The following is a 72,089-nucleotide window of genomic DNA, read 5'->3' on the forward strand; positions in this document are numbered from 1 at the left end:
CTTTACTAGTCCAGCGTCATCCCTAACCGCACTCTGTTAGTCCTTATGTCTACAGATAAGCATAGTTTTCACCCAGGATCAAGAAAATGTCTCTTTCCAACAGATAGAGACCACTACAGAAAACCACAACCAATTGACATGTGGAGTTGTGGAGCTGAGTCTCAATAGATAGATCTACAAATCAACTTGCATGCCTAAGGCTCAGGGAACACTGAGAGATAGGGGGTAGAAAGACTGTAAGAGCCAGAGGATCAGGAAGTGTGCTGTGAGACTGCCTTCCTGTGGTGTGAGAAGCCACACCTATACATAGTCTTATCAACATGACTGCCCAAACACAGACTGAATCAGAATGACACTAATGGCCATGATAACACAGACTGGGGGAAGGTCATAATGCCTTACCCCTAAACAAAGAATTGCAGGCAACCAAGAAATGCTGAAACAGGAGAAAACAAGTCTTTCCCAGGGAAGGGCATACCAAATGGTTATCCAATACCAAATGGTCAGCTCTGAAAACACACATACAAGTAACATTGCTGTTGGAGCCCATCTAGGTTTCCTAGTGGCTGTACCCAGCAGGACTGCATAGAGGTTGATTGGACCATGGGCCTGAGTACCGGGTGTTTGCAAGGGTCTGCACTTGCCTGTATCTAACAAGGGGGAGGTCCTTTGCCCCTCCCCTTGGTATTGTTATAAAAAGTCCTTTGGAATAAAGTTCTGGGCTGGTAGATAAGGACCCAGGCCCTCCCAAGGCTATCCTGTGTTTCTATCTATTTCTCTCCCCTCTTTATTTCTACCTAAGTCTCTTATCCCTCATTCTTTAAGTGTCCTTGGGGTAAATAAATGTGGGAGCTGGTCCCCCACACATTACACAGACTGAGCAGGTTCTTTTATGTAGGAACACACACACACACAAGCAATAAGTAGTTAAAGAAAACATGGCCATGTATCTGAAAGAGCAATGGTGGGGGTACATGAGAGGTTTTGGAGGGAGAAATCATATAACTATATTATAATTTCAAGAAATTAAATTTTTTAAAAAAATGAAGTGAAACAGCACAAGTATAAAGACAATATATATTTTAGTACTACTTTGAGAAAAAGAAATTCTCTAAATAGTGAGAAAGTTAAGAACGCATTTATTTTCTCTCTCTCCTGTCTCCCCCCCACCTCCCTTTCTCTGTGTGTGTGTCATGTGTCCACATGGGAATGTGCATACCATGGTATTCCTGTAGAGGTCAGAGGTCATCTCTGTGGAGCCAGTTCTCTCTACCTTTGCATGGCTTCTGGGGATTAGATTTAGGTTGCCTTGAGGCAAGTGTGCAAGCTGAGACATCTCATTTACCAAAGAAGCATAACTTTTAAATGGTGTGTATGTTGGGCATACTTACATGGGAGAGACATCACCTCATAGATTTCCCTCATACTTGATCTGGTGATCAAAATCCCGGTAATATCTACAACAGTGCACTATATTGAATAATACACACTTTAACTCAAATTTTTTTCTTCATGTATGAAATCAAATGTGTAATTGACATTAAAAATATTGACATTAAATAATATTAGAACACTGACAAGGGCAGACTTAAAGAATCCATAAAAGTAAGCTAATCATAATGTATTCTCTAGTGAATTACAATTTGAATAAATATTGGAAGCATTTTAAAAACATTGGAAGGCCCTTTTAGCCAATAATGTAAACATTTATTTTAATTCTAAAGAAACTAAAAGCTTAGATATTATAAAATTAAAAAATACAAGAAAAATAAAGCAACTTCCTGCTGTGAGATGTTCTGTATGACAAATGTGTTGCTGATTGGTCAATAAATAAAACACTGATTGGCCATTGGCTAGGCAGGAAGTATAGGTGGGACAAGGAAGAGAATAAAGCTGGGAAATGGAAGACTGAAATAGAGAGACACTGCCAGCCGCCATGATGAGAAACAACATGTAAAGATGCCGGTAAGCCACGAGCCATGTGGCAAGGTATAGATTAATGGAAATGGATTAATTTAAACTGTAAGAACAGTTAACAAAAAGCCTGCCACGGCCATACAGTTTGTAAACAATATAAGTCTCTGTGTTTACTTGGTCGGGTCTGAGTAACTGTGGGACTGACAGATGAGAGAGATTTGTCCTGACTGTGGGCCAGGCAGGAAAACTCTAGCTACAACTTCCTTTATAGATTATTTTATATTACTTTAAAAAAGAGGAAATAAGTATCCCCTTCATACTATAATATAGAAATACAAAAACAATTGAGATGTTTTAGGATTCTTTGACATGTAGGTTATATAAAATGAATATAAAATATATATGCATACAAATAAATGAACATAAGCATCTTAGTTGTAAGTTTTATAATTTGGACCAAAATTGTTACAGTTTTGGAAGTAGGATTTACATGGATAGAAAAACTAATTGTAACATCACTTGAACTAAATTCCTTTTGACAGTGTTTCTCACAGAGCTAGCAAAGCTAGAAGATTCCATTTCCTTTACAGTTTTAATGTCTCTTTAAAAGCTCAAAATGTGAACAGCTCTCACTTCAGCATCACAATTACACAACTGCAGATCGTCTTCTGGCAGCTTTGCCTCCATCGCAGACGTGACAGAAACACAGTCCTAATGCAGAACTCAACAGCGAGCTCACCACCGCTCTGCACAGAAGTTCAGGATGCGCTGACCCACGACATGAATCAGACAATTCACATCTATGTCAAGCACTGACCCGATCATGAGGAGGCTCGGACAGACATAAAATACACGCCCATTGCATTGCTTTTCCTCCCTCCAGTAACTAGTAGTTAAGACATAAATGATCAATGGTTTACTGAGGTGCTGACTATGTTTATTCATGAAACACAAAAGTCTATTAAAGATTCCTACCATTTTTCTCTGCCAGATTATCAACATCTTCAAAAGACTTGATGCTGGTCTGCTGCTGATCAGCATCCCATATCCCATGTTGAAGCATGATTTTATCAAAATTCCATTCATTAGTCTAGGAGTAACATAGCCTGTTCTAGCCTCTAATGCTATCTACAAAGCACAGGTCCCAGGAAAATACACTATCCACCTGAATTAAAAGAGACGCAGTGATGGCTGAACTTTTTGTGATGAAACAAACCATCTAAAAATTCGCCTTAATTTTTAAAATATATTTAGTAGTTTTGTATGTATCTGTGTTGTATACATGCAAGTGTGAATATGAGTGTGCTCATCTGTACCGGTACATATGGAAGCCAGAGATTGACACAGGGATGTTGTCACAATCCCTTACTCATCTTAGTGTTTGAGACAGGTGTTCTCACTGCCTGGTGCCTGCAGTTTTGGTTAGGACAGCTGGCCAGTCAGTCTTCAGTATTTGCCTATCTGTGCTCCATAGAGCTGGGAGAGCCACAGAAAACAGAGAACAAAGCCAGAACAACCCCATATAGACTTGTGCTGCCATGTCCGGCTTTTTCCCTGGACACTAAAGATCCACACTCACGTCCTCACGCAGCAAGCACTGCCTAGACTGACCCATTTCTTCGGACCCTTCGTTTTTAAATTACAGTGATGCAGGAGAGTATTTTTAACTCTTGAACTCCTTTCATGAAATACTGAATTTGAAAGCAAGTAAAATCCTTAAACCAACTTAGAATGACTATCTAAGACTGCAAAAACCTCTATAAACTGCACTTGTATTTTGTAAACGAGCAAGTTATTCAATATTTTCATGTTTGAAACATGTATAAGTCTTTATTATATGTGCATATTAGGTTTGCCATCAACTCAAAGTGAAGTAACTATATGATTATGATTGTGTTACATAAAAATATGGGCAATATTTTCTGGAAGAAAAACAAACGTAGGGAAGTCAGATATGCCTTAAGTCTCCATTTTTTCACTATTCTAAAATGACATTAAGAGCTTCACCCTTTCACTGCCTCTCACTTTCACAACGGCTCCCAATCTCATCATTAGATGTTCAGAACAAAGTTCCCCCCTTTTTTTTTAATTGGCCCTAGTTCTGAGGACTGTACAGAAAGTCTCATGGCCATGCTCATGGGAGTAATGCCGGAGTGACAGGTATCTGATTGGGTAGCAATCTCATTAACATGAAATGAACAACTAAAAAAAAAAAAAAAACCAGAAAAACAAAACAAAAACAGAACAGTGGACAAGAAGAAGTTTCTGCCATGATTTTCAGAGAAGATGGTGGTCATTACACGAGCCCCTTTCTCTAACACTTGGTGATTGTTTGTGTGGTGATGGCTTCTAAATGCCCTCCCTCTCGACCCTCCTAACTTAAGGAAGTTCATGTATACCTTCTATCTAAATGATGAAATGTAGGGATGTAACTATGAGAACACAGCATCTGAAAACAGAGGTTTGGACAACGGGTCCAATTCTTAACACACTGCTTAGTTGTGGTCACCTCGACAGAATTAGTCATCTGGGAAGAGGTTTCTTCAGTTGAGGAATTGTCTCCATCAAACATCTGTGGCCATGGCTGCAGCATATTTACTAATTGATTGAGGGTGGCCCAGCCTTGCTGAGATGACAGTTTTATCCCTACCCTAGTGGGCCTGGGCTGCATAAGGAGAATAGCTGAGGGAGCCAATGGGGGCAGCCAGTGAGCATCATTCCTTCACCCTCTCTGTTTCAGTTTCTGCCTCCAGGTCCCTCCTTGAATTTCTACATTGGCTCCCTTTGTTGATGGACTTGCAACCTGTAAGCCACACAGACCCTTTCTTTTTCCAAGTTGATTATGATGAGTATTTTATCACAGCAACAGACACCAAACTAGGCCAGAGAACCTACCATAATGCAGCTGGTGGTCCTCAGTCGGAGGCTTGCAATAGCTCCATGCTTGAAAATCAATTTTAGTTCATGTACTACTACAAAGACTCAGGGAATACTGAAACCATGGGCAGCATGGGAAATCAAGTGCAAAAGGCCGATTCCAGGCTGAATTCTAAAAACATGTTTTGCCAGGAGCACATGACTAGTTAGACATTCTTGGAAGTATTCCACAAAAGTTTTTAAAGCTCATTTGTAGGAAAATAGAAAGCATATTACTGTGTGTGTGTGTGTGTGTGTGTGTGTGTGTGTGTGTGTGTGTGTGTGTGTGTTACTGTGGTCTACACTGACTGCCTGCCCCTTCCCTACTTTGTCAAGTCCTAGCTGGTCAGATTGACGATAGTCTCACTCTCATGGAGGACTTACAGTTTCCAAGCCAGAAGAGCCCTGCACTATCATTCTCTCTTTCATTTTTCTACTCTTGCAAACTGGATATTCCATGAAATTGTACCATTGCCAATAAAGTTTGAGCTAAAGCAAAATCAGAGATGAAAAATGGAGCCAAAAGGGCGGTGGTGGAGGTGGGGAAGAAAAGGAAAGAAAATGGCAAAACTTGAAAGGATGCGACCCATGGAATCTCTTCCTATTCTCATCTTCAGCCCTTCCCATCCCAGCCTCATCCCTTCCCATCCTCAGCCTCACCCCTTCCCATCTCAGCCTCATCCCTTCCCATCCTCTACCTCATTATTCCTATCCTTGAGCTGAAAATTGGCTTAAAATTTGTGCCCTTTTTTTTTGATCCATTTATTTACTCTCTGACTTAAAAGGGAAAGTTATGATTTATAAAGCAAAGAATGAGCTATTGTAAGTTGGGAAAGAGTGGAAGGGATAATAAGATGGGCCTGTCAAATACGACCACCTCTATAGCTTTCTGAAACTGACTTTTTCTGCCAGGTTAAGAACACCGCTACTTTAGTTACCTGAGAAACAGTGAGATCTGCATATTTAAATTCATATTTCAGTTAATAATAGTGATGGAAAACGTGCAGCAAACGGATTTTAATGCCACTGGATTTCAACAGAAAATTCTAGCAATGAGCTAATTCAGAGACAGGCAAGCCACCACCTCCTAAAGCCAGCATGGACTAAAAGTATATTATATCAGGTTTCATATAAACAGGGGCACATAGGCTCGATATAAACAGAGGCACGTGTCTGTTCCCTGGTCTACACTCAACCAGAGAGCCACTGAGTTAAGGAAAACTCATAAAGTTATCTGAACTCCCAGATCGGGAGGTGGGAGCAGACAGTGGAGCAGGCAAGGATCAAAGTGAGAGAAAACAAGAAAAGTAACTTCAGTTTCTGTGGGTTCAAGACAGGATAAAATTCACATCTGGAACGTTGTTTTTATTTGCATTCCTGAATTTCAAGGGAAGAATTTCATTCTCAAAGACCCCTGTTGTTCAAAGGAGCAATCACAAAGGGAGACGTTCGTAGGTAAAGTTGGCTCTTTGAGTGATGGGGTGATAATATTTAGAGTGTAAAACAGAAGGAAATAAAATTAAATTTATGAAACACGAACAACAAAACAGGGGCTGGGGGGGGGGGGCAAAATCCAGAGGAGGAAACAGTTTCCCATCTGACCCACACGCTTCCATGCTAGTCTAGTCAAAATCCATTTTTGACAAACTGCGTGAATTGCCAAATATTTTCTCCAGATGCAGTGAAAGCCCTAAGTATGCACCTGCCATTCAGCTCATAGAGAACATCACGGCCCTCAGGAACCCCTTGATCACAATTTGCATTTTCTAGTGACAGTGTATTAAGGCCTTTTAAAAATAGCTCTCTCAGCAGGAACATCAATTTCTATTCAGCAGTATGCATGAGCAGAAAAAATAGCTACTGCTTGGCATCATGGTCAAATCATTTATTCAAAATCATTGTAGGATCAAGTATATAAAATGCAATCCATGTCCCCAAATACCTTTCACCATTATGAAATCCAGTCCATAGAGGAAGGACCTTTTGAAATCGGAATGCCCCTACAATGGAAACGGCTTAGTCAGAGTCATTTCAATTGTATCATTGAGCTCTTTTCTCTCCCACAGAAGCCTCGGAAATACTATCACTGTGTTGTATTACATCGGACATTTTTGTACATCCCATCTATTTATATCATGGAGGGAAAAAGAAAAACAAAGTTAGAAAGCATGAGGATGACTGGTTGATTCATTTCTTGCTCTTTGGTGTTAGAATATTTGAAATTTTGATAGGCATTTTTATAAAATGCTCCCCATTATTGCTGTCCTCCTGGAAGATCAAAAGACTGTGTCTACTGCCTTGGATTCTTACAGAGGTAGGCTGAACAAGAAATCCCATGTCAAAAAATAGATGAAGAAGGGCAGAATAACTTGGCTTTCTGTCCCTCTGTTGCTTTCTTTCTGAAAATTTTCATTCCATTTGTCTTTTTAAAATAAATTGGTATGTGAGCCATTCTAGCTTTGAAACATCTATGCTTACAGAATCTCTAAAAACTGCTAGTCAACATGTTGAGTCCTTTCTTACTCCCATTAAAACCACATTTATTAAGCTTTAGTCTTCTGACCATCTATGGGAGAACACACTGCCTTTGACTTAAAACTTACTGTCCTAGCGGACATTTTAGGGAATGGAAGGAATGGTTTGCCGCAGGAGCTCTGCAGTCATCACCAACTCCCAGCATTCCCTTGGCTGCCTCCTTTGAGGCACTAGGTACACTGGTCGCTCCACAGTGCAATGCCTGCTGTTCTCTACTTACTTTTCTACACAAGTTGAAGTTTTCAGTGCCCACAAAGGATCTGGCAGAGCCGACTGGCACAATCCCCACTTTAAGAAGGCCTCATTCTCAACTGGGAAATGAAGGTGCTTCAAAATGCGAACATAATTGCCCAATCCAAATCTTTCCAATGATTAATGCACATGAAAAGTAAGTGGATGTTGACCTCTTTTGTGGGAATCCACGATTCTGGATAATTTCCTGGGCTAGTATTTGCCAAATGTATCTTTGGGTAGTTTTTTTTTTTTCCTTCTTTTTGTTTCAGAATGGGTATTTGAGGAAAGCTATTTAAATAAGAGACATTCATATAGAGTGGGGATTTATGAGACTGGAAACTGGTGCAGTAAGAGCAATTGTGGATAGAAGAAAGGGCCTCTACCATTTTCATTGACATCTTCTAATAACTCCTCTAATAAAGCAATAAACAAAGAACACTAAGCTGCAGACCGTGCCATATTCATCTGCCAACCAAAGCCGAGTTTGGCTCATGCTGAAGGATCTGGGCAGCGCTGTGAGGAACTTAAATTCAGTGTTTGCTGTTCACACTTAAGTACATCCATAAATACAGTTATTGTATTTGCACGGCCCCAGACACCATTTAGAATGGGCTGGTGCGAGGGTTTTGCAAGGTCTGCCTCTGTTCCTGGTGTACTTTATGGAAGTCAGTTCACTCCATCCGCTAACCAGTTCCAATTATTAGGTCCTTATTTGTGGTGCATTATTTGAAGAGTAGGGTGAAGTCAGGAGGGTTAAGGTCAGTACGTTTAACTGAGGTGCCAATTAAACATTCTAAGCACCCTAAAGGTTGACTTTTATCATTGCGAACACACACACACACACACACACACACACACACACACACACGCACGCACGCACGCACGCGCACACACACACACACACACACACACACACACACACACACACACACACACACACAGAGCCAGTATGGTAATGAAGATCACCACTATAGTGAAGAATCATTGCATTACCAACTTGTCCAATGTTTTCCTGCAGTGGAAAACTGGCTGTGTAGACATTTTTTTTTCAGGGCAATAAATGCCCTTGCAACTAAAATATAATTTGTTTCATTGCCTAGATAAAGAAAACAAAAGGAAAATAAGACTTTTGAAAAAGAAAATGGAACATCCACAAAAGCAACTTTAAATACCTTAATATTTTGTATGGGTGAGTTACAATAGAGTCCTAACATCCAGAACACATCTTGTGATTTCACACTTGAAAATGAAATCAAAAGTTTTGATGAGGCTGGATAATAGTTAGTTTTCTCAGAAACAGACAGAGCTTTTATTTGCTTCATAACCCTAGACATATTAAATTTACTATATGCACTTTTTTGTGTATGAGATTAAAGCCGTGGCCTCATGTATGTTTAGTCTGGGCTCTAATGCCTGAGCTTGCATTTATCACCAGGCCTTCCTTCAGTGAGTTTAATGTGGAAGGCAGTGGATGTGGGTGCTGATTAGCACATGAACAGAAACAAGTCAAGAGATTCATTTCTGTTTTCTGTAGAGTGCCTCCTGAAGAACCTTGTGCTAAGGTTCTATTCCAAGGCTGGGGTGTGGTGTGTGGTGTGTGTGTGTGTGTGTGTGTGTGTGTGTGTGTGTGTGTGTGTGTGTGTGTGTAAAGGTGAGAGGAATACTTGTAGGAGTGATTTCTGTTTTTCTACTTTTGAGGAGCTGACTGAACTCAGGATTTCAGTGTCGGTGGCAAGTACGTTTTTCTGCTGGCCCATCTCACCAGTCCCCCAGTGGAGGATTTCTACCTCCCTGGTGCTTGATTTTAAAGGGAATTGTGGAACTCTCTCTGTCCCTGGTTCCTGCCTGATGATATTAACTGTGGGATCCTATGCATGCTCTGTTCCCTGTCTTTTCCATTTGGTGCTCTCACCGAAGGTCCAAAGTCATGCTGCTGCACAGTCTCAGACTGGAGTCCTCAAGCAGCAGCTAAGTAAGCCTTCTGAAAATTTTTGTTTGCAGAGGAAGCAGAATGAGTTATTAGAAGTTTGCACTAAAATTCTTAGGCCTCAGGACAGATGGTGTAAGTTAAATCTTTTATTTCCAGAGCTCTGTTTCATCCAGCCATATTTCTTCTCTTGGTAGATTTCTTCGGATATCTACCATTTGCCCTAACACTTCCAAGATCTTTGCTTACTGGCTTCACTGCGTTCACTGCCAAAGGAAACTTTTACTTTACTAATAGAAGGAAGAAGGACAGGACACGAGTTTGGGAACTTTGTGAAAATGTACACTGTTCAAGTCTACAATGATTTTTAAATTTTATGTATATAGATGTTTTGGGGTGTGTGTGTGTAGATGTGTGTGTGTGTGGTTGTATCACTTGAATGTGTAGTGCTGCCACTGGGGGTCATAAGAGGGTGTCAGGTGACTGTGAGACACTATGTGACTGCTGGGAACTGAACCTGGGTCCTTTGGAAAAGCAGTCAGTGCTTTTAGCTGCTGAGCCTTCTCTCCAACCCCTAAATAATTCTTTTTAGAAATTAATTATGTCATATATTTTATTCTCAAAATGTGAAACTGACTGGTAAGTTCACACAACTCATTAAATAAGCTTGGTTAAATTTATCACCAAATACACTTGAATATTTTCCCCCATTGGGTTTTGATAGGAATTTTACACTCCTTTGTTGTACATATACATTTCTCTTTCTGTTTGTGTTTTTTGTTTGTTTGTTTGTTTTTGTTTTTTTGAGACAGGGTTTCTCTGTGTAGCTTTGCACCTTTCCTGGCTGGCCTGGAACTCACAGAGATCCGCCTGCCTCTGCCTCCCGAGTGCTGGGATTAAAGGCATGCGCCACCACTGCTCTTTTTAAAAGTAAGGGGTAAAAGCTAGAGTGCCCACTAAGCAGGGAAGGGTGCTTGAGCTCTTCTGGAGGATGTGACTCATTCCCAGCACTCACAGGAGGTCTGCCAGTGCCTGACGGTCCTGAGGCATCCAACTCCTTCATTGGGCGTCCCTAGGGACCACACTTACATTTGCATTCACTCATACAAATGAATAAAAATAAATCTTTAAAAATTGAAGTAAGACATTCTACACAAAAATATTCATTCCTTTTAGCTTCAAGATTAAAACACAAAAGCCATTTCACATTTACAGTATTATTAGAAGACTGCTTTCTTCAAAGAGATTTTTTTTCCAAGACCACCCAGAAATTTAACTAATGGTGGGGGGAAGCAATCTTCAGTTGACTTAAATGGGAAAGGTCAATGGGACACGTTCCTGGGTTCAGGACACTTTCATACCACTTTGTGTTGTATGTAAGTGAAGATACTTTTAAATTCTCAAAGCATTCTGGTCTTTCCTTTCTGTCCATATGATACCCTAAGAGAAAAAAAAAAGTCTACAATCTCTGATACTTTTTCCAGAAATTTTGTTTCATGATCAAAGCTTTGAAAACTCCAAAGGAGAAAAAAATGAGCCACCCAAGGAGATCACAGATGCGGAATTTACAGGTGGAGAAGCAGGATTTTTATAGTTTGATGATGCATTCCTAGGTTAGGGAAAGTAGACACTATTCAAAGTGGAATATCTAAGCAGTGGAATTCTCATCAGCTCACGGAAGAAACATCTGTCAATATCAACTGAAAGTCCATATTAAAAATGATTGAGAAACATATTGGACTATAGAGTTATTAGAAAACCATCTAATTTACATTTAGAGCTATTTAACTCTATGCTCATATGTTTCACTGTAATATTTTATGATTTATTAGTACAAGTTTTTATATTTAAAAAAATCATATTATACTTTTCAAAAAAAGTCTTTCCTTTTTTACCACCTGACTTATGATATTGTGTATCCCCAATCACCTATTCTTCAGAGAAAAAATATGGGTGTTGCTGATGAAATTGGAAACTCTTTATGTAAGGATTTATGAGATATGCAGATATATTAACATGATTAATTGTTGAACAAGGTCCTCAGATACTATCAAGATGGTACTATTAAAATGTAACATATCTTAATGATTTAATTATCAAGATTGTACTATTAAAATGTAATGTGTCTTAATTATTACAACTGTGTTATATACAAGTGAAATTCATTCCAGAAAGTATAAAAATGAACAGTAGCACTATGAAAATAAAATCATGCAGACTTTGCTTCTGACCAAGATTGGTAAGCAGCGATCCTGCTACTCAAAGCACTCCAGTTTCTAAGAAACTAGAGAAAAGTTTTTTAAAACCCAGTGGCTCTTAAGGTATTGACTACTAAGCAAAGGAAAGCTACATTCTAACTGACATGTAACCAGTGAGGTGAAGCCTGTGTGGCTGCCCAAAGAGGGCTGCCATGCAGATAAGGAAGAGAAACCAGCCGGGAGTTGGTTGATAATTAGTTGGGTGGATGAGCAGGAGTCTGGAAATCTAAGGCTGCTACTGACTGTGGCAGAGGAGTAGAGGTTAGAGGAGTAGGACAGTGGTACCCAGAAAGAACAGAGATGTTTACAGATGTCCTGCTGGGATGCTCTGATGGGAACTGGACAGGGCTGTAGATGAGCCCTTTACCCCATGTCTTGGAAATGAAACATCCTGCAAGATTTTGCTTCACAGCACCCCAACAGCACCTGCTTCCAACAGGCACAAAACAAGTGTTGTAACTCTAAGCACTGGTGTAGTGCTGTAAATAGCCCTACTTGGGAACAGGGCAGCAGTAATACTAAAGTTAAATGCAGCTCTGGTGCCGTCTACCATAAACTAAAACAAACAAACAAAAACCCACAAAATCCAACGTTTTTGTGACTTAACCACATCTTTGCATATTATCAGTAATATTTGTAGAAATAAAGATCCAGTACCAAACAATTTACAATTTGTATCTATGGATTGAAGGCTCCTAGGTGAATAATTAGGAAACTGGCAAAAATTAAGGGAAATTAATCAATGGACTGTTTCAGAAATGACACAGAAATAGTAGGTAAGATCATTAAAATCATATTATGTCTATATTACAAATGTAGAGAGTAGAGAAATTACTGAAGATATTAAAAAGAAGCACATACTAGACATTTACAAAGGACCTAGATAAAATATTTAAATATAAGAATTACATTTTCTGAGATGAAAATTTTTACTGAGATTAATCACAGGTTAAGCAACTCAGAATAAATCATTAATGAAGTGGAAAATTGCACCTGAAATTATCTAAAATTGAAACAGTAAATGAACTGAATAGAAAGAAAAGAGGCCAACTCAGCTTTGAGTCACCATAAGTGGACAAATAAATACGTAACTGTTATCTCAGAAGAAACGAGCAAGGAGGGGGAAAAAGATTTTTTGAAGAATTAATGAGTAAAACAATCAACACTGAAGAAAAATATAAACATATATATTCAAGGAACTTAGGAAATCACAAATACTGAACATAAGAAAGTTTAACTGAAGGACATAATAATTGAATCTGTCCAAAAAAAAAAAAAATCTCTGAAGAAAAAGTAGTAAAACGTAATATTTATAAAGGATGAAGGCATACTTCTTGCCTGAAACAAAACAATGAAGATGAAAGTGGAGAGTGATTTTTAAACCAGTGACAGAAAAGAAGTGTCAACCTAGAATTCGTGAGCGGGAACAAATAACCCATCCAAGGCAAAGACCATGGGAACATGCTGTCAGGGATACAAAAGGACTCTTCAATGGCTGACACTTCCAGAGATATTTTGAAATGGTCTTTGTATAAGAAAAATAGTGTTAGTGGTAACGTGGACCAGTAGAAGGAATGAGAATATAGTTACTGGATATAGTAACTGCATAGGTGAAGTCTTATCTCCTCATGCAAATCTTTAAAAAGGTCATTAATACATTCATACCAATTGTAGTAAGCGGGGATGTTCTCTAGGGTGTCAATATGAACTCCTCTAACTATTCTGCTCTACCGTTGAGCAGTTAATGAATAAAGACCAGACTAAATTTAGTTTCTGGTTTTGCAGTGACCATCAGCTTCATGATGCAGAACCTGAGTGACAATAAAATGCTCTTCCCACTCTTCTCTCTGATGATTGATTTTAAAAGTAACAATATTCAAAGAAGTAAGTAATAGAGAAGGAGTGCAGGGCCCCGTGCTTTCAAAGCGAAGACTTCCCAGCCTGTATTGACATCTATTTCCCCTTTCCATTCATTTATTGAAAGGAGACCTTTGCAGTAACAAGGATATAATCTTATTAATTTATATCCTTTGTTAGCCAAAAATTTTGCTCTCAGATAATGCTAAAATATAAATAGGAGTTGTTCTTTAGGTTTTAAAGTATCTAAGCTCAAATTCTGTTCCAGAGCATTCAAACCAATACTAAGAGTACCTGTTCAATGCCTTAGAAGCCAGATGAAACAAAGTAATCTGCAGTGTTTGGAACAATGTTCCCCCAATAACAAGTTAGAAAAGAAAACCGCTATGTTTTGCATTCATAAATATATTGTTAAACTGTGGGGCAGATACAATGTATCTTCACATTGTGCATGCAGCTTCCCCAGGCTTCCCCAGAACAAATGAATGGAAGCTGGGATGGCTAATCTTGCACATCCTGAGGAAGAACCACGTCATCTAAAAGTGAAATGCATGGCCTCAAGAAACTGCAGGTGCTGATGCGAGTCAGTCTGCATGCTCTCAGCACATCTGACACTGACATGGGACATTTCTACAGTGAGTGGGATGTTGGAACTGATACACTCCTTTGCTTTCTGTAATTCAAACCTCATCCTTCCTTCTGTTTAGAACTCCCAACGAACATAGGACAATAAACAACCTCATAATAAGAATTTCATAAATCACGGAAGGAGGGTATTTCCATAGGGGACTGCAGCACAAGATGAATAAAACAGCTTGAAATAAATAGTATAGTGAACAGAAAATATCAAGAAAGCCCTGAGGAGGGTGGGACTCATTCCAGCTGGATATCAGCTCCAGGGCCTGGAGGAAGAGCTCTCACTCATCCCAGCAGGAGCCCAGTGTCCTGGGGATGATGGAATGGGATGGATTCCTGCTGGGGAGCAGTGGGTAAATGCAGACTCAGAGGACAAGACAAGTATTCTGAGAGTTGAATTCTTGAAACCTTCATGATGAGTTCCCAATGCTTATCTGTCAGTGACTCAAATAGGACATTGTGAGAGATCCTACACACAAATAAACCCCGGCCAAGGGGCTGGCTCAGCAGGCAGAGACTAGCAGGGCAAGCCTGGGCACTTGAATGATAGTGTGGAACCCATGAAAAAGTGGAAAGAGCAGCAACTCCACAAAGATGTTGTCTGACCTCCCCACGCACAACATGGTACCTGCACCCCCCCCCCCACATCCCATAGACGTTCATGTGCATACAAATAGCACTAATAAATAAAGACTTAAAAAGAATAAACTTCTCAATGATTGTCTTCTATTTTTAACTTAAAATAACCTTAGATTGTACTTTTTAAATGGATATGAGAATCTGAAGATGCCTCTAGAATTTTTCCTGGATGTCATTAGGACCACTGAGCAGCTAGAAGCAGACAGCGGGAAGATGGCCACCACCAATACATATCCCCATCCAGGACCTTCCCAGAGCAAGACTCCCTGATACCCTTCATCCTCAAAGACTCTGCTTTGAGAGAAAGCAGGTTGGACAGGCAAGTTTTACCTGGGATCAGGTCACATCAACATGTTGATTTTTGTCCTTTATTAAGGTGGAAACAAAAGCAATTTTTTTAAGTAAAAATTTTTTGCTACTCATTTTGTTTGGAGTCTTTCACTATCGGGAGAATTTAATGGCATCTCTATTGTAACAGCAGTTGTTCCCTTCCATGCCTGAGTGTTGACTTCTCAATGTTTGGTGACTATCTTATTTGGATTTTGGAGTTCTTCAGTCTCTGATATTGGAAAATCATAACATATTATTTCTTAAAAATTGTTTCTGTCCTGCCTACAGAATGGGAAAGGATCTTCACCAACTCTGTATCTGACAGAGGGCTGATCTCCAAAATATATAAGAAACTATGCATCAAAAAACCAAATAATCCAATTTAAAAATGGGGTAGAGATCTAAACAGAATCTCAACAGAAGAATCTCAAATGGCCAAAATACACTTAAAGAACTATTCAACATCCTTAGCCATCAGGGGAATGCAAATCAAAACAACTCTGAGATTCCATCTTACACCGGTCAGTATGGGTAAGTTCAAAAACACAAGTGATTGCTCATGCTGGAGAGGATATGGAGCAAGGGAAACACTCTTCCACTGCTGGTGGGAGTGCAAACTTCTACAACCACTTTGGAAATCAATATGGCAGTTTCTCAGAAAATTGGGAATTGATCTACCATAAGATCTGGCTACACCACTCTTGGGCATATATTCAAGGAATGCTCAATCATACCACAAAGACACTTGCTCAACTATGTTCATAGCAGTATTATTTGTAAATAACCAGAACCTGGAAACAACCTAGATGCCCTCAACTGAAGAATGGATAAAGAAAATGTGATACATTTACACAATGGAGTATTACTCAGTTGTTAAAAACAATGACATCACAAAATTTGAAGGCAAATGGATGGAACTAGATAAAAATCATCCTGAGTGAGGTAACCCAGACCCAGAAAGACAAACACGGTATGTACTTGCTCATAAGTAGATATAAGCTGTAAAACAGAGGATAACCATGCTAGACCCACAGCCCCAAAGAGGCTAGGTAACAAGAGGGCCCAAAGGGAGATGCATGGATTTCCCTGGGAAGGGGTAGACTCAAGGCAGATGGGGATGGGAACATGAAAGATCAGGTTGGGGGAGAGCACTGAAAGAGGTGACTAGAAAGGAGGGGCATTTCAGGATCAGCTAGAAAGCTGGTGTAAGGGAAACTCCCAGGAATCTACAAGGATGACCCCAGCTAAGACTCCCAGCAACAGTGGAAAGGTATCCTGAACTAGCCACCTCTTTTAATCAGATTAGTGACTATGCTAATTATCATCAGAGAGCCTTCATCCATTAACTGGTGGAAACAGATGCAGAGATCCACAGTCAAGCACTGGACCCAGCTCCAGGAATCCCATTAAAGATGGGGAGGAAGGATTGTAAGAACCAGAAGTGTTAAGGTTACTACAAGGGAGCCCACAGAAACAACTAACTTGGGCCCACAGGCACTCATAGACTCTGAATTGGCAGCTAGGGAGCCTGCATGAGATCGACCTAGGCCCTCTACATATGTGTGACAGTCATGTAGCTTGGTCTACTTGTGAGACTCATAACAGAGGAAGCAGGGGCTGTCCCTAACACTTTGGTTGGTTTTTGAGAACCTACTCCTCATACTGGGTTGTCTTGCCCAGCCTTAAGACAAGGGGAGGAGCTTAGTCCTACCTCAACTAGATATGCCATGCTTTGTTGAAACCCACAGGAGGCCTGCCCTGAACAGAAACAGAGGAGGAGTGAATTGTGGGGGGATGGGAGGAGAGGAGGGAGGGGAAACTGCTCAGGATGTAAAATAAATGAATACATTTAATTAAAAAGAAGTGTTTCTGCCCACTTGCCATTTTTTCCTTTTTTTGCCAATGTCTAAATGTCCTCTCTCATTTAATTCTAGCTATATTTTTTTCAGGCTTGTTTTTCCAGTTTACCAATCATTCATTGCTTTAATATGTCTAAAATTATGTGCTGAATTTGTACTTCAGTTGTTATATTTTTTCAGCTCTGGCATTTTCAATAGTCATTTTATTTATGTTTCTTTAATCTTGTATTTTCATATCTAACTTATTAACCATGTCATCACATAAAGCCTTCATCTAATAATTGTAATATTTAGATCTTTTAGGTGTCTATTTCTATATTCTGCTTTGTTCGCTTGACTTTTGATAATTTGATCATGTCTACTGGGAGGATGGGTGATTTTAGATGGATGTTTTATGTGATTTTAGATGGAAAAGAAACCTACAGCTAGGTCATGGAGAACTTTCAAACTGTAGTAAATAATTTTTCCAATTTTCATTACAGTAGAAAGACACTGAAGAGGTTTAAGTGGCTAACTCTCTTCATATTTGCCTTTTATAAAGATTGTTCTCACTTTCACAGGAGTGAATGGATTGGAATCAAGAATGGAGACACTGAACAATGGATAAGGCTTGCAGGAATTCAGCCAGAGGGGTGTGAGATGCAGAGTGGAATTCAGGCTGATGGAGACAGAAAAGAAGAGGTGCTTAAGAGATAGATCCAGTAGGGTGACCCTCAAGCTTTTGTCCTTAGGGACTCAATGGGGAGAAAATGGTGCCATTTCCTAATGGAGGTAGATTGGGGATTTCAAATTCAGGAGAAATGAGAGTTCACTTGGACTTGAGGAGTCTGAGATGTTTGTGAGTTTTCCTAGTGAATGTGGTTAGAATCTCCAACAGAAAAGTCTGGATGCATTTCTAACCCCTGGGAGTTGTCAACCTGTGGGTGAAAGGAGTGTAATTTATAGGAATTAATGAAAACACATGGGAAAAGGTGAAGGGCAAGGGCAAAGTGCTTGGGTAGAGGCCATTAGAAAACAGATAGTCCATAAATAATTAAGTCCTCGGATAGCACACTTTGGAGAGAATAACACTGGTCTTGTGAAAATCGTTCTTTTTGAGACTCAGTTTGTTGCTAAAACAGCAAGCTTTGCTGCTGACTCCCTCTCTGGCTTCTTGATGCCCCACCACATTGTCTCTTTTCCATACTCCCATGGCTCTGTCATCCCATTTACCAGGAGCTCCTCGACAGATCCAGACAGAAATTAGTGCTGCACTCTTGGATCCTGAGAACTGTGAGTTAATCATTTCTTTTCAAGGTTTCCAGCCTCTGACATTTGTTACAGTAACAGAAAATGACCAAAAATAGTTGGCTCTGAAGGAAAAGAATTTCATTAAGAGATAGACTGTAAAGCCGGGCGGTGGTGGCGGCGCACGCCTTTAATCCCAGCATTCGGGAAGCAGAGGCAGGTGGATGTCTGTGAGTTCAAGGCCAGCCTGGTCTCTAGGGAGAGAGTTCCAGGGCATCCAGGGGTACACAGAGAAACCCTATCTCAAAGAACAAGAGAGCACGAGAGAGCGAGAGCAAGAGAGCGAGAGAGCAGGACTGTAGATAAGACAGGGAGCTCTAGCTCTAGCAGCATTACCAAAATTTCAAGTTTCCAGTTGCTTTTCTGCCAATAGGAGAATGACCAGGTGGGAGGAAGAAAGATTTTTTTTTTCTGGTTTTTCTCAGACAGGGTTTCTCTGTGTAGTTTTGGTGCCTGTCCTGGATCTCTCTCTGTAGCCCAGGCTGACCTCGAACTCACAGGGATCCATCTGGCTCTACCTCCCGAGTGCTGGGATGAAAGGTGTGCACTGCCTGCTTTTTGTTTGTTTTTTGTTTTTTGTATTTTCAAACAAAAATTAAAACATGATTAAATTCTAATAGGAAGGAATAAGCAAAGTCAGAGACATTGAAGATGCAAGAGAAAGAAGTGGAATTAACAGAAAGTTCTCCGAGAAGACAAGAAGAAATGGATTACAGATCCCTTAGCAGACAATAGGCCAAGGAGGGAAAGGATGTTAGTGAGCAAGGTGAACAAGAAGGTGAGAGAGATGGGCTGAGGGTCTGTGAAGTCTGAATACCGGCTTTGGTTGCTCTGTGAACAGCAGGGGAGAACTCCAAATTTCCTCTCCTAAGTGATTGAGATGATGATCGTACTTTTAACTTATGTATCAGTAAACTGCCTTCTGGGTGAGTTTTTGTCTATTTTTCCTTTTGTTTCAAAGGTGCTGTAATCTTGGTTTAGAAAATGGATCAGGGATGGCTAACGGAAACTAAAATAAGAAGCCAAGTTTGAAATTATTGAATTCGCAAAACTTATGCTAAAATCCAGGTTGGAAATTCAAATATCCTGAAAATTCATGCAGTACAAGTAAATTCACCCATTGCACATAAATTCGTACAGTACTGAATAACTTTTAACCCACTGATTATCTTAAATATGATAAAACTATTTGCAGATAAACTCAGATAATAGTTGAGCTACGGACTTAGTGCTCTCTTGATACTGTAGTTTATGGCATTTGGGAGGAGAGTAAAACTTACTAGTTACAGGTGAGGCAGTTTTAACCTGTCAAGATATTAACCGTTTATTACACAGGCCAATCCCTACTATTACCACCAGGTGGCAGCAAAACAGCAAAATAATTATTAAGGGAGACATGCTTGTCCAGATACTGTGCAGTTAGAATATTTGAGTTTATACCTCTAGTCTCTTATATATTTTTATGAACGTATGATCTTCTATTTGAAATGATTATTCTGTCCCATAGTTATGTCTGACTTGAAAAAAAAATCAGGAAATGTGGGTGCTAATACACATTCAAGGCCATAGTTAAACTTAGTCTACAAATTTACGTCTTAATATGTCTCAGTTTGATAATATTATTTGTATTATCTATTTGTTTGTTTGAGAAGGAGTGTTGTAATATAGTCCAGGATGACACTGAACTGATGACTTCCTGCTTCATCATTCCAAATGCAGGGATAATAAGCATAGATTCCCATGCCTGGTCATTTGTTTTTTAATATAATAATCTCATTGGTAAAAGTAAATTTAGTCTGTGGGGCTGATGATGTAAGCACCAGCTTAGCATGTATGATCCTTTTATCCACAGAAATACACACACACACACACACACACACACACACACACACACACACACACACAATGTACAAGCACATGAAGACATTCACACACACATGAAACATAAATTCATTCAATAGCACCATTTATCGTCCGTCCATTGGAAGGAAAGTGTTCAGAAACATCATGCAAGAATTCTTGTGTGGTGAGTTCCAGTTCCAGTAACTCCCATTGGAGGTTGGGATGCTAGCTTTTAAAAGAAAAAAAAAATAACACCCAGTTAAATTTGAAGCTCAGATGTACAAGACATTTTTTGTGTAGTATAAGAGGTATGTTCTATACAATTTGGGGACATGTTTATGTTAAAACTGTTCAATTATTCATTTTAGCTTATCTGGCAATTTTGTTGGGATATAAGAACCAGGAAAAAAGCACCAGTTGTTGAGAAGACAAGAGAAACAGCATTGTGGAGTCTAAATTCGACTTAGAATTTCAAAGTCTTGAGAATCCCGGAACTAGTGAATGGATTGCTGAGTGTTCTTGACCTCTGCTCCATCCTGTGGGCAATTCATTCATATGTCAAGGTAAACACTGTGGGCATGGTTAATCAAGTACTCTGCTGAATTACCATCTGTGCCACACATGGACTGCTGATTTTTAAACAAGAGCGTGCAAGAACATATATTTAAAGTTAACTAGGAATTGGATGAAATTGAATAAATAGCTACAATTCAGGCATTTGGGGGTCTTATTCGGGGTTACCATTATGAAAAATCTATCATTAGAGCATCAAGGCTTGGAAATGCCATTTTAATTTCATTTAATTCAGCAAACATGTGTGGCATCTTCTCTTTGCAGAGGGTTGATGGGGACTGTGGCATGTGGGGGTTGATGGAACGCTGCTATTGCCCAACTCAGTGAACATTTACAGTGGATAAGACAGAGGCTAAAATGATACATCCAGCTGAGGATGTGGATGAGCGGTTGTATGCTTGCTTAGTATGCACGAGGTCATGGGCTCAAACTCAATGCTGTGGGATGGTCTGTATGTCAAGTGTGTTGCTGATTGGTCAATGAATAAATCACTGATTGGCCAGTGGCCAGGCAGGAAGTATAGGCGGGACAAGGAGGAGAATAAAGCTGGGAAGTGGAAGGCTGAGTCAGAGAGACACTGCCAGCTGCCACGATTGCAAACAGCATGTGAAGATGCCGGTAAGCCACGAGCCACGTGGCAAGGTATAGATTAATGGAAATGGATTAATTTAAGCTGTAAGAACAGTTAGCAAGAAGTCTGCCACGGCCATACAGTTTGTAAGCAATATAAGTCTCTGTGTTTACTTGGTCAGGTCTGAGCAACTGTGGGACTGGCGGGTGACAGAGATTTGTCCTGACTGTGGGCCAGGCAGGAAAACTCTAGCTACAACTCAACATCCAAACAAACACAAAGCAGTCTTCATGGCAAAACTCACTGTTAGCAGTTTCCCCCGGGTTTGAAAGAATTTTAAAGTTATTTATTTAAATTTCAAATTTACTGCTATGATAATTATTTGAACCTGAGGAGAATTTATGAATTTGAGAGTGATGGATAGGAAGAAGACAGATGACAAATAAACCGAGCCAGGGATTGTCTCAGGACTAAGAGAGATTAGCTCCTAAGGCACAGGGGATGGAAAAATCTCAAACCCCATGTTGAGTACTCCACTGGGTACTATTAAACGTGAGGTGCCAAATGGCCCAGCTAGGTGGATGATCTCGCCCTGCTTGGATTACAGGAAGAGAAGATGCCACCTCTCCAAATCAGTACCATTAGCCTTAGCAAGTTGATGGTGAGATCCCCTTAGTGCTCTGGCTCAGAATCGCAGCTCACAGGAGCACCAAACAACAGTGATATAGTCTAACAAGTCTTTAAGAGAGAGAGAGAGAAAAAAAAATCTGTAACTCCAGGTGCAGGGGAGCTGATGCCCTCTTCCGGCTTCTGCAGGCACTGCACCAACATGTAGACCTTATGGATGCACGCAGAATTCAAACACATACACTTTAAATTTTTATGCAAATTAACTTGAGACACATAATAAAATATAAGTGACATTATGTCTTATGTTAACCCCAAACCAGAAGAAATGTAAAGAAATGACTTCTGTTGGTGTTAGTTTTGTAAAGCCCAGGCAGATTTTTTCCTATTATTTTTCTTCTTTTTTGCAAAGTTTGTTTCATACATGAAAAGACTACACTCAGTGTCAATGTCAAACATTTTCCAAATCTGTTGTACCCAAGCATATAAACATTCAAGTCTGAACAATGTCAGCTTTGACCCCAATTATCAACACGGTGGCCGCTTCTCCTGTGTGCACCCTTCCGTGTCTTCCTCCTGCTCCGTGACTCTGTGTCTGTGGACTTTATGTTCTAAACCTTCTCCCTAGAGGTGGACCTGTGGGTTGGCATTAGAGACCCGAACAGTGGCACACCAAGATCTCTGAGTGCTCTGTCTGACCCTGGGCCACACAGAAGCTCTGCCATGAAGGGCAGAGGCCATGAGGGGTAATGACAAAGCGGGAGGGGTACTCCACAGGAATCTCTTTGGCTGCCCTGGGGGTAGACGTGGAGATATGTTCTGCTCAAATTACTGGGTGATGTAGAAAGGCAAGTTGATCAGGCTCAGCTCAAAGGACCCAGTGGTCAGCAGGAGCCATGGTCCTTTGAGGCCTTGCAAACAGGCCTTGAGGGAACTCTCCTAAGGAGCTGTGACAACAAAGAGATTGAAGACTCTAAAATTACCCCCTTTGGGGGCAAGCATGAGATGCCTCCAGATGTTTTAAATTCTTTCACTTCAAACAAAACATTTACTTTAAGAGATAAGGGGCTTGAAATGTAAATGCGTGAGTTGAACTCATTCACACTTAGGTGTAGTTAAGAAACCAAGGAACAGAAAAGCTGCAGCTCCCTGGGAGTAGCAGGGTGAGGAGCCTTCCTCCCAGTCCCAGTTAAAGGTATACAAAGGGCCTGGCCCTTTGGATACTCGCAAAGGAAGGACACACAGGGATGGGGGAAGGTAAATTTCGCCTCCTTGGCAAATTGGACTTGTGATTCATGCTGTGTATTTCCCTGTCTTCTGCACTAACTTGAAGATGCCTGGCACTAATTACTATGTAGCACCTAGCACGAGGCTTGCCTGGAACAAATAGTAAGCAATAAACCTTCCTTGCTCAGTCCGAATTTTAGTTATAACTGGGGGCCAGCAAGGGTACACAAATGCAAGTTGGCTTTTCTTGTTCATCTGAACAACATATTGTCAGAACCCTAGGCCTGGTGAGGTTCTGCGGCATCACAGCTGTCTTCTTAGGCCTAACTGTGCCCATACAACCAAGAAACACAGCCCTTATCATCTTAGCTAGTTGAAATGGAAATGACTTATGAAGACACATCTTCAAAATTGTCACCATACCGCAAGAAAGATGCTGGAACTTCTGGGCCCCTTCATCACTCAAAGTATACTGCAGGATTCTGTAATGCTTTAGGCCCAGTATTATCAATTTTGACATTCTGATTATTTTATAATGGACTGTCCTAATCTAAAATATAAGACAGGGTTACGGAACATAACGCTGCTCCAGTGCCTGGTGAACAGCTAGTGCTCGGTAATAATTTGCTGACTGAATGGAGGAATGTTTAAGAGAGGAGATTCTCAAAGCTTGAAGTAAAAGTCAGGACAAGAAAGAACCACATAGTATAAAGACTGAGATCCAAGATCATTCATTAGGCTGTAGAAATAATTTTCATTTAATTGGAGTTTTTAGAAATCTAAATTCAGCAACTAACCAAGTAAAGTTGAATTTGCTTTGCAATTTTAGAACTGACAGACCGCAGAGAAATTTCTGTTACCCCAAAGGAACAGAGCCAAACCTGTTCTAAGTTATGGAATCATGGGCATTTGATTTTTTTTTATAAAGTATCTCCTAGTCGTCTAGCAATGCGCCTTCTGAGCACGTGCAAGGCCCTGGGTTTGATTCCCAGTATCATAGACAGACAAAAACAAACAGATCTTAAAAGAGGTGAGGTGACATTTGACATTCTAATAATAATAATAATAATAATGATAATAATAATAATGCTTGGCTTTCTTTGAGAAACAAAGCTAAGAAATTTAATTCCCCAAATCACCCTTGGGATCTTCCTGAGTGGGTAAAGATGTCACACAGAATTTTGACCACACAGCCATACTCTAGCCACACCACACCATTTCAGAGAGTTGCCCAGCATCTCCTAGGACTGAGTCTGTCTAGCATCCCGAAGCCACCGGAAGACTTTAGACCTCTGTGATGGTTTTGCCACCCACGACTGAACTTGTACTTTCAGGGCAACTGAGTTTCATCCCTCCTCTCCCCCGCCAGGACTCAACACTGAATAAATAGAGGATTGCTTCTCTATCACATGGATGGCCAGACAAATTATTGACATTATTTTTTTATGATGGGTAATGACCCATTGCTGACAAAAATAAAGATAACATGTTTCATTTTATGTGAGTGGTGGCACTGACCACCTCTGTTCAACTGAGGCTCCCGTTTGGTGGTAGTTGATGAAAGAGGACTTGGTGAGTGGCTATCTTTTCGTCACTGTGTGGGTACCAGTGCCATAAAAGGACAAACAAACCAAAAGCCAGAACTCCTAAAGAGGAGGGTTCTTACTCCACAGCAACAGGCTTGATTTAGAAGCTCAGCGTGTAAAAAATTCATCAGATTTTTCCCACTGAGCTGTTGTCCTTCCCAATTGGAATTTCATGTCTCCTCTCGATTAATACTATTCAACGCTGCTGCCATTAAGTCATATATATTGCAGGAAACCCATAGGAGTAATAATTCATATGTCTCTTAGAGAAAAAGTGTTTTGAAACAGCACTACACAGAAGAATTAACCCCCAACAATACCTACTGGCCCTGTCACATAGTGGTTCTGCATGTAAGCATGCTTGTCTAGGAAGACATCTCTGTCACATGAACTTCATGGAAACAAAGTCTACGTTTTAAAATTCCATGTGGGCAATAGGGATAGATAAAGTTGTCCTCTATACTAATTATTAGCGTTTAAGAGCGTTTTATAAAATAGACCTTATACCCAAAAGCAATTTTGGATATCTTTGCCCATCTATTTAAAAATATAAAGAATATGCAGGGAAATGCAGTGGTGTCTGTCTGTTAGCCCATTAAGCTAGCAGGTCCTTATCCAGACAAATTCAGTAACAAACTATCCAGAAATGTGCTTCTATTTGAGAAACTAATTAAGGATAGTGCTCTCTCTATCTTTCTTTGAACTGTATAATAATATCTCTTTACATTAGAAGTGAGTTGTATAATTAAACTATTTCCCCCAAAAGGCAGAAAGTTGACAGCAAATTAACCCATGAAGAGAAAAGTGATTTTAAATGTGACCACTGGGAATTCAATAAACTCTTCCGTGAGATCTTGATTTTTAATTTACATAACAATTACATTGCTTCAATTTCTGTTCTTAGCACCCACTCCACACTCTGTCTGTCATTTAGTTAAGTGTAAAATGTATCAACAGAACAAACTGGCCAATTTTATGTAATTGAGCCCCAAACCAGTAAATTTTGAGAGGCTGGTAAGGAAACCTCTATACGCATCCACTAGGTGGCGATCAGGGACCGTGCATCACCCTAAACTACAGACCCTCCTATTCAGAGTAAATGAAGAGCTGCGTTATTAATTTATATCATCTTGCCCCCTCTACACTAATATTTGTTTAATCAGCTGTTTCCTCTAATCCTTGTCAAACACTATTGATTAAAATATCTAGTATAGTCATACTTCTGTTTTTCCTTACTTCCCCTAACATTTTGTTACCCTTTGAGTGAAGGGTAAGTCAATTTAAATGACATAGACTAAGTGATGTGTGGAGTAATAATGACTACAGGTAGTGGAGAAATTAATTGGAGGCAACAGAAGACTATGCTGTAAAAAATCATTTCCTAAGTTGCCCTTGGCTGCTACTGGAATTTTAATTGGTGGGATACTATTAATCTTCAAACTGTAATCTGGAAAAGTAAAATATGTCTAGCGTAAAAGGAGATGAAAACTGGTATTTTCTGAAGGGAGTCGTTTCCTGAATATGACCCGTGTTCATCTTGACAGAGATGAAGTGCGAAGACAGTCCAAAAGTCGTCTTCAGGAGCCAGGAAATAGCACTACTCCACACCCAGAACACTGAAAGCGGGAACTGTTCAGCCCATCCACCATAGGCATTTTTCTGTATACCCTGAACGTATTTATACTGGATGTGTTACTCACTCCCAGAGGAAGGAAAACGAACTGAAACCGCTAGGGACATAATGAATCGATTCTTCTCAGTGAAGGTTTCCTCAGTACTTCTAAATTAGTGTCACTCATTCCTCTCAGAGACAGTGCCTTGGTGGAAATAAATGGCTCTCTTCATGAGAACACGGTGTTCCCCTCTCACAGAAAGCCCAGACCCACTGGGTACTCCTGTTTGGAATACTGGCCTCTGGGAGCATTCCTCCCATGGACCAGTGGTCTCTTAAGGTTGTTGGCTTTCTTCTAATCTGTCAATCAGCTCTCAGAAAATGTACCTCTTATTTATTTATTTATTTATTTATTTATTTATTTATTTATTTATTTATGTTTTAAGCTATTTACAGTTTACTAAAGACATCACTACAAAGAAAGAAGTAAAGTAATTTCAACACTTTGCTAAAACTATTCATATTTATATCTGTATACATATAAAAGTAAAGACTAAAACTTAATAGGAGTCCTTTGACAACATTCTGTTTTATTAAATAAAATGGAAAATACTCGCATTCAGATAAATAAATGAATCCATGTTGATATATTTTTATTAGATAATAGTTCTACTTTATATCATTAAAATGTAAATGCCACTGAAATGTGTATAAAGTTACTGAAAACTTTGGATACTGAAATAATTAAATAGAAATGGTTACCAGAAACTACATTTGGAATGAATAAATATTACATTTATTAGGAAATTAATTCACAGACTTTATTTCTTAATAACCATCAGGTTCTAAACAGCCAGCCAGTATGTTTTATTTTATGACATCACACTGGACCACTTACAGGAACATTTTTCCACCCTGAACTCCCCAAATGTACTGGCTACTTTGTGTACTTTTCCAGTGATAAATGAAAATAAAACAACGTATTTTCAAATGAATAGGCTGTATCATTTGAGGACAACAAGCATATTCAATGGAAGAGAACAACTTAATCTAACACCCCACCACCACCACCCCTGAGTTTAGGCTGGCTTTTATCAGTGAGTAGCTTCAATGTGCAAATAACTCTTTTAAGTAACTTTGTAGAAAGTGCTCTCAACAGCTACCACTTGAAATGTTTTTTGTCCGTTGACATCATTCTCTGTGTGAAATGAATTGTAATTATCCATTCTTAATTTTACAATTACCCAGAGAGACCTAGGCTCAACACGATAATGCTTCGAAGGCTGTTAATCTCACAGATGGTCCCTATGACTGAAGTAACTTTCTTTTTCACATAAACCTATCTATTCCCCAAGACAGCAGTCATAAATCTGGGGTGGACATCCCCACTCCACAGCTCTTCGTCTAGTCTGTACTACCCTTTTCTCATCTCAGTTGCTATAAAACTGCTTGTTGAAATACAGATGGAAAAGCCACCATTTGGAACCACATGCCTCTCAGATTAATAGCAGCAGTAGCAAAAGCTAGAAAAACCTGAGTTAATTCTTCCTCCACGTCTAGACTGAACCTGTTTATTGCAATGATATTTTATCTGACAATAAACTTTAAAAAGTGGAGGTGCTGTGTTAAGTAAAAACTGAAGAAAATAATAAAATTTGTTTACTATGTACATACATTATATGCACAATGCTCTGAAATATTTAAGGCACCAAGATATGTATGAAAGAGGGGAAAAAAAGAAAAAGTAAACCAAGCAGAAATGCTAGAAGTTTTACCTTGTCCTGAAATCCAGTTCAGAGGCGTTCAGAGTCCCACTTACTTGGGAGTTGGAGATGGAATGAGGCTAATGCTTCTCCTGACCTTAAGTTTGTCTCTGGGCGAGTGTGGTGTGGGTGTGGGTGTGTGCGTTTGAGCGCGTGTGTGCAGAATGTCTCTTTGTGGTGCTGGATGGCAGAGGTCCTGATCCGGGGATGAAGGAGGCACTTCTCACCACGAGCAGAAGAAAAGCAAAGCGTCACCAGGAGAGTTCTCCTCCCAGATCCTCTAATTACAGCCTAACATGCACTTCGTGCAAACTTCAGGGAAGGGAGGGGCATTCTGTGCCCAGGCCTTGTAAAACAGCAGCCTTTTAGATGACTTTCCCTCTGCTCAGATCCGGGTGATTCCGCTCTGGCGTTCAGGAAAAGCAGCAGGCCTGACCACAAGCCCCCACCCACACCACACCTCCTGCTCCCTGTCTCCTCCGGGGTATGTCCACAGGAGACTCTGGGAGGGATCTGTGGGATGACCTGTGGCCTCTGCTGACACCCTACACAATTGTCACCTTGTTGTTTTAGTCTCTGCTTAAAAGGAAAACCCAAGGGTGGGAGACAAGCAAGGCAACAGCCCCCTAAACTTCCTAAACTTTTATGCAAATTGCTTGTTCTGCTCCGATGGTTGGCTGCTGTACTCTGTATCAATGTTGGACCAAATCTTCCTTAACCCACAACTGCTATTGTGTCCTTAGATGATAGTGCCTAAGAACCTGAGTTTATTTATAGAGTGAGGAATGCAAGGGGGAGTCTGGTGGGTGGGGTTGGGTTATAGATCTACACTCAGGATTAGAACCAGATGTCACAGGGCCCGCGCGAGCGGACACACACACACACACACACACACACACACACACACACACACACACACACTTAAAATAACTACTGGGGAAGATGCTGGGATACGCGGGAAAACGCCCCCTGAACAAATAGACATTTATTTATAACTCGGGGGAGGGTCTATAGGTCCATTGATTCCCGCCTTGAGTAACCAAGGGGTTTGGAGAGGAAATGGCTTCATATTTCAATAACAGAGACACCTTTGATTGGGCCTAGGAAAAGCGGAAAGAAAGAAAACACACCGCAGGAAGCAAAGGGCTGTTGAAGGAGCCAGAGGAGGGAACTGCTCTGGCATCGGGGCTGAGGACAAGCAAACAAGCCCTAGGGCCCCACAAGCAGGGAGGAGGAGAGAGCCGCTGCCCGAGAGCGGGGCGCAATGCGGTGGGCGGGCGCGGGGCCCTGGGCGGCATCCCGGGCACTCCGTGGTCCCCAGCTGGCAGCCCAGGAGGCACAGGAGGGAGGGCGGCTCACCCACTGCAGGGGGTGGGGGACACAGCTCGGGAGGGACGCAGGGGCGGGGGCCGAGACACTGGTGGCTCGAGACCCTTGGCAGATGGGCAGGCTGGATAGAGGGTGATGGGGGACTCCGGATGGGGTAGGTGATTGGAGAGAAGCGCCCGTGGCGGCAGAGGCTGAAGATCCGAGTCCTTTGGCCAGCGGAGAGCGGCGCTATTGTCTTAGAGATAGAGCCCAAGTGGCGCGTCGTGGTCACTGCTTCCTCCGGGACCCCAGAGGGAGGCAGGGAAAGCGGTGGCGGTGGGGGGCGGGTTCTTCCCGCCTTTTTTTGTGAGCTGTCTCAGACTGTTTGCCTCTAGGAGTGCCCCCACCCCTACCCCGCCTTACCATTGGGTTTTTAGGGATTTAGATGCCTGCTGGAGAGATTTTGTTTGTTTATTTGTCTATTTTATTTTTATTTTGTAAAGGCGAACCATGTCCCTCCAAAAGAAGACAGTTAAATCTGGAATAAAGTATTTTAAAGTGAAGCCTTTATTCAACAGGCAACCAGACACCATTCTTGGATCCCCCAAATCTGGGCAAAGTACTTGTCTTCATTTTGTTCTGTTTCTCTACACAGGAACAGGCTACACGTTTTGCAGTTTTATGTCAATCATTTGGTGGCTCCCGAGACAGCTGATATTTAAGGTCCCACATTAACTGCCAATAAAAATAAGACACACCTCTGCTTTTCAGCTAAGAAGAATCTGTATGCAATTTCTTGAAAACGGTTAAGGTGGTGGGTACTTTAAAAAGCACCATCCAGGTGGGAAAGCTGGTGGTGAGCGGCCATGAAATTGTATGAAGACAGTTTAAAGACTCCTTTAGCTCCTTCAGTTTAAAAGCGTAATTTCATGCAGTTGCCTGGGAAGTATATCAGATCGGATGACTCAGGACGGCACTTGTGCCTCTGTGTGTGTGTGTTCTATTGTATGTACACTTATTCCAACAGTGTATTAGGCAAATTTAATTCATTCTTGTCTTATGACACACAACAGTCTGTCTTGCAAATTAGCCACACCACAATGCATTACACCAGAATTTATTTATTTATATTTTAATCATTTCAAGTATGACCCTATCAATTGAGACAGGTTTTCAGAAATGAGGGCCTCTTAGCTGCTACTCTCCACAAAGCCACGCTGTTCATCCTTCCCCACTCCTGTGTCCAGCTTCCATTTCCCAGTTGGTTGCTTGGTAACTAGTTTTTACTGAGAGGTCTCTAGTCATTTCATTACAAATATTTATCTTGTGAAGAGTGTGTGTGTTTTAAACTGTTAGTCAGTATTGATTGGATTGATGTTATATACAGTTCCAATCTTTTAGGTCAAGTATTTTGCTTTCTCTTTCTAGAAGACATTTGTGTGTGTGTGTTCAATGAACATGCATCAGAAAGTCTTATAAAGGTACACACTATTCAGGTCAACTGTTCAAATTTTTCATTAAACTACAGTCATTAAAACAAACAGGTTAAAATATCTAAAATGCATGTGTAAATAAATACAGAGCTATTTTCTTCCCTTAAGATATTTTACAATGATATAAATTATAAAAATTTAGATGATATAAATATCTTTCCAAGGAAAACATACCAAAAAGTACTCTTTTTGTCCTTCTAATTATTAATTAGTAAAATAATTAATTAATCCATCTAATTATTAATTAATATAATTAATTAATTCAAATGGTTTTATAAACTGTAACTTTTATTTTTGCTTATTGTAACATAATTTGATTAAACAGGAAAACCCAGATAAACTAGAATATTCAACCATTCTTTTTCCCCTAATTCATCAACAAAGGAAATTTTCGCTGGTTTTCACCCCATTCAGGTCTGGATGTGTGTACAATATAAACATAGCATTAACATTTTCAACATTAAAAAAATAGGAACCTAAGATATTGTTAGTCTTTGATATGGAATGAATTCATTTCCAAGCAGAATGTTATTCCTCCTGGCATATTATACTTCTAATAAAATATACATTTATATTCAAATGGAGATGCTCTCAATTCATCCCCTCCTCAAACTCCCAAACAGGCTGTTCTATTATCCATTAAATTCCTGAGAATTGCTTCCCTGTGAACTCTTGTTTCCTGGAATTTTTGCCTCGGGCTAATATTATACCTGGTTGAACATCTGCTAAGATAAAGGTGCAACTGCATGCACTCCGAGGCACCGGGGGAGAAAAGCCATTTGACCTTTCTGTCTGAGGGCTCAGAACTTCATTAAAGCACCTCTTGGGATTGCGGGCATAACCATGAGAAAGACATCGTTTGTAATTAAGTCCTTCCCACTGGCTATATTCCTGTTGAACTCAATGATTAAAATACAAATTCAATATTCTCAATGGTCACAAAGCATTTGATAAAAGGTTATTTGACTCTTAATGCAACGGGGAGGGGGGGCAGCTTTCCAAGGGCCCACTGTCTATGCTCTCATTCAGCAACCCCCTTCTGCAGACAGACGCTTCAAAAGGGCACGCGAAATAATTAGGCAATAAATTGTTCAAATGTTAAGAGCTGCGTTGCTCCAGAAGCTGGTAAGTCCAAATGGATACCACAACCAGTGATAAACAGCCTCAGCTCCAGAGAAGTTCATGCCTCCATGTGCCCATGTTTGTTCCTTGGATTGGCTTTGCTTTCCCAGGACCACCAATCAACCTTCCTTCCCTTAATCGCCTCCTCTGTGTTTCCTCTGTACAGATTCTCCAAGCTGTTCTTTTATTTTCCCCAGATAGATTAACATGTATTTCATTATTAACTATATTCTTCTCTACTAACATTCAGTTACATCTCTTTTTAAAAAAAAACTAGATTTAAATTTGCACAATGATAGCTAATTAGAGATGATGAGAACTAATTGGAGATGAAGTGCATCAAAATCAAAATACAATGAAATTCAAAGAAATAGATGCACAAAAATGTGCAAAAATAGAATACCCATTTATTGACATTTTTTAAAACATTTCTCTCAGCATTATATATCTTCTCCCTCGTTTACACATTATGACCAAGAACATCCCTTTGCTCTGCTGTGACATCTTGTATTTTTATTTATATTTTCATATAAATATAATATAATATAATCTTATAGTGTCATATAAGATCTCTGAGGACACATATCAGATCTCTACATCTTCAGCTTCCCTATAGGGCATTACAGTTAGAAACTTACCAAAACCGGTTATTGTTATCATTGAAAGTGGTGGTAAGAAAGATTATTTGTGTGTAGAAAGAAAAAATGAGTAAAGAAGGGTATTGAATAAGCTACTTTAGAGTGTTTTGCATCTAATAGCCAGTGGCATAAATAATAAATCATCAAAGGTTGATTAATAATTTTATTATTGTTATTGATCTAATATAATTAAAAGAAACATAATACATATTTTTCTTCCCTGCTTGGCTGATGAATGATTGTGTAAATGACAATCAATGAAGATGAACTGTTTTGTTCTTTTGAGAAACTAGGTTAAGGTTAGTGAGAAAATACTGTTATTATCTTAGAATTACAATATCAGTCACTTGAATATTGATTTTTCCCCCCTTGCATCTGTGGAGCTCTTTTAAATTTTAACCAGTAATAACTATAAATAGGCACGGTCTTCTTTGTATTTTATTTCTGTTCTTTTCTTGTAACTTTCAAAGGAAAGGTTGTCAAGTCTAATTGGGCTGTGGTGATTTATATCTAGTCTTTAAGGGTAAAATGGGTGAATTAGCTAATGCATCAAGGTTGGCAGAGGTCAAACCTGTTCAGAAAAGCCTGGAGTGTAGAGCTGCGGTTATTTTGAAGAAATGGAAAATATTTTAAAGTTGTTAGAAGGAAAGAGTCGTACAAACTAGTATCAGAAGTCCATGAAGACAGATTTAAAGATGAGCAAATTGCTAAGGTCAGGAACAATCTATCAGAAGACTAGAAGGTAATAACACAGAAATATTTAGAACAACTTGTCTTTCTTAAATTTTTATTAATCTGGTTTAAATAAGTATCTGGTTGCTTTGAAATTTTATATGTGCTTATGTTAAAGTTGATAGGCACAACACAACTTTTATAATATTCCCATAAACAGAATTACTTCTGTCTTGACATGACAGACTGGGGTAAGGATTTGTTAGGATATTTTAAAGAACAGTTAAGCTTCCCCCCATGTATATAATATACATAATTTTCTGATACCATTTTGTGTTAGAATCATCAGAGAGCTCAATTTATTTTATGATCTGACAAAGCCGAACAATTTGGAAGGGGTCTTTGACTAGTGCATGTGGAAGTGGCCTTACAATGCACTTATCTCGAACACTTCCTTTCACAGACTAGCCCAGCCTATTGACTCTACCGAGAAAGAGGAAATCTGTGATTCTTTCTTCCCACTATCTAGTTGTTCCAACATATGGCTAAATTAAGACACTAAAGGCTAAACTCCATCAGCAACTGAGCAAAAGAGCAAGAGGAAACAGTTCTCCTTTTGGGCCTAATTACTGCTAGCTTCCTTGTGTAAGATGCAATAATTCTTCAGTAGCACTGACCTTAATGTCAAGCTTGCTGGAGTAAATGCCTACTCTTATACTTCTTTTAAGCTTAAAGGCAAGCTAATTTTGGAGTGTGAAAATACTGAAATGATAAAAAGTGGTCCATCTCTCAGCTCATGCATGTATGTATAGAATTGTCAAGTAGCTTCAGGATCTAGGACCTCTAGTTTCTCACCAATCGAAGCTTTCACCATGAATCCTTCTCTTCCAATAACACTTCAATAGATGGATAATGCTGTTTCAAAATTAGAGGAAGCTAAACTGATCTAACTAGTTGCTTTCCCTGACAGGAAAGTAAATTGAGTCCAGTGAGTAAAGGCTTGTCCTAAAGTCAATCTGTTATTTTGCTTTTATAGCTGTCCATTTCTTCATTGAGACACAGGTGCAGGTGCTAATGTATTTCTCTAGAACATAGCCAGAATTAATTTTTTCTTTTTCTGTGTTCATTACTTGATTTCTCTATTGTGGAATCTACTACAATTCAAATAATATTTTCTTAACTTATCTGTTTTCCCTGTTACGTCAAGGGCATATTGTTTGATTATGTCTAATTCATTTGTAAATCTTTTTAGCTTAATTTTTACTTTATTATTTTTATTTAAGTTTTTTTTTATTCATTTTACATGCCAACCACAGATCCCCTTCTCATCCTCCTCCCGTTCCCCTCTAGCCTTCTCCCCCTGAGCCCCGCCCCCCCATCCACTCCTCCAGAAGGATAAGTCCTCCCATGGGGAGTCAGCAAATCTTGGTTCATTCAGTTGAGGCAGGACCAAGCCCCTCCCCACTGCATCAAAACCCAGGATAGCTAAAACAATCCTGTACAATAAAGCAACTTCTGGAGGCGTCACCATCCCTGACTCTAAGCTCTACCATAGAGCTATAGTAATAAAAACAGCTTGGTATTGGCATTAAAAAAAGATGACATGTGGACCACTGGCATCTAATTGAAGACCCTGACATTAATCCACACATCTATGAACACCTGATTTTGACAAAGAAGCCGAATCGGTACAATGGGAAAAAGAAAGCATCTTCATTTGTAAACCTTCAAATGCTCCTTCTCATCCCATCTCAAGCACAGTATCTACATATGTCAGTATACAGCAAGATTGTTGAATTGAATCTAACCTGGGCTGCTGAGGGCGTATGTTAGTGGCAAGAAATTGCAAGGCAGTTTTCAGTTAGATTTGGGTTTTTTTTTTTTTTAACATTTGTTTGTTTCCCGTATGTGTCTGTGAGCTCATGTGTGTGCAGCCTCCTTTGAGTCATAGCACATGTGCGACAGTCAGAAGGTGGTGTGTGGAAGTCTGTTTTCTTCTTCCATTCTGTGGTCTAGGGATTGAACTCCGGGCATCAAGCATGGTGGTGGTGGCGGCAAGCACCTTTCCGTATGGATCACCTCCTAGCTCAGCGTTAGATTCTTCAGGATTTGTCTTCTATTAGAAAATCAAAAGCACAAACAGAAAACAAGGATAAAACAAAAACACAAGTATAACAGCATATTTTGACTTGGGACTCAATTTGATTCATTTAATGTTCCTCAGACCTATTATCTTTTTATTTTGAATATATTGTGACGGAAGCCCATTCTTTGGAAGTGGCATCCTGATTGTTTGGTTTGTCTGTTATCTTCTTCACAAGGGTCGACTTTGGTGCACCTTTAATACTATTGCATTTTTTCATCGTTCTGAACATAGCATTCCTTTTATCAAAACCTTTTTCCAACAAGGCTTCCTAGAGAGCAGAGCTCACAAAGCAGAGCTATGTATTTGATTTTGTGACCTAGATGTTAAAATCGACACCCATTTACTGTACTTGGCCTCAATGTGCCTTGCTTCACTTTCCCAATTAATCAAGCAGTAGAGACGACTCTGGATTTGGTTCACAGACTGGACTTGTTTGCTAGACTCTGACAACTCCTTAAATATATTTTAATTACCTAAGCCACTGTGCATGAAGCTTTCTTAAGTAAACAGCACTCTTCAGAATGGAACTTTGTACTCTACTTCTGAAGTTTCTCTGCTTTTATATCTAGACTCAAATAATAGAGAAATCTTTTGTAGAGCAAACACTGTACTTGATACTATTGTATCATGATTGTGATCCATTGGTGGAGTCTCTTGTGACCTCAAGTCTTAATGCACTTGGAGTATTTCTTACTGAGCAAGGTTTTAAAGTACAGAAGCCCTTCCCTCATCCAAAGCTTTCGTTAAAGAACCCACAATGGGTCATATTGCTCTCTTGAGTTTTCATTTTGAATGCTGCCATGTAGTTTCAGAAGCTGTCTGTGGGCTCCTGAGAGCTCCTGCTCCGTGTCAACATAGAAAACACAAACAAGTGCATGTTTGGGAAAATTTCATACCTTTCCATTCAAAACATGTCCTAATAAATTTATTAAGAGTCTAGAGAGCTTGAGGGGGGGGGGATAAGTTGTAGATAAATGATGTTGGGCACGAGGAGCGCACTCAGCCTTTTGAGAAGGGTTTCCTTGTGCTTAGCTGACCAGTGGGCAGGCAGCTTCACCACTGCTGATGCTCAATAATTAATCTTCCTTTAGTCTTTGTTCGTGGTGGAATTATTTTCCCTTTTGCATTTTTGCTATTAAAACCATGAATTATTGAATGTGGTGCTAAGGTTCAGTGCATCAGTTTCATCTCATTGTAAAATATGTATGTCATATTGTGATCACCCTCCTAAAAGGGAACTATGGATCTGACTTCCTTCTATCACATGTCTAGAAATAATTGAGCTTGAAGCGTATTTTGTCACACTAATTCTTCAAAGTTCTGCCTGTCAAAGGATCTTTTTCCTTAGGGCCTAGAAAGGAAAGAAGACTCTTAAATAATAAAATACTCAATTTTAATGCCTATAATCTTTCTGTATGGTGGCATTATCAAAGGGTAGGAATTAATAGGCAATGGTTATATTTTTCTTTTCTTTCTTTTTATTAATATTTTTAAATTAGACTTCTAGGGAAAGAGTAAATTGATATAATCTATTTTTATTGGTTTAATAGGGTAAGTGTTTTGGTTAAGGGTTATGTTCTATTTCAAATTGCAAGCAGATTTTACCTTAAACTATTATTTGGAAAGCCACAAATGATTAAAAAAAAAAGTTATCTTTTTTTAATGCTATCAGTCAGCTAAGCTTGTGTCTCTATATCAAAATGCTTCTGGGCAACTATGCAGGGGTTTACTTTAGCTACTCCATGCTGTGTATTCAAGACAGTGCAAACAGTTGGAGGGATGGAGATGTCTCACCGCGTCAAAGTGTTCGCTATGGAAGGATAAGAGCAGCTGTCATACAAAAAGCTGGGCATGGCTGAATGCGCATGCAGTCCCAGGACTGGGAGTGGGTGGGTCAGAGACATGGATTTTAAGCAGGCCAGCAGAAATGCTGACCTTCAGGCTGAGTGACAGATGCTGCCATAGTATAACAAGGAAGGAAGCAATAGAGGAAAACCCCAGTGTTCTGCTCTGGCCTCCACATGCAAGTGTATATCACACATACACACACACATCATACACACATACACACATCATACACACATACACACATCATACACACACACACACATCATACACACACACACATCATACACACACACATACACACACACACACACACACACAGTATCACTGCTCTAACCTCCACATGCAAGTGTTTATCACACATACACACACACATCATACACACACACACACATCATACACACATACACACATCATACACACACACACATCATACACACACACATACACACACACATACAGTATCACTGCTCTAGCCTCCACATGCAAGTGTTTATCACACATACACACACACATCATACACACACACACATCATACACACACACACACATAATTTACACACACACACACAGTATCACTGCTCTGGCCTCCACATGCAAGTGTATATCACACATACACACACACACATCACATACACACACACATCATACACACACACACATCACACACACATATCACACACACACACATCATACACACACACACACACACATCACATACACATACATCATGCACACACACATCACACACACACACATCATACACACACACACACCATACACACACACACACACATACACACACACACAGTATCACTGCTCTGGCCTCCACATGCAAGTGTATATCACACATACACACACACATCACATACACATACATCATGCACACACACATCACACACACATATCATACACACACACACATCACATACACACACATCATACACACACACACACACATACATCATACACACACATCATACACACACACATCATACACACACACACACACACACACACACACACACACACACACTATCACTGCTCTGGCCTCCACATGCAAGTGTATATCACACATACACACACACACACACATATACACACACACACATGCACATCATACACACACACAGTATCACTGCTCTGGCCTCCAAATGCAAGTGTATATCACACATACACACACACACATCATACACACACACACACACCACATACACACACATCATACACACACACACACATCACACACACACATCACACACACACATCATACACACACACACACAGTATCACTGCTCTAGCCTCCACATGCAAGTGTATATCACACATACACGTACACATCACACACACACACACACACACACACACACACACACAGTATCACTGCTCTGGCCTCCACATGCAAGTGTATATCACACATACACACACACACACATACACACACACACACACACACACACACACGCACGCACATCATACACACACACACAGTATCACTGCTCTGGCCTCCAAATGCAAGTGTATATCACACATACACACACACATCACTTATGCATACAACATACACATATCCACCATATCATGTAAACATCCACGAAATAAGCACAAATTTATAAAAATTAGTATCATGCATCTATATGTTTATATATGCTTTATGTGTTTGTTCATATTTGAACTTATTATGTTTATGTGTATGATGTATTTTTGTACATGTGTATGCTCAGTATGTATGTGTTTACACATGTGAAAGTCATTATCCATCAAGGTCTTCACATCCTTGACAGAGCACATCTCCTTTTAAGGAAAAAAATTCTATCTCTGAATCTTTAATACTGAATAAAGTTACAAAGGGCCAGTCTTTTTAAAATCCTAATTATCTTGCTAGAATAATTTTGGTTGATTTATCTCAAAAATATCATTTTACTTTCTCCTACTAAGAAGTGTTTACCAGTGCATGAATATAATCATGTCTGTTTTTAATTGAACATAGTAAATAGCTTTTGGGAGAAATTACATTCTTGATCTGTTAAGATATTTAAAATCTTGCTTGTAAAAAAAAGAAAACCCCGCATTTGTTATTTGTGAACTTAAATCTCTATAAAATTATATTTTAAAGTAGGTTAAATAATTATAGTTATACCGTGTAAGATTACTATCTTCCAAGTTCTAAACATTTTTAGTAATTAGAAGTGTAGTTACAGGAAAACAAGATCATTAAAACCCTTAATTAAGCTCCTTTTCCTTGCAATTGCTTTCTTATGACAGTTTCCACAGGATTAATGATAAAGTGCGGAAAATTCAGTCGATTTGGGATAAATGGTACGTGAAGTTTTCCTCCTGTGGAATACGGTTTCAGCTTTCTTGTCCCGCCCTCTTGGGCATCCTAACCCCTTCACAGGAGTTGTTTGGTTAGTTTGATACCTGTCTTCTCCAGTAGCAGGGAGTTACCCTATGGCAGGAACGCAGTGCAGCCAGCCTCTGCTCGGTTGTTAGTTCCTGCGATAAAGTCTCAACCAATATTTGGCTATTTAAAAATAATGAAGTTATTTTAAAACGTAAAATCAAAAAATAAAATAACTGCACCACGAAATTTGAATTTCATGGCCAGTGTGTCCTTAACCAAATATTTGAATGGCCCTGTTGCTTGAGCACAGACTGTTTTCCTAACTAGTTCATAGAGTCTCCCCAGCAAATCTGCCTCCGGGTCTATTCATCAGAGATCATATTGAGTAAGATTGAACTGAGATGATCCTATGTATGAAGAGAGCAGGAGGCAGCATGGGTGGTATAATCCAAGGGACTGAAAGAGGCCTGTCTCTTCCAAAACAGTTCCACCAAGCTTCTGTGGTGTGTGGAGAACACCTCATTGGGGTATTTTGCAGATGTTGTTATTAAAATATGTCCAGGAAGGCCATTTTATCTTCTTTTTTTTTTCAGGTGGTTGTAAAACAGAATGACACACTACCCCCTTTTAAGGTACAGCACGAATCATTGATTGTTAGGTTGCAAAGGGCAATCTTCTGGTCTGAAAATAACATAAAAAGGGTACGACTATTTTCTTGGGCAGGCAGAAATTTTTAACTGGAAAATTTGAGAAGTAAAACTTTGCAAAATCTTGGCACAGATCTGTCAGGTTTCAGACACAGATCAAAAGGTCCTTTCCTAAGAAGGAAAAGAGAGCAACATGGTAAATAGGAGCAGTTATCTGAACACATTACGAAGTTTTGAAAATATGGAAAAAACGAACATTTCTGGAAAATTAAAGAACTTTTTGTTCTCTCTCTCTCTTTATGTGTGTGTGTGTGTGTGTGTGAGAGAGAGAGAGAGAGAGAGAGAGAGAGAGAGAGAGAGAGAGAGAGAGAGAGAGAGAGATGAGTAAGACAACAGGACCAATATTGGATGAGCAATGATGCAGAGGGACAGACATAAGGGTACAGAAGGAGGGTTGCTTAGCAACACAAAGACCATCAAAGCAACGGGACCTCCTCAGAAGATACTCCTTGGCTTCTGGGATCACCATCTGCCTGTGAAGGAAATGAAAGTGTGACTGGCTAGTGACAGCCCAGATTTCATTTGCTTCATAATCTTATTTAAGGCTGACTTTCTTAGTTAGAGTTCTCATTTTGTCTTCTGCTTGTATTAGGTGGTAATGTGTTCTACATTAGCTAGAAGGCAGAATGAGGAAGGAAGATAGGAAAGGAATAGATTGGGTTATTTCCTTAATAAGTATCCAGGAGCCTGAATCACTAAGAGTTTGAGTTGATTTCAGATCTGTGTGCTAGAATTTCCCATTTTAGCAAATCTTGAATGTACAATGTGTATCCTGAGCTGTGAAGTGGATGCTGGGCTCTTCAGCATATTTCAGAACTTATCTACTCCATGTAACTGATGCAATGCACTATTTGACTATCATCAGATTTAATTTTTGACAAAATATTTCTTTTCCTGGGATAGTTAAAGGAGCATGTACATAGAACCCAGAGAGAACAAACCAGAGTGTATAGATGTTTGATGATACTTAATTCTGAAACACTCCCTGATTCTAGGCAGCTTACTTCACCTCTCTCAACTGACAGTTCATCTACTCTAAAGGTAAGAACGGTTCCTGACTGCTGGGTTACCTAAGGGTGAAATGAACTGGTGCAGGAAGTCAGCATGCCACATACTGCCAACTGCTCAATGAATATCAGCTGTCATTGCTCAGTGGAGCAGCCTTCTGAGCCTGATTAGACTGGACCTATCTTGGAATTAAAGGTGATCCTGAAATTCTTGAAATCTTTTGTAGATTTCAATTGAACTACGGATAATGTTTTTCCCCCCCACAGGAACTTAATCTAGCTATGCCACCAGAGAAATGATTTGAGTTTTAATTGTGGAAAACATCATACTACATGCTAGACAGTTTGTTTAACAGGCCAACTGTGGTAACATTTTCTTTGTGTTCTGACAAATGAAGCTTGCCTGGAGATCAGAGGGTAGATCTAGCTACTAGTAAACCACAGAGGCCAGGCAGTGGTGGCACACACCTTTAATCCCTGCACTTGGGATCTCATGCCTTTGATGCCAGTACTCGGCAGGCATATGCCTTTAATCCCAGCACTTGGGAGGAGGAAACAGGAAGTGATATGGCTGGGCAGAGAGAGGAAGAGATAAGGCAGGGTAGAGACTGGAGCTCCCCCAATTCAGGCTGAGGAGTTGGTGAGGTAAGAGGTGGCTGTGGCTTGCTCCTTTGTCTCTCTGATCTTTCAGCATTTACCCTGATATCTGGCTCCAGGTTTTTATTATTAAGACCAATTAGACTTCACACTACAGCCAACTACTCCAGGTAGTTAAATTAAACACACACCCTGGAACTTTCCTCGTTCACATTAGGGTAGATTTTGTTGCTGTTGACTTGAACTCTATCTATCAGTGTAGACTGGCTGCTGCCTCCTCCATATTTCTCTTCTGGAGATACAACTTCGATACTGCATGGTCCATCTTTGCAGCTTCTGATGGCTTCCATATTACATGTACTTAAAATGATTTATTTCCATAGGTTTTATGATACTATTCTCTCCTGGCTCTTATAAATCTGTCACCACTGTATCTTTGTTTTTCAGCTTTTTCCTGCTCTGCCATAACTTTAACGCTTTCCAGGTTTCACTCCTTAATCTGCGGTTCTTTTTCTCTTTATATGATTTCCATAGATGATCTCATACATCTATTATATGGTAACCACTGGTAAATCTGCATCTCCAGATTTTAGATTCTGGGTTGAGATGTGTTTCTCTGTGTTAAAATGGACCATCTCCATGTGAACTAGACCCACATTAAATCTCTTCTTTCCTGCCTTGATATTCAGAATCCTCATCCACCTTTCCCTTTATCCAGAAAGCTCCAGATCATTCTCAGATACTCTTGCATTCTCATCCAGTCAAATGTACTTTTTGATGTTTTTCATATGGTTCTATGTACCTGAATCATTACTTCATTACTATCATTTATTTATTGGTTTTTTGAGACAGGGTTTCTCTGTGTAGTTTTCGTGCCTGTCCTGGAGCTCACTGCATAGACCAGGCTGGCCTCGAACTCACAGAGATCCACTTGGCTCTGCCTCCCGAGTCCTGGGATTAAAGGTGTGCGCCACCACTGCCTGGCCTGTCATTACCTTCTTATATCTTTATTATTTTAATAGCTTTTCAGAATGCCCTAAAAATTTCCATTTTTCTCTTACACTTTCAACAATGATATATGCCAATCCTTAAGTAGCATTTATTACCTGGTGTCTCTGTTCTAAGTATTTACCTACATATAAAATTTTACTGCCAAAGAGAACCCAGTAACGAACTCTAAACACCTGTGTTTCACATAAAGATAGTCAAGACACACAAAGGTTTAATAATTTGGTCAAAAACATAGAACTAGTGGCTAAAGCAAACTGTAAATCCAGACAGTTGAGTTACTGAATCCATGTTGTTTATTTCTATTAATCTATATTCAAGGAATTTATTAAAAATAGTTGTTTTCTTGTTGCTAATTCTCCATGAAAGAAAATCTCAGTCAGTATCCCTGAAAGGTTTGGTCTGTAGCTGTATAAACGGCCTTCCTACATATACTATATAAGAATATTACAGCAATTGGTGGCAAAGATCATATTCGTTCCTTGTCTTTTCACACTCTCCATGGATTTTGGCTTCCAATGTCTTGTAATTTAATTAGTACACTTCTTTCCTTTTTTGTTGTGTTGTTTATGAGATTATATCACAATGTAGCTGAAACTGACTTAGAATTCACTATGTAATTGAAGCTGTCTTCAAACTTGCTGTATTCCTGCCATGGTATTCTCTGTGCTGGATTAGAGGTGTGCCCCACTGCACTCTGACACCACGGTATAAAAATTTTAAACAGGTTGCAAATGCTCTTAGAGATTAGTAGATTATTATTATTATTATTATTATTATTATTATGTTGTTGTTGTTGTTGTTAATGTTCCTGGAAGAATTTTAAAATGTCCCACTCACCAGTTCCCCAGATTCCTAGCTCAAATTCTTAGTGCTTCCATACCTTTTCCTATATATTGAAACAAACTCCAATCCAGATACTGCTATGACAGAGTTTTGTAAAAGGGAAGTCTCAAATCAACTGACTTGTAAGTAGAGATATTATTTTATTGGGATCACCTAATTACATGAGTCCCTTTAAAAGCAGTGTGTGTGTGTGTGTGTGTGTGTGTGTGTGTGTGTGTATGTGTGTGTGTGTGTGTGTGTGTGTGTGTGTGTGTGTGTGTGTGTGTCTCCTTTTAAAAAGCAATCATAAGGTTCCAACCTTTAGGAGGGATAGGTGTGCCTTGATTGGCCTGAAGATGTAGAGGGTATTGTGTAAGAATGAGAAATGGTGGGAATAGATGAGTAAGTCATCTAATTTGTAGGCAACTTTATTTCTTGAAGACTGTTGTGATGTTCTCACATCTTGATTTTAGTAATTTGAATCTTCTCTCTTATTGATCAATCCAACTAAAGCCTTATCATTGTTTTATTTCTTTCACTTTTGCCTATGTTGATTTTCTCTAATATTTTCTATTCTCTCTTACTTCCATCTTCTTTAATATGTTTCCCTCTGTTTAATTTGGGTTTATATTCTACTTCTGTTTGTAATATATTGAGGTTGTTCATCTGTGGTCATTTAATTTTGGTGTATATATCATTAACTATCCCTCTATGGACTATTTTGACCTCATTACACATGCTTTAGTATATTATGAATTTGTTCTTGTTCATCTGTAATGAAACAGTGTGTTTTCATATTTGGCCCGCCATTAATTAGGACTGTGCTGATTTCCACTCGTTACCTCAATGTCATTCCTCTCTGGTGTCTAATTTTATCCTATTGTGGTTGAAGAACACAAGCTTGAAGTTTTCTATCATAGAAAACCTTCTGAGGGCTGGAGAGATGACTCAGCCATTAAAGGCTAGGCTCACAACAAAAAATATACGAAAGCCTTTTGAGCCTTGTTTCCTGTTCCAGTTAATGTTCTCTCATGGACAGTGTTTCACACATCATTGATGAAAATGTCCTGTTTGGAAAGGTCCTACAAATGTGGACCATGTCTACCAAACAGCTCTCAAACTCCATTTATTTGTTGTTGTTGTTCTTGTTTCTGTTGATACTGGTGTACTAAATTCTCCGACGCTTATTATTGACTTGTCCATTTTTTAAATTCTCTCATCAGTTTTGTTGTATCTTCCTTAGGACACTGGGTTTTGAAGTGTGGACATTTGTATTTCTGTATGTTCTGTGGTGATATTGTGTTCCCCAAAATACTCTTCACCCTAATAAATTTATCTGGGGTCAGAGAACAGAACAGCCACTAGAGGCCAGAAAATGGTGGCACACACACCTTTAATCCTAGCATTCCGAAGGCAGAGATCCATTCGGATCTCCATGAGTTCAAAGCCACACTGGAAACAGCCAGGCATGGTGACACACGCCTTTAATTCCAGGAAGTGATGGCAGAAAGCAGAAAGATATATAAGGCGTGAAAACCAGGAACTAGGCCTGGTTAAGCTTTCAGGCTTTGGAGCAGCACAGTTCAGCTGAGATTCATTCTGGATGAGGACTCAGAGGCTTCCAGTCTGAGGAAACAGGATCAGCTGAGAAATTGACAAGGTGAGGTGGCTGTGGCTTGTTCTGCTTCTCTGATCTTCCAGCGTTCACCCCAATACCTGGCTCCAGGTTTGTTTTTATTAATAAGATCTTTTAAGATTTGTGCTACAATGTTCTTAATAGTTTATCTTTATAGCATTACAAAATATCCTTTTTATCCAGTAAACACTACTGTCATAAAATCTGTTTATTTGATATTAGTAGCACCATACAATTGCTCTTTTTCCCACGTCATATATTTTCCATTGTTTCTTTTTAACATACTTTTGTGTTAAAGACAAACAGTTTTGTTATATAGTTTCATATAGGTGAGGCGTTTATTGATTCTATTCCTCATTTTGTCATTTCTTCTCTATGTGTCTTATTATTGTCTCTTTCTTTCTTCATTAACTTATTTTTTATGTTAAATAGATATTGTAGAGTGTACAACTTTTATTTACTCATTGGTTCTTTTACTGTGTTGTTTATTTATATTTTAGTGATTGCACATAGACTTGCAAAACAAAATTTTCACATAATTCTAGCTTATGTTGATATATGTCTTTATAATACTTCAAAGGGTACTCTAATATTGCTATAATCCATTTCTGATCCAATATGAATTTTTGTCACAAAAGTTCTACATTTATACATTACATGTCTATTAATGTAGCTTCATAATTATTATTTTATACTTTTTGTCTTATATATATCAATATCAGGAAAAAGTTAAAATAATAAAAAACTTCTACCTTTTTTTTTCACATTTGCCTAAGAAGATGCCACAATCTCTGGTCAGTATTTCTCCCGTGGTTTCACTAGCTAATGCTCTTTCACTGGAAACTGAGCAATCTTGTTATTTTTCTCACAGGATAGATGTGTGAGAAGAAATTTTCTAAGTTTTCTTTACCTTGGAGCATTTTGATTCTTCCCTAACTTAGGAAACAATTATTTATTACATTTATGTGCATTTGTGTGTGCCTTCAGGGGTTTATGCACTCCGTGTGCACTCAGGAGCCTGTGGAAGACAAAGAGCATCAGAATCCCTGGAACTGGAGTTCTTGGTGGTCAGGAGCAGTCATGTGGGTGCTGTGAACCAAACCCAGGTTCCCTGCAAGATCAACAAGAGCTTTGAACAGCTGAGTCATCTCTCCAGCTCCTTCCTCATAACTTTGAAAGGCTATGGAATTGCAGACTCTGATTTTGAGTCATTCAGAAACTCTTTAGAAAGCTCTTTCCTTTCTCTTTTTCTTCATGAGCTTCTGTGTGACTGTGTTTCTATACTACATAATATCTCACACATCTGAGGCTGTGTTCATTTTTTCAACATTTTGTTTCTCAGACTAGATAATTTTAGGTCAACTGCATTTCCCTTTACCTTCAACCAACTCACTCACTTCTGAGCCCTTCTAGTGAGTTTTTATTTCTGTAAGTATATCTTTTCACTTCATAATTTCTATTCAGTTTAAAATATTTACTATCTGCTTATCTATATTTTCTGTTTTCAACCTTTCAATTCCTTAACGTTTTATTTTATAATTCATGCATAAATTCACTAATTCTAGCCTTTATAGTTAAGTTAAACACCTGTCCTTTCTTATAAGCATTTTCTATTATTTTTTCTTCAAATTTATCTACTGTTCTGTAGTTTTTTTGGAATATTGTCATTGCAAATCTAGTAATTTGCCATTATTAAAAGCTAGATCCCCACGTACCCTATAGCAACAGATGCTGCTGCTGTATTTTACTTTTACTTTTTGTTTTATGATTTTTCTGAAACTTGTTCTGTGTCCTTCGAAGTCACTGTCCATTTAATAAAGCAGCTAGCTCACAATTTTCTGCAGTGTAAACCCTGTGAACCGAAGTAATGACTGGTGTGGCAAGATATGCCCATGGGCACAATAGTGGCAGGACGTCATAGTGGATATACACAAGTGCCCCCGCCCCCATCACTCTCTCCCTCTGTCAGTGACTTGAGGAAATTCTATATTAGACAGCAATGAAACAGCATAGATTCAACAAGGCTCGTTGTCCTTGGGAAATGACTTGATCATTTATCTTCCCCCACCCCTTTTCGGAATTTAAACAGCAAGAGATACATTTAAGGATAGCTAAGAGTAAACACTTGATTGAAATTTTGTGACTTTTAACAACTAAACACAGAAAAATGTTAATTTTTTAATCATTTCATTGACTAGGAGTTACATCAGCTAAAAGCTATATTGTAACAAATGCAACACATTTTCATAATTGTGTTGAATTTTATATCAGTGTACTAATATCTCTCCACTCAATTTCTGATTTACCAAGAGCTTTCTGATTTAATTTAAGGTCTACTCCACAGGAGTAAGCACATGCCTGGTACCCCAAATCTGGTCAAGAACCAAGGGTTGGGGAACTCACTGCTCCAGAAGAAAGCCTGGTAATATAACTTAGCTAACGGACACAGTCTCCCCCTGCCCTCTGAATCCCTGTCTCTTATGTGCAGGTTAGTGCAGCTCTTAGACCCCATCAGAGAAGCTTGTCAGTGCAGAAATTCCAGTTTCGAATTATGATGTGTCTATACAGTGCTGAGGATCTCTGGGTAGTGGGATGAAAAGTCCATGTTTTGGCAGTTTACAACTCTGTGTTTGTCTTGATTTCCTTGTTTGATGCTGCAATATTATCGAGAGGTGAGAGTTAAGGCCATTTCTGCCTCATCCCTACATGTTCTCCATTGGAAATGCAATTCCCCAGACACATCTTAAATATCTCAGCTTGCCTCCTCTTTTCTCCAGTGGGGACTTTCACTTCAGGCAGTTACACTGTTACAAATTACTTTAAAAAAAAAAATCTCTGTGGGTGGATATTTTCCTACTGAGGGAGTTCTGAGTCAAATTCAATAATGACAAGTTTTGTGAATGGAGAGTTTCCAGGGAAGTAGCAGACAGGAAAAATAGCACAGTTCTCCAGGGGCGGGGCCTTTATGGAGGTTCAAATCCACTCTGCTTCTTCCAGTTACAGCCACACTGCTTGTTTCCTGTTTGCTATGGTTACAGTCCTGATGATCCTCATGGCTAGCATGGAGAGTGGGGACTGGGATGGGAATGGGTCAAGGCAGAACACCACAAAAGCTTTCTGTTATGCCCTAACTGAGCCACTTTTATTTAATAGCATTCCTTGAATTCTTGCAAGCCGTTAGTTACTTTCCAGACTTTTGGAAAAGTTGAGTTTTCACTGTTTCTGACTGTGTTTCCATTGCTTGAAGAAGAGATAGGATTTGGAAGTCCTCAGTCCCTGGTCCCAGAAACCTGCCACCTCACTTCCCAGAGTCCTCTCTTCTTCTCTAACTCGAGCTAACATGTTTCTTAAAATATCTGACTTTGAATTTCTCATCTGTAAAGTGAAGATAATAATATATGCTTCCTGGAGATCTTGTAAGCATTAAGTGAGAGATTGTTGAGAACTGCATGGAGTCTGGAAACTGTTGGGAGCGGCTGTTTTCCCACACGCTCCTCGGTACATCTGTTGAAAGAGTTCCGAGGCCTACCTTAGAACCCAGCAGTGATTATTCCAGCCAGTTAGAGTTGGCCCCTCTCTTTAGCATTCAGTGCTTCCTACAATCTAATCTCAATTTACTATTCCATTTCCAGTCTTCCCTGCAGAATGGTGTTAATGCAAATGAGGAAGGGTCTTGTCTTCATGTACTTACGTGTTTATTTCTCCGTTTGAATTTCCCTTTTCTCTGTTCTTCCTCACTGGTTTTCTGCAAACTTTTGCTCACTGTAGTCCCAACCAGAGCAGAATCAATGAACCATGGCATTTATCACTTTGGTGAAAGGCAGAAACATTTGAACATTTGGCCCCTGAAATAGCAAAGCTATTTTTGGGTCTTCCACCTCTTAATTAAATAACCATCAAAACGTTCTGTCTTCAGACTGTCCACCTTTCAAGACTTCAAGGGCCACTTCCTTGTTAAACTCCTTATTCATTGGCACTCTGAAGCTCTGTCTATTTTTTGCATATAACTGTAGTCAATTGATTTAATTATTTTTCTTTGGTTCTATTTAATTTTATTATGAACAGAACTTCAGAATGGTTTGGATATTAGCGTTCCAGTATAATGTTACCCAGGGCTGAGTTACAAACAGCAGAATAAAGTACAATTTAAAAGGATTTAAGTATAAAATAAGCAATATTCCAGGAAGAATATTAATGAAAGGAGTTTTCACGAAGTTTCTTCCTGTGTAGTCTTGCCCATAGATTTTAAAATAAAAGTTAAATATTTTTTAAATAATGCAATTCAAAAAAGTTTTAGACAATAGCTACGAAACACTACTACAGAAGACTAGGAAGTCAGTGTAAACACATTACCCACCAAAGCCGTTCTATTATTTTTAGGCATATTGCTAAATTTTTGCTCTTCCAGGTTTAAGATATGTTTATATCATATACAAACCCATATATGTACATGAATATACATTTGTCAATATTAAATTGTTTTTTGGTCTTTTAAGCTGAGCAATAAAACCTTTGCATACCTCCCCGATGATCAATCTCCTTGGCAACATTGTTCTATGAATTATTCCAATTTTATTTCTACATGTCCACCATAGGGCCTGTGTATTATTTTCTATTTTTCTTATGTGAGCACTATTCTGTTAATTATTTTGTTTTTGTCCACACTGAGCATTTTTCATCATTTCTTCCCTCAGTTTACTAAGAAAAGAGTAAAGACAAGTTTGAACATTTTAAAAAAGACTTCTATTCTTCTCTCATACATTACATCCTGACTTCAGTTTCCCCTCCGTCCCTCCCCTCTCCCCTAGATCCACTCCTCCCCCCTACCCCTCCTCCTCCTCCTCAATAAAAAGAGCAGGCCTCCTGGGAATATCCACCACACATGGCCTAACAGGATACACTAAGACTTGACACAAATCCTCATATCAAAGCTGGAAGAGGCAACGTAAAAGGAGGAAAAGGGTCCCAAAAGCAGGTAAAAGAATCAGAGACACCCCCACTCCCACTGTTACGAGTCCCACAAGAACACCAAGCTACACAACCATAAGGTATGCACAGAGGACCCAGCTTAGACCCATGCAGGTCCATCTTAGTCAGTTCGGTCTCTGTGAGCCCCTACGAGGCCTGCTTAGCTGATTCTGTGGGCCATGTTCTTGTGGTGTCCTCAACAAGGGGAAATAGAATAGATTTTCCAGGTGGATGAAAACAGGAGGGATTAGGTGTTGGGTGGGAGGGATGGATGGCGGGAGTACTGGGAGACCTAGAATTGGAGGGCATTTGGAGAACAATATAGAGACCTAGTTCAGGGGAAATTCCCTGGAATCTACAAGAGTGACCCTAGCAAATCTCCCAGTAATAGGGGATACAGAGCCTGAACTGGCCATCGTCTGTAACTAGACAAGGCTCCTAGCAGTGGGACTGGGACATTAACTCAGCCACAAAAACCTTCAACCTCCAATCTGTCCCGTCTGCAAGATGTGCTGGGGGAAAGATGGAGCAGAACTTGTGCGAGGGGCCAACCAATGACTGAGGCCTGTGCCATGAGAGGGAGCCCGTGTCTGACACTGCCTGGATGGCCAGGGACCAGAGGCAGGACCACCCAGAGACCCAGGAGAGAACCAAACAGGCCTGTTAATAACAAAAAAAAGTCAATGAAATGATGCCTAACGATATTCTGCTTTACTCCCAGATCGGTGCCCAGCCAAATTGTCACCAGAGAGGCAACATCCAGCAGCTGATGGGAGCAGATGCAGAGACCCACAGCCAAACACCAGGCGGAGCCAGGGCAACCCCACAGAAGAGGGGGAGGAAAGATTGTAGGAGCCGGAGGGGTCAAAGTTTGAAAATTGTAAGTTTAGACAGTCAGTGGCTAGCATATTGACCAAGCAGCACACAGGAATTTCAATGAATGCAGAGTGAACCTATTGTACTTCACCCGTAAAATTAAAATGTGATGTCTTTTTCCTCAGGGTTTTGAAGTTGCGTTTAGATAACATCTGAAAATGACATGCTATCAAACAGAGCGGTCTATTACTAATTTCATCGTGCAGGCAGCTTTGTGAACACTGCCTCCACAGCACAGCTTTTATGCTTTGTTACCTTTTGACATAAATGACTACTTACAAAACCTGAAAACACCATGGAAATGTCAGAGCAGTCCTAGTTTCTACACACGCCTTGGCTTCATGGACTGCACCATCTGGAGGTCCCTGGTATCCCTCAGTTGAAATCTTGAACACCCCTTTTCTGCAAGACTAAGTGACAATGAACTTTAAAAGTATTTCATTTTTGAATATTGTCTTCTAAATTGTAAATCTAAATAGTTAGCACACAGAATATTGCTTCTGTAATGTAATTCCAACACCAGCCCACTGACTGCAAGCTGACATTTTGTGTATTTCAGAAAATGTTGCCAGACTCTGCATGTTGTGCATTGTAAGCATTGGTGCTTCAAGTCACTGTTAGAGAGTTAGCTAGCGCCTTTCATATTTCCACGTGATGTACTAAATCATAGTATTTCACCAAATGGATTGCGATTAAAGAGTTTATTTTTAAAGCTACCTGAACATGTGCTTAGGTCAAAGGAGAGGCCGTGTGAAATAATAATTCAAAATGCTACATTTATATTTGCCTAATTAACAAAGGGCTCTCCACTGAGGCTGCCAAGTAGAGTGGAGTGGAGTGCCAGCATGCTACAAAAGTTTCTGCACCATTAGCTTCTTCCTCTCCTTGGAAATGTTTAACAGAGAAGAAAACAGTAAATATGTCATGGCTTTGCAGGAGATAGACAGCTAAACAAACAATTTCAGACTTCACTCTTCGAGAGCACCAAGGAACTCAATATTGCTGTGGTGTGATTTCTTTTTTTCATGAACCTACAGTTTAGTGTGAGGAAGGCGTGCAGAAAGAGGTCAATTTTAGGTAAATTTTTTACATTGATATTAGCACGAAAGAGCTCAATGGTGTTTCAGAAAACTTAGCATTTGCCCAGGCTAGTAAGGTAAGGCAATATATAAACAGAATCTGCAAAGATTAGTTAGCCACGTAGAGAATAGGCCAGGAACTGCCAACACATGAGCAGCTTCCTGGTCCTTCTACTGTTGCTGGGGCTGATTTGCTGAGTGTGGATGTGTAGGCTGATGTCCACTCCATATAAAACTAGGACTTGCAAACTCATAGCATCTTGTAACTTGTCTGTCTCTGGGATGTGTAGCATGAATCTTAAAAGGGGTCATGGGTTCGAGCCCCACTTTGGGCGCCAGGGATGCTACTTTCTAGAATTCCTTTAGGGAGAACTGGTACCCCTTTGCATAGCTCTACTAACAGAGGCCTTTTCTGCAGTTGATACAAAGCTGCTGGAGACAAAGCTGTGCTGATGGTTGGAAGGAGGAGGAGGAGGAGGAGGAGGAGGAGGAGGGAGGATTGTGAGAGACAACAAGCAGGCCCCAGGAAACTGAGAAATACTGCTCTTGAAGTAGGCAGGTTTGGAATAGTTTCTGGCCATGAGATAAGAAGTCAGAAGAAACTCCGCCACCTGTGTGCCACTGAGTGGCAATGCTTCAGGGAGTAGTAGGTAGGCTGAGAATCACTTACTTTGGAGTCATCAATGTTATTCAGAGACGTGATGTTGGATTCCTGGTTTCTGCCCTGTGGTTACAGCATCACTGTTTGTAAGAGTAAGACTCACGATCTGACTCTTTTCAACAACACTCAGTAATTCCTAGATCTATGAGCATCGGATAGGTGGCTTACAGGACACTAGATATCATGAGTTGTCTGACATACAAACATATGGAAGTTTGTTATTCGATGGAACGAGGGTTGTAGACAGCAGAAGTTCTGTGGTATGCTTCCATCTCTTACAAGGTGAATTACAGAGGTTTATTGCTGCATCAATTTAACTTCAAATAACCCAATATGCTTTTGAATAATTATTTTCTTCTTTTAAAACACATTTAGTTATTTTGTGCACAAACCGGAATGACTTGGGACTGAATAGTTGAGAGGAAGGGGGTAAATTTCTGGAGTACACACAACAGAGCAGCTTATTTACAGTTAAAATTTTAAATGAACATCAATGGCCTGGAATACAGTGGCTTACAGGTTAACATCTGGCAACTAGGCCTTTGGGAAAATATCCTGATGTGTAGAATTAGCTGGTTTCTGTGGTATGAAATACCTCTACATGGGTGAACCTCATCTTGTCAGTAGCTTAACACCTGACTGGCAGAGTTTCTAAGGTCCTAATCAATCAGTGCTTCTGAGTACAGGCTGGCTGCATCATCTATACATGTACTCCTCTGTTTCCCATCATTGTCCCAGTGTTCATGTTGTAACTTATTTATTATGTTGAACAATACACAGGTTGACTTCTAAACCCCAGTCAGCTGCTGCATACTCTTGCATTTCCCCATTTTTCTGTTATTTGTGAATCATTATAATTTACATATGCTAACATGATCCATAAACACTTTTAGTCAAAGCCTTTTCCTACATTTGTCCATCAGTGTGCTTTGAAAATTAACAAAGGTACTGTCTTTCAAGGGGAAAGCTAGTAATAGCTATGAAATGAAATATACTAATTAAAATTCTATATTAAAATTAAATGGTGTCAAAATATAGGATACTGTCTAATTCACATCTCAACATTTTTCCCTTTTGCAAAATAACTTGGTGTGGAGAGTTGGGGGTTTCTGGCTCAATCTTTAGAATACTCTAAATAGCTGTGCTTGATATTCACTGAGAAGTGGAAGTTGATGTGCTCTGGCAACCAGCAGGTCGGGCAGGAAAATATTTGTATAATTGAATTGTATAATTGAAAGGAGAGGAAAGGCACTGAAGAAGGCTAGCAGAATTTTAAGCAGCACCTAAATACCCAAAGGACTTTCCAGTTTGGAGGGAAGAGTGTGAGGCAGACTGTATTCCCAGCTAAAGCTCCCTATGAGACTCACGATTTTGTTACCATGAGCCCTGTCTGAGCTGTATCCATACCTCTGGCCTTTCTCTCTCTATCTCATCCTCCCTTGAGTTCCAGTTTGGTATAGTCAGTGTTTTGTTTGTTTGTTTTTTGTGAAAATGTTATTTTCCGAAGATTTTAGAGAATTGGACTTTAATTTTTTTAAAGCATCATTAGGTTGTTCTTTTAATGAGTAATTCCCCCACACTCATGTGGATTAATTGATCGAGACTGATTACACATGCTAGACATCTGGATTACTTATTAGTTTGGACACAGCTGTGCTCCCCACTCACATGCTGCAGTTCCAAGGCATTTAGAATTCGGGCCTATAAGAAGTCGACGAAAGTTACTGTTCTAGTAATAGTTGGACACTAATCTGACAGGACTGGTAATTAGATGAGATTAAGAAGAAACACTAGTGACCTTCATCACCCCCTCCCCACTTCCCTTGCTGTGCATACATAGCAAGAGAAGTGACCATCTGTAAGCAACAAGAGGACCCTTGTAACAACCTTGGATTTGTACTTCCAGCCTCCAGAAGTATAAGAAAATAAATATATCCTAAATTTCATTACTCAAGACACCCTGACTACAGTATTCTACTATGGCAACCCAAGCAGACTATTTAAAACCAATATCTTTGAATCAGTCTGGAAGGAACTACAACCCAGAAATGGAGGGCACACCTGTGAGAGATTTCCTGCTTGGTTTGAAATGGCTGAATCCACTTCTAGTCCAGACTTTTGAGGCAGGAAGATACATGCCTTCCATCACCTCTTAAACCTGGAAGACACAGGCTTTGATCAAAATCTTGAGCTGGGAAGACACTCACCTTTGATCCGGATCTTGAGGCAGGAAGGCACATCTTTAATATGGGTCACAGCTTCTTCTGGAAGCTTATATAAGGACAATGGAAGAAGGAAGCTCTCTCTCTTTGCCTGCTTGTCCTCACCTTGCTAGCACATCTGTTCCTTCATTGACATTAGAGTCTACTTCTTTGGGATTCCAGCATATACAGAAGACTAGCTGAGACATCCAGCCTTGGGGGACTGAACAACTGCTAGATTATTGGACATCTAGTCACTGTTGGATTAGCTGGACTCCAGCCTGTAAGTCATTTCAATAAATCCCTCTATACATCTATGTCTGTCTATCTATCTATCTATCTATCTATCTATCTATCTATCTATCTATCATCTATCTCTCTATCAATCATCTATCATCTCTATCATCTATCTATCTATCTATCTATCTATCTATCTATCTATCTATCTATCTGCCTACCTACCTACCTACCTACCTACCTAGGAGGGAGGGGAGGAGGGAAAGAGAAAGAGAGAGAGAAAGATTCATTCCATAAGTTATGTGACTCTAGAGAACCCTGATGTAACTGAAGGTTTTTCTGTGTCCTGCCTGGCTCCCATGGCCCCGCGGTCCCACAGCTGTTCAGACTCAAGTAAACACACAGAGGCTTATATTAATTAAAACTGTTCAACCATTAGTTCAATCTTACTACTGACTAGCTTTTACACTTAAACTTAGCCCATTTCTGTTCATCTATATGTTGCATGTGTTCTGTGGCTTTACCTGTGTGCCATTACATGCTGCTCCCTGGATGGCTGGCATCTCCTGACTCAGCCTTCCTCTTTCCAGAATTCTCCTTGTTTGCTTATCCTGCCTATACTTCCTGCCTGGCTACTGGCCAATCAGCATTTTGTTAAACCAGTGTACAAAATCATTATCCCACAGCACCCTGACTAATACAGACAGTTGGGTTATGGTCTTAGAGGTCTTAGTTGTTAGTCATTTGAATCTGGTTTTACTAAGCCCGTGGTAAGATGGGGCATTGTGGCAGGAGGCAGGTAGTGAAAGTAGGCTATTTACCTGATGGCAGTCAGGAAGTGCAGAGAGAGAGAGAATGGTGGGGATAGAATCTACTGTTCAAACATGGAATCCCGAATACTTTCTCCAATTCAGTTTTGTCTACTAAAAATTACACATTGCCACAATAACCCATTAAGTTATGAATCTATAAATAGATCAGTTCATTCATAACTTAGAGACTTCTTGACTATTTCCTTTCCAAAGGCTCCATCTCTGAGTACATGAGGACCAAGTCATGATCCTTTGTGGAATATTCAAGATTTGAACAATGATTTATATGCCACAGAAGTGGTGGTGCCAGGATTTGATTCCTTTTTCCTCACTCAAGAGTCCTAGATCTTATAAAAATATTTTATAAATGAAATATTGAAATATAATTACTGCACATTTCCACTAAAGACTTATTTCCTAAAAGTGAGTACTTTATCTGGATTGTTTTTCATCCTCTTCCATGGTGATAATGTTTGTCTTAGTCCATTAGTGCTGATGTAATAGAATACTTGAAAGCGGGAACTTCTGAAGGACAGAAATGAATGTCTTAGAATTCCAAGGACTGGGAAGTCTAAGACAAAAATCTCAGGCTTGTTTCACAACGTGGTTAGGTGCTGTTTTCCAAGGTAGTGCATTAATTTTAAGTTTTTCAGAGGAAAAGACTGTGTTTTCTTAAAGCTGACAGACAGAAAACAAAAGCCAAACTCCATTTGTTAAACCCTTTTATAATGGTATTAATCTGTTCATGAAAGTGGAGGCTTAGTTATCCAGTTGTCCTCTATAGGGCTCCACTCCCAGCATGGTAGCATGGGAGATTAGTTTTCTATCCAAATATTTTCAGTATGTATCCAGATCATGGCGTCATTGATGCATATCATTTTCAAGGGTTTGGGAAGGAAAGGTCAATATTTGAATTAGATTATTGGTTTTTAAATTTTGTCTCCTTTGACTCCTGTCTTTTGTCATAGTAAGTTCCTGTTACAAATAGGGATATGGTTCATATTTCAAGGCTGAAGGAAAAGAAAATGTTTAAGAACATTGGTTGTAACAGTTGATTCCCCGCCCCCCAATTTTACTCAATGATGAGTCTGAGTTAAACTTTGCTCTAAAAGTTCTGCCAACCTTATTACAACTGCAGTAGGATCTGCATGACCATCCTTAATAAAACACACAGAAGCCTTTAACTTGAAGGATTAGTAGGCCACATTAGTGTGTTGTGTTCTAGTTTGCTTTCTGTTGTTGTGATCAACACCGTCTCTGTCAAGGTCCTATTGTTGTGAAAAGACACCATGACCATAGCAAGTCTTATAAAGGAAAACATTTGAGGCTAGCTTACAGTTCAGAGGTTTAGTTCATCATCATTATGGTGGGAAGCATGTCAGTGCACAGGTACACATGGTACCTGTTTTAGCTAGGGTTTCTATTGCTGTGAAGAGACACCATGACCACAGCAATTCTTATAAAGGAAAACATTTCAACGTGGTAGCTCACTTACAGTTTCAGAGGTTTAGTTCATTATCATCATGGTAGAAAGCAAGGCAGCATGCAGGCAGACATGGTGCTAGAGAAGGAGCTGAGAGTTCTTACATCTTGACTCACAGGCAGTAGGAAGTGATCTGAGACACTGGACATGGCTTGAGCATATATGAGACATCAAAGCCCGCCTCCACAGTGACAGACTTCCTCCAACAAGACCACATCTACTCCAACAAGGCCACATCTCCTAATAGTGCCATTCCCTTTGGGGGCCATTTTCTTTCAAACCATCACAGTACCAGAGAGGTAATTGAGAGTTCTACATATGGATCAGCAGGTAGCAGGAAGAGAGAGACTGACTCTTGGGACTGGTTTTAGCTTCTGAAAACCTCAAAGTCCACCCTCACTGACAAACTTCCTCCAATAAGACCTCACCTACTCCAACTAGGCCATAGTCCTAATCCTTTCAAACAATGCCACTCCCTATGAGCCTATGAGGGCTATTATCATGCAAACACACAAACACCATGACGACAAGCAATTTGGGGAGGAAACTTTATTTGGTTGACATTTTATTTATTATCAAGGAAAGCCAACCCAGGGATTCAAGGCAGGAGTGTGAAGCAGAAATCACAGAGGCACAGTGCTTATTGGCTTGTTTCTTCTGGCTTGCTCACCTACTTTTCTCATGTAGCTGAAATTCTGCCTGCTTAGGGATGACGTTGCCCAGAGTGGGCTGGACCTTTCTACATTAATTAATAATTAAGATAATGTCTCACAAAGCACCCTAAAGCCAATCAGACCTGAGCAGTCCTTTAGTTGGGGTTCCTTCCTCCCTGGCTCTAGATTTATGTTGCACTGATATCTGACATTAACTATAAAAAGTGTATCGGATAAAAGCAAATAGAAGAACAACCTCTTGGGCTGGAAAGATGGCTGAGTGATTAAGAGCATATGCTGCTCTTCCAGAGGACCTGGGTTCAGTTCCCAGCACCCATGCCAAGCTGCTTACAGCTACCTTGTAACTCCAACTTCATGGTATCTGAAGCACTTCTGGCCTCCATGGGAAACTGTGCTCATACCCACACACATATACATACAATTAAAAAAATGTCATCATAGTGAGCATGCTTTGATACACCTTGGTGAAAAGTTGTATTATAAAGAAAAGTCTATATGAAGATATTTCAAGGTTGAGATATAAATATATGAAGGCAACAGTCTATTATCCAATTATCTGTTCTAAACATAAATTTTTTCTCTTCTAAAATTTAAGGTATACGTATTCACATCTTTAGCAGGTTTCATACATACATTTCCATTCATGCAATAGGTATATTGAAGTATGATAATGGGAATAACAAAGGGAAAGTCATTGTTCTGCTCACCTGGAATAAGGTAGTTCATGGAAATATACATAAAATTGACTCTGGGAGACCAGTTTGGGGGAAGGTGCTTTACTGGGTTAATCACTGTATAATGCATTTCATTGGTCACTGTTGTAGATGTTCTGTGTGGAAGAGAAATTGTTGATTTCTGAGAATGAATAACGGCGGGTCTGCAGAGTTTCATCAACTTCCTCCTATGTAGTTTTCCCTTACGACTCCTTACCTGTTCTGATAGCTCATGGTCACAGTGCTATGCAAATTCTAGCTTCATGCAAAGGAAGAAAGGGCTGAGGCCTGTCTTCCTTTGATTTTTAAATACATTAATTGGAATAGATTCAATCTTACTCTTTCTCTCTCTTTCGTATTCTTCTTTTCTCTTTACATATCCTCTTAAAAGAGTCTTTTTTGGCCTTATTAATTAAAATTGAAAATGACATACTTCTGTAGCACAATGTGATATTTTAATGCTTGTTCACATTTTGTTGATTTCAAAGCACACACTATTTGTGTTTAAAACATTTAATTTCTGGTTTTCTAATTTTTAAAAATACATATACAGTACACTATTGGTACTTATAGACACCCTAGCGTAGACTAAAAAAACATAAACATATTCTCTTATCTAACTGTGACTTAGTGTCTAATAATCCAATCCCTCCTCCTCCTCCCTTTTCTTGCAGCCTGCTGCTCTCTCAGCTTCTGGTAACCATTGTTCCACTCTTGATTTCAATGACACCGGTTTTGAGAGTGGGACCATGAAGGGTTTGTCCTTCTGTGCCTGGTTAATTTTACACAGTGATCTCAGTCCATCCACATTATTGCAAATGATAGGATTTCCTTGCTTTTCACAGTGGAGTCGTACTGAATTGGATACAATATTGTATTTTCATTTATCCCCTTCATCAACTGTTGGACACTTAGGCTGCTTCCAGTCCCCGGCTACTGTGAAAAGTGCTGCAATGAACAAACACCATGGTACAAATGTGTCTCCAGCGTGCTGATTTCATATGTTTGGGCATGTGTGCAGTGTTATGCTTGCTGGATTATATGATAACTCTATCTTTAATCCTTTTACCAACCGCTCTACTAACAGTATGCCAATGTTCTCTTTTACCACATCCACACCAGTACCTTTAAAAAAACAAAACTCTTTACTAACAAAGACACTAACTGCAGAGATTGGATTTCTCAGTATGGTTTCAATTTCCATTTGTAAATTGTTATTGATATTACACATTTTTCATATGACTATGGCCCTGTGTGTCTATTTCGATTTACTACTCATTTTTTTTTTCATCTGCTTTATTTATTTAGTTTATTTCTGGCTACTGAGCTTTTATTTTTTCTTTTCTTCCAAATTTCTTTGTTGTATTCTGGATATCAACCCCTTGTCAAATACGATTTCCAAGCATTTTCTCCTATTCTGTGCCTGTTTTCTAGGCTGTTTCCTGGACCACCAAGGGCGGCTTCAGTGTCGACACCATCCTTCCTGTGCATGCTGGATTTGTCTTCTTCCTGCTCCTCTTCCTCTGGGACCTCGGCTCTTTTGATCTCTGCCTTGTGCACCTTTATGAACTTTGAACATTCTGTCTCACTTCCTTTTGTAGTCTTGTACACTTTTCCCCTGATAGCGCTTATCATGATGTGTTAAGAAGTCTTTTTTTTTCAGTTTCTCTTTGTGTGAAGAAAATTTATTAAGAGACTAATTAATTTTTTATTTTTTTTTTTTGGTTTTTCGAGACAGGGTTTCTCTGTGTAGCTTTGCACCTTTCCTGGAACTCGCTTTGGAGACCAGGCTGGCCTCGAACTCACAGAGATCCGCCTGGCTCTGCCTCCCGAGTGCTGGGATTAAAGGTGTGCGCCACCACCGCCCGGCCGAGGCTAATTAATAGAAGTTTAATTTACTAATGTTATAATTTTGAAAACTAGTTCTTGTTAAGACTGAGTTCTTGTTTCTATCTTATAAATACTGCCACTGAAGTTTTAGTCTATCAAATTTTCCACTAATTTTCAATGTTTTTAGAATAATATTTGGCATCATTTAAAAGTTAGCTCATTAGTAAAAACCATCAAAAAGATACAACTGAATTTATAAGTTAAGTATACTCAATGTTCTTTTTGAGTGTTGGCATTTTCCAAATTAAGATTGTATTCAAGATAAAAAGATCACTTTCTGCAGAATAAACTATTTCAATTAATATAACCCACGATATAAAATTCCTATCTTCATAGGATTTATATAAAATGGCATCAGTCTAATTGAACTCTGTCTTCTGTAACCCCATTTCAAGAGAGCACAATTTTTTTTCTTGGGCTCTAGTTGGCATATTCCAGAAACTTAAATCATATAAACAAATATGAATGTTACATAGTTCAAGTTCTTTCTTCAGTTTCTGCATGCTATTATTTCTTTGCTGCTGATTTCTAATAATTGTGCTTATGATTTATCCAAAACTGTTAATTATTTTCAATAAGCAGGTCAATATGACATTTTTTTAATTACCTGAATGGGTTCTCCTGATCGAAAGGTCTGTGAGTGATAAGTTGAGGTTGAGAACATAGTGCACATTGCAGATAGAAGATGAACTTGTGTATTTGGAGTCAATTGATCTGCTTGTCTCTCTTCCTAATATGGATTCTTTTGATGTATCTCCATAGAAAAGAATGACACAGATAAATAACACACAATGAATATCTTCTTTCATAGGCAAAGGCAGAATTTTAAAATGTAAGGCATTCATAGTTGTCATGTGTCATATGGGCACAGTTGCATGTTTAATTATATTTGCTACCAGGAAAGCTATTGGTGTACTAGTAAGTCTATGTTGGCACCAAAAGAGAGTCTGTCCTTTCCTTGGTGAGGCCAGAGTTCTCTGAAATTGGTAGTGGCCCAATGTTAGTTTACGTCAAAAATTTTTTCCCAAATAGATGACTCTTGTTTTCAAGTGGTTCATATTTCTGACAAACACCAGAACATTAAGCTTTTTCTCTCCAACAGAATCTTTAGCACACTTCAAAATGTATATAGTCTTCCAAAACTGTGTATTTTATTAATTTAAACCTATGAGAAAAATTTTCATTGTCTATTTGAAACTAAAATTCCATTATAATGTCTCATTACAGGTTTAAGATTGATCACTCAGGATTAGATAACCTACGTGAGTGAGTTGTCCCTGGAGAATGATTCTCCTTCTCCCAGAAGCAATGGTGACTAGCACTCCCCCATCAATTGTTCTCTGTATTTTGACCAGTTGTGGACTTTAGTGATGATCCCCCATCTGTTGCAAAAATCAAGTTGCTTGAAAGAGGGATAAAGCTACACTTACTTGAAAATATAAGTGTAGGGCTTTAGAATGCAGTTGGGAATTACACTGGTTTAGGAAAGTTGTTTAGTAATAATAATATAATAAAGAATAAGAAGTTATGAATTTTAGACGAGTGGGAAAGACAAGGGAGGAAGTGAAGGGGAGAGGGTTGGGTCAAAATGATATAAATATAATATTCATATATGAAAGTCTCAAAATGAAAAAATGATAGATAAGCAACAGGTTATTTATACAATGACATGTAAATTGGTAATAAAAGGGAATGAACTACTGCACACACTCAATAACAACTATGAATTTAAAAACCTTTCTGAAAGAGATGCCAGAAGAAAAGAGGGCTTGCTCTGTGGTTTCATTTCTGTGAAGCACTAGAAGAGGCAAGACAGATTGGTGGTGTCAGAAATCAGCACAAGGTGGCTTCCTTTGGTTGGGCAGGAAGTAACTGGCTATAAATCTATGTGTAATTCATGACAAAAAGGAAAATCGGAAACTGTTATTCAGGTTGGGAATTGCAAAGGTGTATGCATTTGTCAGAATCCACTGATGTACATATACCTGATTATTTTCCTATGTGGAAATTTACCTCAATAAAATGAATGGCTCAACAATTTAAAAAGAGAACAAGGAAATGAAGGTCTCAATATAGTGTCTCACTAAACACTATAGAAAAAAGTGGAAATAAGCAAGCTCAGAGTGTGAAGGCGATTATTTTCAACAAAACGCTACACATACACTGTATCTAATGGTTAGAAATGAGGTAAGAAGGGCCAGAAACTCCCTTTTAAAAAATTAATCTAAGCCAATGTGGCTGGCCAGAAGCATTACACAATATAGATGAACAGAACCAGGTGGATGGGATATTTAATGGTAGTTGTCAATTTCACTGGCTTGAGAGAGGTCAAAGAGATTAGAAGATCATGGCTCTTGGTGCGTCTATGAAGACATTTAAGCTGGGGTCAGATCATGGGGCTGGGGCTACCTGACAGATATGAACAGTATTAGGAAGTTGTGGGACTGCAAAAGATGGTATCTGGTTGGGGGAAGAGGACTGTACACATCATGCCTTGGAGCTGTATCCTGCCTGCCCCCTCCTAATACTCTTGGGTGCATCCTGTATGACATGAGCTGAAGAACTATCCCCTGAATCCTTCCCACATGGTGGTGCAAACCTCTGAAACCAAGGAGAAAGGAATCCTTCCTCTTCTAAGTTGTTTATGTTAAATATTTTATCATAGCAAAAAAAACTAACATGTTGTGGGAAACTTGAACAAACAATTCTCTTTACCATTTTCAAGTAAATTAGTTGCTATTTGATATATTTGATGACCTTTATTCTTAGTTCAAGCTCATTCTCCCTGTTCTAAATTTGTCTTCACATAATGCTAAAGATAGTCACATGATCTCAGTACCCATGGACTGCTCCTCTGTTCTCTGCCTCTCTGATAAACATAGGACAGAATATCTCCATCAAGGCTGATGCAGTGAGTGTTTGATGGCCAGAGGAGCTGATGCCTGGTTGAATAAATGATAGAGCTAACCTCCAAGTGGAGTGTGACAGCACAGGTTTTTACAGTCCTTGTTCTGAATTAATCCCTATTTGGGTTTATTGATTATTTTGTTTTCTACACCTATATTCATATACCCTTTCTAGCCAATCACATGTCTCACAAAACATTATTTTTAGCAACAATATTTTAGTAAGCTTTATTCTATTATTGAAAAATCATCTTGTAAAGATTTAATAAAATGTACATAGTTAAGTGTAGTTTCCTGAGTATGGATCATTTTAAATCTATTTAAAATGCTATTAAATACCTCTGCTATACAGATTGAAGCCAAACTATAGTCGCTTATGCTCTACTACTTTTGCTGGATTTCAAAGCAATTTATTAGACAATTAATATAATTCTCTCGGTCACAAGCAGATTCATTTAGAATGTCTGAACCCAGAGGACTAGATCTGAACCACTCACTGCTCAAGCATTGGTAAGTACTGTTAATGACTAATTAAATGCTGCTGCTACTGTGTGTGTGTGTGTGTGTGTGAGTGTGTGTGTGTGTGTGTGTGTGTATGTGTGTGTGTGTGTGTATGTGTGTGTATGTGTGTGTGTGTGTGTGTATGTGTGTGTGTGTGTGTGTGTGTGTGTGTGTGTGTGTGTGTGTAGGTAATTCCTTTTCCTTCTCTTCTCAGATCTTAGACAGGACCATTGCAATGAAAGACAGTTTAACAGAGGAAAACATACAAATATATTAACTATAAATATTATGTGACCAAGATTACTTCATGAGGATATGAAGACCAAGAGGAGTTGTGGCACTTGGGTGTTTTTGGGTTTGATACAGGGTGTAGGGCTGTGGGGAAATATGGCAAGACAAAGGAAACCTGAGCTAAGACCTGTTCCTTCAGTTCCTCTTAGCATCCTTCCATTATCCATTTCCTCTTAGCATCCTTCCATTATCTGAGACATAAGGTATGAGGAGGCAACTTTTACATGAGGATCTCATGATCTGCTTCAGAGAATCCGAAAGTCTTTCTTGCACCCGCCTTTCTCAAATCCTTTCAGCTTCAAATATTCAGTACCTCAGGATACTATATTTGGGGGTAGTGTGTCTTGAAACCCACCACCTGCCCTGATGAAATATAGACTCAAAGTCCTTTCCTTCACACAGAGGTGCTCACTACTAGCAAGACCATTCAGTCAAAATATGTTACCTTAGCTTTAGTACTGCCTCATTTTAATATCAAACATCTATTTTACTTAACCACCTGAGCAATTATCAAACCTCTCCATTTCATGGATCCTGTGACAGTAGCCTCAGGAAAGGCATATTTGATATTTGCTATCATTAAGCATTTTCAGTTTTATTTTTCCTGATGCAGAAGAATAAGGTGGGAGGAAGTTCATCCTGAGTGTCACAGCTTTAAAAGACGTCAACATTACATATGATTGCTTAGAAACTGTAGCAGCAAAGAGACCACCTATGAGGAAAATAGAGATAATTACAAACAATTGCAGCTGTCAACCACAGCACTCATAACACATCCTCAGCATGAAAAGACTGTAACTAATGCGTCAGATGTTCAGCTGCTCTGCATCACCATTTTAGACTCAGACACTAGCGAAGCCACAGGTAATAGCAGAGAGGTCAACATTAATGTCCATCGCTAACATTGCCTGAGAAGTTTCTAATCATTCAGAATCAAAGCTGAAACGTTTAACTTTTCAGAAAAAAAATATATTATGTAAAGGTTATGTATCAATCATCACAGCACATTCTCCTTCCGTACTTCAACATTTCCTATAGGTGGCACTTGAATCATTTTGCTTATTTTACTCAGCTGTACAAAGAATAGCCGCCCTTTACCACTGATAACATGCCTTGCATTCTCTAGTTCTAAAGCCATTTAGGAAAAATTCACAGCTCCTAGATAGCAGTATTTGCCTTTCAGTAGTCAAGGACTCAATTATTTATGTTGGACACTTCTTCAGAAAAGTAATTATGACTTAGTTAAGAAGACTCATTTTTTTGAAACATTTATTCATTTCACTTCCTGTGAAGCGTGCTTAAAAGCATGTTTAATATTGGGGTTGTTTAGTAAATGTCATTTTCCTTATTATTTATTTTGCCTTAATATATCATGTATCCACAAAATAACCAGCCACCATGACAAATCAATTCATACAAAAGCAAAGTATATGCTTAAAGACTAGTAGATTAATCCAACATGACAAAATTAAAATACTTCATACTACTTTGAAATCTCCAGCATAGTTAGAATATGCTGGCGTTTTAAAATAATACAAATTTAGATAGTATAGATACTGGTTTGGATTTTTCTTTTCTTTTTTTTTTGGTGTTTTGTGTGTATATTCTGGTAACATGAATTCTGTTTGTCTGAAGTGCTGACTGACTAACACACAGAAATACACTGTGTTTCGTAAAGGATTTACTCAGGAGACACTAAAACACAGAAACATTTGGTGAATTTAATTGGTGTGGAAGTGACTGAGGATTATCTTTTGGGGATGCTCTGCCCAATGCCTTAGGAAGGAGCTTGTGTGGATATGCATTGGGGTATACACTGAGTAGTGATCAAGAACAGAGTGTTTAGAGGGAGATAAGTTAAGGAGAGGGGAAGAATATGAAGGGAATTCCTGCATGATAACTTCAGTAAGCTCCTTTTTTCTCACAGAAGAATGAGAAGGTGAGTGTTAAAACCTATAGTGAATTCTTTTCTTAAGAATCTGGAAAGCACTCTAATTTCCTTTTCAAATCTTACTTTTTTGTTGTTGTTTTCTCCTTCAAATAAATTTTTCGCTTGCTAATGGTGATTTTGAGATGTCTGTGGTAGAAATGTTTGCCTTTTTCATCTGCCTGGTTGTGAAAGATGTTGGCATCAGGAAAGCTGATTGCACATGCTCTTTTTCTATCTTCTGTCTGTGTCAATTTATCAAACTGGGAAACTTTTTAGTGTCTACAAATGCAACAATGAATTCCACATGTAAAATACATCAAGTTTCAAATCATTATCACATATGACATTTTAAGTGTTCTGAATATCAACTCTGAAAATAGAGTAACTTGTATTAAAGCATTAAATTTACCTCATATTTAGAAAGTATCACATGTTTTCTCATTTCAGCTTCCAGTGAATTATTCGAAAATCAGAACAATTTTCCTAAGGTAAATGTGAACTGTTAGTATTCACAAAAGTTATTCAAGGTCAATTATAACCAAAGAAGTACAAATTAAAATTACTAAGAAGCATTTTCACCTATCAGATAACTGAGAAAACAATATGCTTGATTTTTTTGAGGGCATGTGTTGGTTGAAAGGCAACTCTTATATACTGTAGGTAACATTATAATTTGTTATGCCCTTCCTGAATGACATTTTGGCACTAGGAATTTATTCTGAAGGTAGAAGTTAAAATAGATAAAAACAACACTGTGCATATGAATGAATATGTTAGTATAGAGTTATTTAATTTTGGAGATATCATTTATCTGGGCAAATGCAATTTGAAGCAGTCATCTTGATAAATGAAGACATTTTAGATATTAAGATGTCAGAAAGATAAACAAAAGATGTCAGTATGGAATGAGGGCTTCTCTAGTCATCTGTTCTAGGTGCACCTGTGGAGTTTTAGACAAGAAATGAAAAACACTGCCGGGCGGTGGTGGCACATACCTTTAGGAGGCAGAGCCAGGCAGATCTCTGAGTTTGAGGCCAGACTGTTCTGCAGAGCAAGATCCAGGACAGGCACCAAAACTACACAGTGAAACCCTGTCTCAAAAAAACAAAACAAAACAAAAAAAACAGCAACAACAACAAAAAGGAAAACACTTGTAAACCATTATTATTCTGTCTCCTTGTTACAGCAAAACAAAGTACTAGCTGGCATAGTTATATGTGTTTATTGACTGTATTTACTTAACAGTTGTTTTAGAAAACACTCTTTTTTGAAATAGAAAGAACGAACCTACATTGGTTTCTAGCTAAACTGAGCTGATCCCATCAAAGCCGGGAGACATTTCTGCTAGTGTGCTGTGGATGCATATTCTGTGTCACAAATTAAATGTTAATTAATAAGAGCTAATCTAATCAATTGAGAACACAGACCTTCAGAAAATTCTTAGATTTTCTTTCTAAATTATTAGAAGGCAGATGGTCAGCTTTTAAAATATTGAAAAACTCTTCTCCAGCAATACAGTGTGGGCTTTCCCCCCATTTCTTTGGCTATTCCTTAGCCTTTCTGGAGAACTCGGTCCTTTCTCTCACAGCTCTCACGTGGGTCAATCTTCCTATGGCAGCGTGTACCATCTAGTGCTCTACTTCCCCCGCCTTGCTCCTTCCCTCTTCCTGTTCTTTCTGATTATTAAGCTTGAACTACTAGTTCTTGTGTAGATAAGGACAATGGGGCATGGTGGCCTTATTTGAGCAGTAAAATGCATCCCACACACTGTTCAAGAGTCAATCAGTCATCACAGACGTCTATCCTTTTAGTTCCCCACAGTGGAGACAGAAAACGCCTTTCTCCAAGGACGTGATGTCTTCAAGGGTGAGTGCTGCCATTTGGAGAACTGGTGCCCTCGGCTCCTGGTGTTTGACTGTGGCCTCTGATGTCTGACCTAGCTACAGTCTCCACAGCTGTCACTTCCTCTTGTTTCTGTCCTGAGATGAGGGCATTCCCAGGACCAGGTCTCTTACTCATATCCTCTTCCTAAGCATGGCTTAAACTTGTTGTTCATCTATGACCCCTCTAAAGACAGACACACCAAACATATTTCTCCAGTCTTAGCTTCTGGGCATCCTCTTTGACATCACTATTCCCACTTAGGTTTCAAACCCGTTTATTATTTCCCTTGTTACAAGCCATACTTTTGATGTCCACATTTTTGTTACTGTATCAGCATGTTCCAGTCACCCAGACTCAGTAAGTCTGATATCCTGTCCTTTAATCTGACATTCCTTTGCCATGTCTCCTGAAACCATCCCTTCCTGCCCATCCGCACTGATAACAGGCTGGCTGCATCCGCTGTGGAGTCTGGTGGTTGCACCAACCTTGAAAGAATCACACAAGGACTAGTGTCTGCTCAGAGGACTGTCAGCCTTTTCTTCTTCCCAGATCACCCAGCGTTTCTCAATCTTTTTTCCAGCTAATCTTCCTTGCCTCCAGGATTAAATCCTTTATACTGCATTAGAGAGCTCCGGCAATTTACTCTTTATAGACCTCTCAAGCTAATCTACTTTTCTCATGTAAACTTTCCATTCCAACTTAACTATTTACCTCAACATTAGTTCCCACATCTGGCCCCCACATTTTTGCTTGATTAGTTCTTTCTAGCTAGGAGGACTTTGGCACATTTTTCTGTCAACATCTATTAATTCCTAAGGACCCAAATTAAAAACTAAATTTCCTTCTTTTCATAAACTGTCTTATACTCAATAGTTTTTTATAACGCTTTATCTTACCATTATAATGCTGTGCTTTTGTATATTTTAATACTTTCATTTCTAATTAGTTAAATTTAGGAGCAACCAATTTATTATTGTTATCAGCAAGTTTCTAGATAAGAAGTTTGTTTTCTGCAGTTGATAAGGGAGGTCAATGCTGATTTATTGATGGTTCTCTGGACTCTGTCTTTTACTCCAATGCTGTGGGATGGTCTGTATGTCAAATGTGTTGCTGATTGGTCAATGAATAAATCACTGATTGGCAGTGGCCAGGCAGGAAGTATAGGCGGGACTAACAGAGAGGAAAATTGAGAGAACAGGAAGCTGGTGAGGGAGACACTGCCAGCCGCCATCAGGATAAGGAAGATGTAAAGTACCGGTAAGCCACAAGCCACGTGGCAAGGTATAGACTAATAGAAATGGATTAATTTAAGCTGTAAGAGCAGTTAGCAAGAAGCCTGCCACGGCCATACAGTTTGTAACCAATATAAGTCTCTGTGTTTACTTGATCGGGTTTGAGCAGCTTGGGACTGGCGGGTGAGAGAGTCTGTCCTGACTGTGGGCCAGGCAGGAAAACTTTAAGCTACACTCCAATACCTTTTTTGTCCCCTTAGCCCATCAATGGTGAGCGATTCTTTGCTTTTATTTTATATTTTTAGTTTTGAGATTATAATATAATTAATACATTTCTCCTTTTCCTTATGTCACTCCAATTCCTCTCATACACTTGTTGTCTTTCAAACTCATAGGGCCTTTTTTCATGAATTGTTATTACATGCATATATGCATATATGCATACATATTTTCCTATATATAACCTGCTCAGTCTGTATAGTGTTACTTCTATGTATGTTTTCAGGGATGACCATTTGGTGTTGGATAACCAATTGATACTCTGTCCCCTGGAGAAGACTGCTTCTCTCGCTCTCCAAGATGAAAAGAAACACAGAGCAATACTAAATTAGAGACTTTACTCTGATAGTGTGGTCACATGGAGTCTGGAACTGATCTTCACTGCTTCATCATCTCTGCCCATGCCTAGGTGATGTGTGTTGATCACTGAGCTAACAGCAGATTCCCTTTCAGTTCTGAGAGCAGGCATTGAATGAGGCAACAAGAAAACCTGCACAATAGGAGAAAGTACTTCATAAAAAGCCACATTGCTTAAACTTCTGCATGAAAAACAAATTTTTGAATGCATAGAGTTCATGTTCTAAAAAGCAGTTCAAATACTTTACAGTGCTTGAGCTTTTAAAACAAACAAACAAACAAACAAACACAAATAAAACCAAGAGTGTAAGAGAGCATGATCAGCAAATAACGCGGTTGTCAACAGAGAAGCGGAGTATTCTGAGGAGAAAGGGATTTTGACTTTCTGTGTTGCAAGCAGTGTTAAGATACGGCCACCCTGGGGTTGTAATGTCCTAGAGAATCTTCTCTTTAAAATATTTTTATTGATTTATTTACAACCAAAAATATTAGAATCCAGTTTTGTACAAACTAGCCGCGTCAGGTGGTCCCCACATGTGAGTATTTCCCAGCGCCTCTTTATTCTCCTTGTCAGGGAAGCAGGACTGAGCTTTCCCTTGCTCCAGTGTGCCTCCTCTGACTCTCCTCTCCTTGTCTTTCTACCATCCATCCAGAGGGCTGCAACAGATATAGGCAGGCCACTCTCGAGCGGACAAAGACAAAACAAACACCTTGCCTGAGGTGGACAACTGTGGGTTAAGTCTACCTTAAGTAACAGTCCCCTAGGATGTACTCATCTCTGGCTACTCGATAAATATCACCTTCTAAAGAGCAAAACAAGGCCATCTAAAGGAAATGTATCTGGTTAAAACGGTGGGTATTCAAATTACCTTTGTAAGTCTAATGGTGGCCTAAGAAAAATGTCATTGTCTCTAATTTTTAGATCCTAAGATACTTGCTGGAAATGACATTTGAACATCTAGATTTCATAAGACACATTTAAAACACACCGATTCTGACATAATTTCTATAACTAGCATCTCAGATTGTCTAAGTAGAGGTTAAAGTAGTCACTTGCCTGTAGTTTTGAGTACTGAAGTGGCACAATTTTCTGTGGCAGTTTCTGACTTTCTAAGCTCTTGGGTGAATTGGTGCAGTTGGCATTTTGATTGCTAAGACCTCCAGACTTTCTTTCTGAAAAACTTTTGATCATTTCTTTGAAAGTTCTGGCTTTAACTGATCAAGTTCATCAGCAACTAGAAATGAAATGAACACCACCTAGTTAGATACTTGCAGTACTATGGAACAAAAGAGGCTCTAACTTTTTAGTAAATATGTAAAGTATCTGTGTCTAAATGGATAGCCTATGGAAGTAAGCTTCTTACAAATCATTATTGAGGGTCATTGTGTTAGACATTTTACTGAAATTGTGTTGCCTGTCATAATTTCTCCATAAAACAGAGATAACTAGACCTGAATGGATGTCTATTGGTTTTTAATTCTCTTCGTCTGATGGTATCTTCAATAATTGTGCCTTCATCTCCAAGTGATGTAGATCAGATCCAACAATCTGAACTTAATTCCTCCAGCCA

General features: G+C 39.2%; 1 long non-coding RNA gene across 1 annotated transcript; it reads left to right on the plus strand.

Annotated features, from left to right (window-relative positions):
* Positions 1-17,112: 17,112 nt before the first annotated feature.
* LOC128113737 (uncharacterized) lies at positions 17,113-47,043 on the plus strand. The gene is made up of 4 exons (XR_008219610.1): positions 17,113-18,380; positions 19,016-19,173; positions 20,606-20,800; positions 46,532-47,043. It is a non-coding gene; the product is annotated as an uncharacterized LOC128113737 (long non-coding RNA).
* The last annotated feature ends 25,046 nt before the right edge of the window (positions 47,044-72,089 follow it).

Source organism: Peromyscus californicus, unplaced genomic scaffold, assembly GCF_007827085.1.
Source record: "Peromyscus californicus insignis strain IS unplaced genomic scaffold, ASM782708v3 Scaffold_18__1_contigs__length_77618521, whole genome shotgun sequence".
Classification (NCBI taxonomy): Eukaryota; Metazoa; Chordata; class Mammalia; order Rodentia; family Cricetidae; genus Peromyscus; species Peromyscus californicus.